A 72,089-nucleotide genomic window follows, 5' to 3' on the forward strand; every position below is an offset into this window, starting at 1 on the left:
GTTGTATTCCACCCCACCTCACCAGTCCTCTTCGCAACACACATAAGGCGGGCATTAGTGACTCATGTCACTGATGCCTATCTTGCTCCAAATGTGCTAAAAAATAATAGGCAATCGCCAAGCAGCAATTTATATGTTAGCGGTTTAGTATTTCCAAAAGATAAGCAAGTTAAATTATATGAATTCGAAAACAATCTAAACGAAATCTAAAAATAGGTGAGAGAATGCATAATAATCAGAAATTTGCTGAGAAATTGGTAAAAAACAAGTTTTGACATCTTTGTCTACAAAGATGTGTCCAGCTTGTGCATTGGATTACTGAATTTTCAGCTTGCAAAATTCAGTCAATATAGGGATTAAATTAATAAACAAAATCGATTGGACAGGATTATGTATTTTAGACGTTTTCAGATTAACACCGATGTGGTGTTGCGCCCCTGGCATAATCGCCGCAGTTGCACCGTTTTCTACAATATGTGACATATTTGCTAATTCTTTTTCCTCTCTATGATCCCCTCTTTCTTTTTTATTACCTCTCTTTTTTGTGTGTGTATGAGTGCATGGTATAGATTTCGCAAATTTTATTGTTTTGTAAATGGATTTTATAAATATAATGAACACTTGATAAATAATAATTTAATGAATTATAGTAATCAAAATAATGTGCACAACAAATTAAATATTTCACTGCAGTAACTAAATTACAAATTATACATAATTTTTTTTAATTTGTCCGTTATTTTTATTACTCTTAAAAGGATTATTCTTAAATTATAACTTTATTTTTACATTGCAGATCATATCAACTGAACTGTTAAATCATTTTAAAAATCAGTTTTGCACCTACGATTTATCACTCGGATGAACCAATCTCATCACTTTCTAAGCAATGATCCTAGTTATAATTTATGATCTTTCATTGTTTAATGCAAAAATGAAAATCCCAAATACGATGTATTATCTAAATAAGAGATTGAATAATTTTGTAGATTGAACTTGGGTTAAATATATATTCTAAAACATGAAAGCAAATCTAAGCAGAAAAAAATAGTAAAAACTTGTTACGTAAATAAAATTTATCGAGTTATTACAGATTAGAAGAACGACCTCAGGAATGAAAACATTTTTTTCAAAAACTTCCTATTAAAATGTTGAAGATCAGAAGATGATTTTTGGTAATTTTAGAATTTACTTAAGTTTAAATCTCGTTAAAGCTACATAAGTACTACAAAAATCTAATTCGTTAGACAGTAATATAAATTTTAATCTTCCTGGAAAAATACTCAAAACTCTGATCAGATCCTAATTCATAGCCAATTACATAATCTTCAAATAAGGTAATTGAAATTCCATTAATGCTTTTTTGAGAACCGTAATAATCGATTAATTACCGTTTAATAAATACTGAAATAACCTAATTCATTAGGTGGTAAGATAAATTTTAAACTTAAGCACATGGTTGGGAAAATACTCAAAATTCTAAGCACAGCCTATTTCCTGATTTTTCTATTACCATAACCTTCGTGTAAGTTAATTTAAATTCTATTAATGCGTTTTTCAGAATCGTGATTAATTGCAGTTTAACAAAATCACTTCTTTTGGAAATGAACAAGTAACAGCAAATAAGATATATAATATTGCCTTTTATTGATATTGATTTGTTTATGATTCATTCCAAGAATTGAACCAGAAATTGACCAGACACTCAGAAATTGACCCAGTTGTGACTCACGAACCATAGATGGCTTTCTATAGTTCGTTCCTTTTATGAAATGTTTATACATAGTGATATATATATATATATATATATATATATATATATAACACTTCGAGATATTAGTATCTTTCTTTGTTCTTAGCAAATATCAGAAAAACTAATCATTTTATAATTCTCGCAAGCAATATTTTTTTAACATAACTTTTTTGTGAGCTCGTGTCACTAATTCTTTCCAATTTCTACTAAAAAAATTAATCAAATTTAAAAAATCAAAAATAAGGAGTTAATTGCAAATAAATATTTGTAGAAACGTTTTCCAGAAACGTAGGTTTGTAACAGATATTTACTAAATACAATAGAATAAATTTTTATTCTTTTCTTATTTTTATTTTCATAAAGATATGAAGAAAATCAGTAATGTGAGAACTTTATAATTTTGAAACTAAATCGCGTAATGTGCGATACATTTACTGTAGTAGTTCTTTATCCAACTTTCTTGCCCATTTACGCTGTATTATTATGTAGTGTTTATAATATATAAGTGTTTTGTTTTATAATTTAGCGCAATAAATGTTTTTACTTTTAATGATTGCATCCAAAATTTTATAAAGTGCTAAAACTGTTTCAAAATCATATATCAAATTGTATTAACCCAATTTGTTGCATTTCTGACTTATCGCCTTCTATACATATAATATAATATAGATCGTCAAACTTTCTATTAATGGATTTTGTCCAAAATTTCATAGGCAGTTGTAAAGCTATTTTTCATCCATTTATCATATCGAGTTTGTAAGTTATCTAGTTTACGTGTACAAGGAAGAGTAAATCGACAAACGAATTAGAATGATTTGGTTCAGATGTCGATACAATCTATAAAAATGGTACATTAATTACCAGGTACATTATCCAAATTCATTCCAGTTGGCTCCATTTTTTTAAAGTTTTCTTGTTCCGACACAAGTATATTCCAAAAATGTCCCCTTCGAATTTAGGGAGATCTAAAACCAGTGGAGAATATACAAAGCATAATTCCCCTGAAGAAAACCTAGTGGGAACCATAAAAACAAAATAATATCTCATTTTTGTCGCTTTTTAATGTAAAATAAGGCAATATGGCGAAAAAATTATGTAATGCACTTGACACTATTTACCTTTATTAATTGACCAATAGTGACTGGGGACGTCAATATTTTTTTATGCCCCATACACCTCTTACCCACATAACGCCACTGTCGAAAACTTGAAGATTCACCAAAATTTGGAAATCTAACTTTTTGATAATTGTAATATTTTTTTTCCACTGCTAAATTATACAATAAAAAAGATATTACAAATCTTATTCAAATTATTATTCCAAACGATTAATCTCAAAACGAAATATATTGCCATTCTTTTTGAACAAAATTTTAATTTTGCACATTTACTTTTTAAGTTCAGTAAATTTCTATAATTAATATATTCGAACTAATTCAAATTATTACAGTAACTATTATTCTTATGATTTATTATATATATATATATATATATATATATATATATATATATATATATATATATATATATATATATATAGTTCAAAATATGAAATTTTTGCCAAAAAAAAAGAAAAAGAAAAGGACATTAAATGTTTTTAACATACAGAAAGAAAGAAACAAAATATTTATAGTGATTCATTCTTCCGAAAATTCATTTAAGAATCAAACAACTTAGACCATTTTAACGCGTAAGATTTTGTCACAACTATGCGTTGGCATGTCTTCTCTTTATGAAGAATCACTTAGTTGTATTCGCCAAGGTAACAGAATGCCACTCGAAGCATCGGAGGAAACAAAAGAGACTAACTTTCCAACGAATGTGTCAGAACAAAACAGTGACAAACAGCCACAGGATTTGTTGCTCAAACGAGTGTATCCAGTTGCTCTATTCAGTTAAAAAGTTAAATGGGTTCGTTGTTTCTAATTAGAAGAACATTGAATGTGTTTAGCTTTTGTGCTTGTAGCCTGTTAAGCCGCCGTTACACAATTTCATTATATATTTATTACTTTCTAAAAGTAGCAGTGGAAGCAGTCATCGTTAATTTTGACGAATAGTTTAAAGCATAAAACTTGGCGAACTTTTTAATTCATTTCAATTTCAATTTCTTTTTATGAATCGAATTTCACTTTAATAAAAAAACAAATATTGACAATAATGGGATCATCACTTATCGTTAGAAAATCTTGTCTATAAGTTGGGATTTCCAATATATTATTTTTAAGCCCAATTGTTTTATTATTTTCAAAAACATTAATTTTTTTAAAAAATCTTTCATTTAATATGAACCAAAATACTTTCTTACCATCATTTTGATTTTGCATGCAACACTTTTTTAAAAATCTAAAAGAGAAAAACAAAAATAGAAGCATTTTAACTTAATAAAGCATTTAGGAAATGTTTAAAATAATTTGTTATTAACCTTTAATTTAATATGGCATTTAGAAAATGTGGAAAATAATTTATTATTAATCTTTAATATAGCATTTAGGAAATGCGAAAAATAATTATTCAATTGTTTACTTTATATTCAATCTTTTTTTTTTTCAGATTTTGTGAAATAAAACTTTTTTTTAAAATTTCTATTGTCTTTTTGGTGTTTAAGGAAATGCCATTAAGAAGATTTTATATTATGAAAAATATTAATCATTCTTTCTGCAATTAGAATTGCCATTAAAAACTTCATTTTTTTTCGATATATAAAGGAAATACTTTCACGCACGTAATTATATGTTCAAATTACACGTTACAAATTACAAGTTCAAATTAAAATCTTTATATTAAATCAAAATAAATAAATAAGCATTTATAGTTATGCTTGCCATGAAAACTTCTAGAAGTAACTGAAACGGTAAATTGTGTACACAGTTTCCAATGAAAAAATTGATAATTATAAACCTTTTTTTTTACGCAATATTTTTTTTAAAAAACTAAACAAAGTAAAAAACGAAAAAAAATTGATTCATGTAGATGTAAACTAGTAATTTCAGTGATAGTAAAAATAACTGGCCAAGAAAAAAGTCACTAATAACCAGAAGAATTAAATTACTCGCATATATTTGTTACAAAAGCATTCTAGAAGAATCTGAAAACCTAAATTCTGTACAATATAGTCAGTGAAATGTTGAGTATACTGAATATTTAAAAAAAAAAAAAAAAAAAAAAAAAAAAAAAACATTGATTCAAGTGGATGTGGTCCCTTGATTTCAATGATGATAAAAAATAAAGTTTTTCTTTAAATACAACAATATTAAATAACTTTTATATATTTCTTTTATTTTTATGAAATTATGCTTGATTTGGCGTAATAAAAGTTATTTTAAACCTCATCTGCATTAAAGAAAACTGAACAAGTAACGATTCAATTTTCTTCCCAGAATAATTACACTATCTTTGGGGAGAGGACACCACAGACATGCAATGATAAACAGCCATAAAATAAACAGGCTATAGTTTTGCTGTTGACTATAGCAATATTGTTGGGTCGAGTTACATCTACTCCAATGACTAGACGTACCTGTTACGAGAAGGATTTGGCATTAATGAATATGTGTTTTATGACTGGTGAATACGACAGTTCTAGCAGGATCGCTTATAATAAGAGTTCTGGCCTTCCTCTGTTACGACGGCAGCCATTCAAATTACCTAGGAAGCTAGGTAAAGTGTATGTAACTAAAGCGCAGTTACTAAATAACTAAAGCCCAGTTACTAAATAACTAAAGCTGGGTTACTAAATATTACAATTGAAATAAGTTAAAAAAAGTATCGAAGTAAAGTTACTTATTTTTACTTGATTTGAAAAAGCAAATAACTAATTTTAACTTTTTTAAAAATAGACATCCATTTAAGCCTTATTAAATATGCTTGAATTTTTTCGAAAAAAGGAACAGAATTTAAATCAAAACATTCGCTTTTTTTTTGAAATTTCAATATTAGTGCTATATAATGGCTTTCTATTTTCAAATTAAATATTAAATTGCTTTTAACATTGCGAATAATCAATTTTTATTAATATATAAAAAGAAATTCTTCATCCATTGCAAGTTGAATGCTCATATATTATCTCTGAAGGGAGGAAAAAAACGGAATATTCATCCTAAATTGTTTTTTTATTTAAATGTGAAATAGTTTGACCAGCAACAAGCACTTTCTAAACATTTTTAATAAATATATTTCCCCCTTGGCAATGATGAAAATTGAATATACGCCGTGTCATACGTTTCAATACAAAACGTACTACGCAATCAAATAATCAGATCATAATTGCAATCTCTTTTCCTTTGAGATCGTGTTAGATGTTGCCTCAGATACAATCGCATGTCGTGAGTATATGCTCAAAATAAATAATCAGAGACCTTTGAAAGTTCATGTAGAAAGTAAAGCTCCAGAATCATATAGTCACGAAGCTTTTCAGTAAAGTAAAAGGCGATAATTGAAAAATATTCATGCCGAATTTACTATCAATTTAATCAGAGAATAAGTATATTCGTGTGATCGTTCATAATAATCAAATGCGATAATGACGTGTTGATGAAAGTCATGTCGTGTTAATGAAAATCGTGGGAGAACAAACTTTGAGATATACAACTTCAACTGCAATTGAATTTGTAAATTCCATTTACATCCGTAATAAATCAAGAAAAATGAGTGGGCGAAACTAAAGGGACTGGGATTGAATTTTAATTTTGAAAAGTGTCATTAATAGAGATAATTGAATTTTGATAAAATGAAGAAAAAATTATCTAATTTTGTTACAAATAAGTTTTAATTTAAGATGTTAGATTTTGAAAAATTGTTGAGAGATCAAACATAAGGTATTAGATAGGCTGGTTTTTATCTAATTTGATTATTGTGAACTAAAAAAATATATAGGTACAAAGGTTTAGTAATAAATACATTTACAGATATGAGAATTTTTTATATACATATTTTGATTCTATATTATTTATTTCATATTTAGAAAAAAAAGAATTTTATTATAGATTTCTTCACTTACTTAATGAATTGTAAGATTTTTTAAACTTTGTGTTTTTATGGTTTCTTGAGACCGTTGTTTACTATTTTAATATTTTTAAAGCTTAAATGTCAGTTAATTGATTAATTTGATAAAGTTTAGATTCCATACATCTGATGAGACTTGGCAATGAATTTGAGAAAAAGATTATATCAAAATTGTATAATATTTATAATATTAAAATATTTATAATTACTTATTATATTAATTGAAAACTATAAAGTAGATAAGAAATAAATTTAAAAATTCTGCTTTTTAGAGCAAAAGTAAAAGCATTTTCAACCCCTTTTTTTATTTAATTTATTTTTGCTAATAAAATTTCTCTTTAAGCTATACATTTGGATGCAACAGCATCCTTTTTATTTTCTGGTATACAAATATTATTATTTATTACAAATATTATTTATTACAAATATTATTATTTATTACAAATATTATTATTAATATTACATTATTATTCTAAGCATCACAAATTTCGAATCCGAGATTTTGATCAATCTTCATACCTCAGGCTCCCTGAATCCGAAAAACATGTTTTAGAATTATGTCTGTCTCTCCGTCTGTCACTGAATATGATAACTCGAAAACGCTTTAAGCTAGACTGATGAAATTTGGTATATGGACTTGACGCTAAATTCATAACTTTTATCAAATTTTCTTACTTAATACTAAGACTTACTTAGAAAAGACTTAAATATTTGATATGTGATTTTGGGATTACAATCGTAATTCTGTGTCAATTTTTGTTTTAATCAGACGGAAAAGAGGAGACCAAAATACATATTCGGTTTTCTAATACTTCCGTACTGGATGCAATCCAACTATTAACTGCCAAAAAAAGTCGCCAAATATCACTCTCAAACAATTTTTCGCCGATGGTATTCGATTAATGATATACAAATACATTTATTAGAGAGTATGCAAAAAAGTCTCGGGGAGGGTGTTTCCTCCCTACTATGGTTTATAAGTACAACGTCTAATGAAAAATATTAAAGTTATTTTCTTTGTTTTATCGGAAATATTATGCTTTAAATTCTGATATATATTAGAAGAATTAAATTTAGAATTGTATCGAGATTATTCGTATAAAAATTATTTTATGGTTGTTTAATGTAAATACCTCTCAGAAATTATCATTATCTTGTACTTACTGAAATTGCAGTCTTTGAAACTCGCTAATCATTAAAGGGTTTTGGGGTTTAAAAAATATTTTAATGTATAAAATATATATTCTGGAAGATCAATTGATTTGTTCAAAACTCATGTGTTTCTCTCTAAATTCATCATCAATATTAGCCATCATATTTTTCACCTCTACTGCATCTCTAATCATTTAGTATTTAAAAATAGACACATCAACATACTGTAAATATTTTGTTTGTAGAATTAAGTTTTAATTAAAATACAATAAAATGGCTGAAAATACAGTCATTACAAGCAAAGCCTTATTGTTAAGAATTAAATAGTTAAAAGAAAATCAACAAATTTAGGTAAAAAGGTGATTAAGATAAATGCAGCAAGGAAAAATCTAGTATATTATTCTTATTTTTATAATTCTATTATTATATTATTCTTAATTTTTCTTTTTATTCTTATTTCTTTAGAATATTCTAAAGTTCTTTCTTTCTTCCTCCCCCCTCCCCATCCTTTTTTTTTTTTTTTTTTTTTTTTTCTAATCCTATTTTTAAAGAGACCAAGTTAAACACAATTTTTCCTTCGAGAATAATTTCAAAATACACTTAATAAACTTTTTTTCGTAAAAGTTTCAAAGTTTCTAAAATGCAACATCGCCATGCTTGAAGATTTGTCCGCCAAAACTGGGTGTGTTTTCTTGATGAATGGGATCTTCCATGGAATGTGCGCAGGTGCGAAAGGTGAAAATCTTTCGTCTCCGCCTCTTTAGCTGACGTCAGTTTGTTCTATCAAATAGAAATCTGTTTTCCTGTTATTTGAAACACCCTTTTAAAATAACGTGATTCTAACTTATTGGAAATAGCATATCACTAATTTTGTTTTCACTTTCCTCTTCACGAAGTGTGAATACATTCGCTCGCCATTCTTTTGGAGCTAAAATAATAGTAAACAAAGCATCTGGTATGTTTTCAGTTTGTTCAGGCGAATCAACGAGTTAACATTTCAATTAGATTAGAGTTGCTAGTTAGAGCAATTTGCATCTGGTTTCATTAGAAGTTTTTAGAGAATTTTCAAATTTATATAATTTGATGCTGTTTTTGGAATTTATGAAGACGCAGTATTCATCTTGAATTAACATCAAGCAATATATAAAAGAAGAAGACATACATCAAGCATAACAATAGAATAAAAAGAAAAAATTACGCTTTTAAAAAAATATGGAAGAAAATATTTTCGAATCTTTTGATAAAAACGAAATTAGACCAGAAAAATCAAGAACACAAGAATCAAATTCTTTCTCGATTTCTCATCTGCTTTCAATGCCAAATACAAAAACTGAATCTTCTGTGCATAAGCTGTCTAGTCCAACGCTTCAACCTGAAATACAATTTCTTCATAATGTTTCTTATTGTGGCAGTCGAACTTCTGTACACAACAAACCCCACCTATCACCGTCTACACAAATCGGAATCCACCAAATTGGAAAAAAAGATGAAAAATCATTGCTAGAAGGTTCTTTGATTGACAGAAGATTCCAAGGAAATGTTAGACAGCTTAATAGATATCTGCCTGAAGACTTTAAAGTGGGTGCTAGTTTTTATCCATATCAGTTGAATACAGCTCAGCTGAACAATTTAGTCTACTTATGTGAAACATCGCAAAGTCTACCACATGGATTCATACCAGTGTTACCCTATGGAGTTGGTGGAAGAATACTTAAAGAGCGTAAGTTTGTATGCTTTTATTTTAATTTAATATTTAAATGTGGAGAGAAATTTAATTTTATTTGCTTAATGAAATAGTATCGTGATAATACTTCCAGGTTAAACTTTGAAACCCTTACATTTCAAAGAACATATTTTTACTGCATTGTAGTAAACATAAAACATTAGCATTACATCGAAACTCAATCCTAATACTATGTATATTATTTCAAGATTTCTTTTTAAAAAAATAGCACTATTTACAAACCAACGTAATAATAAAAATACTACTTCCTTGCAAAAGATTAAAAAAAAAGAATTATACTAACATGCATATGACTTCATAGTAAGAATTTTTTTAAATGAAAGAAATCGAATCATAGTTATATGCACATTGGTTAAATATGGAAGACATTAAAAACTAACAGTATATGCAAACCAAATAATAATAGTATATATGCTACTTCATTAAAGTAAAGTTTTAAAATAATAACACGACTTACAAATTAATTCATAGTATTACATGTACCATTACGCTGAAAGATATTTTTTTAAATAGTATTTTTAACAAAGCAAATCATAATAGAATGCATATTATTTTTTAGTAGATTTTAAAAAATAATATTATCTACCAACCAAAATATAGCCATGGTAGATTATAGTAGAGTAGCATAGATTATATAGTAATCATTATAGTAGATTTTAAGAAAATAGCACTATTTACAAACCAATTCATAGCAATACTGGTAGTATTAAGCTGAAGGAGATTTAAAAAGATAGTATTATTAACAAAGCAAATTATAATAGAATGTTACTACTTTGTAGTAGATTTTTAAAAAAATAGTATTATACACCGACTAAATTATAGTAACATGTATGCTATTTCATTATAGCAGATTCTACAGAAATAGGCCGATTTGCAAATCAAATTATAGCCATCATAATAACTAAGTGTTGTTATCAGCATTTTAGGCATATTTTAAATTGGATTTGCAAACATGACCCTAAAAACAGTTTATGACTTCTTAGAAATTCATAAATATGTATTAAAATTTAGGAATTTTTCCGAGAAGGTTTTTGGTATTATTGTAAGTGGTAATCTTATTTACATCTTCATTAAAATTAAAAAGGATTGACACATAAAATTAATTCTAAGTTTAAATAATGAGCAATGGATTTACCTTTCTTGAAAAATTTTTTTTCTAATAGTCTAATCTGTATTATTTTTTAAAATTTTATTATTTATTTATTTAGTTATTCAATTTTAGATATGGTTACAAACTTACATAAGTAACTCTTAAATTAGCAGATAGCGGAATTTATAATAGGAAATGTTTATTTATATAAGTCCAATGGTATTAAATTCAAATTGGCACAGGCATGTTTACCGCAAGGTGTCAAATGGTTTTTTAAGTAAAGCATTACTAGAAAAACGCAGATGGCTCATAATGAAAAATTATACGTAAAACAGGCCTTCATGCATCGGAACAATTCAAATGAAATTTAAAAATTGCGGTCACCATTATATGAATTAAATCTTCCGGAAATTTAATAAATGAAACTAAGATAACTTTATTTTCATGTATAATTTTACTACACAGTCAAATATACGTGTCTCCTGAGAATCAAAAGTTACCAAGTCTTAGAATGCGGAGATAAACCTCATTCAAAAATTTAACTCCAGAAATTTGACTCTGTTTCATTATATAAAATCAATTAATAACATATTATTGTATATGTAAATATTTTTTAAAGTATTCGAATTTTATTAATTTTAAACTAGCTTATTATAAATGAAAGTTTAAAAAAACTGAAAATGACTTAATGCATTGTTATTTTCAATGTATATTTATGTATACGCATTTTATAAAAACATACTATATACTGATAATGCATACTGATAATTCAGTTTTTTTAACTATCTTCATGAATGCTACATTAAAAGTATTACATTTTGAATTTCGAAATATTTTGCATGAAATTATGGCGCTAAGTAAGATTTTAATTTTTCCCATTTTATCATCACCTGATTCATATTTTTCACTCAAATACATATCAAAAAGATATTTAAATCTATCAGGACTGCACTAATCACAAACTCAATTAGAAAAATGCACCTATTATTATTTCTGAATTATTCTTGTGGAATGTGAGAAAATGAGTTTTCATCCGGATGTTAAATACTCTTACTCTTAATACTCTTTTAATACTCTTAAGATAAATCCGGATGAGTTTTCATCCGTTAAATTTTACCACAATCCAACACACTTTGCAACACTTTTTGAATTTAAATTCACAAAACAGTGAAATGAAGAGATTTAAGAATACATTTTAGAACAATTATACTTCCCATTGTCCTACTCTTGGCATTTTTAAGGGCCGTGGTGGCCTGGTGGTAAGGTCTCGGCTTCGGTACTGGAGGGTTTCAGGTTCGAGACCCGATTCCACCGAAGAACCATCGTGTAAGCGGGTCTGGTGCACGTTAAACGTCATGACCAAACAGTGTGGTGTGAAGAGGGGGGGGGGGTGCCAGCTCAGGTGTCGTCCTCGTCATCTGACCGAGGTTCAAAATTACGAGGTCCTTCCCAAAAATAGCCCTAGTGTTGCTTTAAAACGGGACGTTAATATAACTAAACTAAACTTGGCATTTTTAAATTTCCCGTTCACATATACAAAAAATCAGCGAGAGAGGTCTCCGCAAAATCTCCAGTCTCCCTCTTTTCGTATAAAATTATAGGCTTTGGGTAAAGCTGCGAATGCCTCGCATAGCATTAGTGAACAATAATTAAGAAAAACTTACCTTTGGCTTCACTCTAGCATTTTTACTAAATCTATCATACAATCTTTGGCGATTATTCCTCCATTATGCTGTTAATACACAATTACCCGAAAATCCAACAGCTATTTAGATCTCCATTTCTCTCACCGATTAAATCCAAAATATACCATAGAAGCACATTTGTAATCTCAAAATTACATACCGAATTTCATTTATTTTATTTGCTGATTTTTGAATTATTGCCTTTTCTCTCATGCGAATGCGCAAATCGGCAGACAATCAAATCTTTGACTAGATTTAGTTCAAAATTTTATAAGACTCTACATTTTAGAGGCTAAACCAATGTACCAAATTTTATCTGTCTAGATCCTTAAGTTTTACTAATCGAGTTTCACACTTACTTGAACAATCAGACAGACAAACGTCCTCTGTATAGATTTTTTTCAAAATTTCATTAAAAATTTTAAAAAATTGGTATTAAATCTATAGAAAAAAAATTCCATCTAGCTCAAAGTATTTTTCACTTATCATGTTCACAGATAAACAGAATTAATATCAAAAATATGTTTTTTGAATTTACGGAGATCTGAAACGTATTGATTCTTCAATCTCAAGTTCGAAATTTTTTTACTATTACAATACTTTCTATTTCTATGCTTCGTATATGAATAATTGAAAGCGTGCTAAATCCAACAACTTGGCGATGGATTTGGTATAAAATTTAATATATAACTGCGATTTTGGTCTGTGAATTATATTCCTAATTTCATTCGTGTAACTAGTTTGAATTATCCAATTCAAACTCACACGGATGGTTGTACTGACAGATGAATATCCTGCTAATGGATTTCATCCATATTTATAGAAAACCATAACTTTAGCTTTAAATATATTTACCGTATTTCACCCTCATATAATGTTACGTTCTTTAGTTGTCCTGTTTACAGTGAACAGGATAATAGATATGACTTCAAAATGATTAAAACGTGAAAAATCATTCATCATTCACACCGACATTCATCAAACATAACATTTGATGCAGCTCTTCAATGGCATCAAAAATTTTTTTTAACTATAAGCAATATTATTTTATGTTAGATGTCACGATAATCATCATTTAGAAATCAAAAAACATTCAACAATTAGAATTTAAATCGACTCTTTATTTAAATAAATTATTTCGTAAATGTCACAGTTATCTTTTACAAAGTTAGTTGCCCCTTAACTTTGTAATCTTAAAACAGGACAGCATGAGTGTAACTTGCGAAAAAATCTGTTGAAATAAAATCTCTATTTGATGATTATTAAGAGCATAAAAGCTATACATCTTGTATTAAATAAGCTTTATCTAATCTTTATATTAATTTCCACAGAGTATTATCACCAATCAAGTTTTGTATTTTCTCACCTTTAGCGATACATGATTCTAAGAGTGAAAAATTAATAATAATAAAACAATAATTTTCTTGATGTTTCTGGCAGAAAATTTTGATGGTGAAACATAACAATAAATGTAGAAAAAAAAAATCAAAATGCATAAAATTCGAAGACTGAAATGCAGTTTGATTCAGATGCATAGCATTAATAAGTTTCAGTTAATTTTATTATTTAAATGGTTTTGTTTAGAAGTAGAGAAAAATCTGAGAAGTGTTATGATGATAATGTTATTACTACTGCAAATTGCATAAAGCAAAAACCATTAAAAATGTCCACAGGAAAAAACGTAGGACAAAGTGTTTTCCAAATTTGGCACATAGTTATTTCTTGGGTTGTAAATACTCCCTAACAAACTGTTTTTCGAATGTTTAGTTGAAATTTTAATTATTTCAAAATTAGCCTCAATTTTAATGTTTTTCTTCAAAAACTTCGTGACATATTTTAACGAAATTGTTTTTATATCACTCTAAAATACTAACAACTAATCTTTTAGTAATAACAATTTTTTCCGAACAAATTTTTTTTTGATTTTAATAAATTGTCCAGTTTAATTTTAAATATAATTTTTATAATATTTGTACTTTAAATAATTAATGCGTGCAACAAAATAATCAAGGTGAATATTTTAATAGTTCTTGAGCGACTAAGCTAAAATAACCAACAGATTTTTAAATTTTATTACTATTTAATACTTAATATATATATCGAAGCAGTGGATTATTGTTTTTAACGCCAAAAGATATATACTGACATTGCTTCTGTCAATTAATTGATAAAAAAAGGTTTTCTCATTCAGAATGCAACGGCTGATGCAATCGTGACAGATGAATACAGTCTAAAACATTATTGAGATGTTTCAGTCTAAAAGTTCGAATCTAAATCTTTTTTGCTCGATTTTATTATTATTATTATTATTATTTTGGGCTCTCTGTTCTTTTTTAATAACTAGTATAGCACCAAAATGCGAGGAAAAAACATGCGCATTACGTGTGTATACTGAATTATATGTTTATATTTCCTTTTCTTTATTAATGACTTGTATCACTGTTCTTAATAGTATAAAAAAAAGCTTTCTTATCGCAAAATAATTGTTGAAATTTACCCAAATTATTGCGATTACACGCTCGAGTGCTCTTTTGGCGCCGAAAAGGTACCAATTTGTCGAGCTACACATAATAGTGAATGATGGGTTTTGTTTCCTCTGATCTGCATAAAAAGTATAATTTAAATTTGTTCAAGCATAGTAATAATAACAGTTTTTATACAAACAGAACTCAAGGTCATGGGAAAGTGACAAAAGTTGGCAATTTGACCCAAGAAAAGTGTGCCAAAAATGCACCTGACAAACAGGAATAATGAACTGAAATGTTCGGAATTTCGTTTGAAAAAAAAATTATCATGAAAAGTTATCAAATCCTAAAATAAAATCCTTGATAGGGTAAAGCTTAAAGGTCAAAGAAGAAAAAATACATATATTTCTAGAAACTTTAGTCTCAGCAATACAATAAAAATTCTGAGATGAATATAGAGTATGAAAAAAAGTGTATGAATGCATTTATAAATCATAGAAAAGAATTTTATTCCTATGTAAAATAATAAACTTGAATCAATATTTTGAAATAATCTTGATTATGTTTTATGAATTCATTCACATATTTTTAATATATAAACGGGAAAAATATAATAAAGGGTAAAAATATTTCAGTTTTCGATAAAAAAAATAAAAGATATAAGGGCAACTATCATAACACTGACAAAAAAAAAACCATACTGAAACAATCAGAATTTTATATGCATTAGAAAATATTAAATAGATTTGTTCCTGGATTTGTAGAGATCCTTCTGAGATAAATAAAGCAGTAGAAGCAACATTAAAAAAGAATGAAAGATTATGAGCACTCAGTATTTTGATATAGTACTGTTTTTTGCACTGGTCTTCATTGTTTTTCTCTGTAATTTTTGATTATGAAAATAATTTAATAGATTTTAACATTAAATATTAATAGATTGGCATACTTTCATATTGTAATAAATGATATGCTTGATGGGGGGAAATGATCCACAGGGCTAATTTTTGGACCTATATCAACGAAATTTCGAGCTTAACTGCTCACTAGGGAGGTGCTCATTAAAAAAACGCTTTTCAACATTTTATAGGTTTTTATTTATAGATTGGTATAGGCAATCATAGTTATAGATTGCAAATTTCGAGCTTAACTGCTCACTAGATAGGTGCTTATTTAAAAAACGCTTTTCAGCATTTTAATTATGTTTTTATTTATAGATTGGCATAGGCAATCATTAGCATAGATTGGCAAATTTCGAGCGTAACTGCTCACTAAGCAGGTGCTCATTAAAAAAACGCTTTTCAACATTTTAATTAGGTTTTTTAATTAAAAATTAATTGAACTTTTTACTTTTCTTCTCTATAACTTCAGAGTATATGATTGCACAAAACCATTCTCACAACTCTTTAAAATTTAGAAATGAAACCGTTTCTATGATATTGATTTTATTTCCATAGAATCCTTTTATCCAATTTTTAAAATTTATACTATAATATTTTTCATTATTTTAGTCATTGTTAATAATTCATATCCAGGCATGTTGAGATTATATTAAATATATTATTTGGAGTGCATATTCGCTGCTATATAATTAAGATTAAATTTAGATAATAAAATAAAAAATAGAATAGTCAAACCTCAAACATTATTTGTTTTGATATTTTGAGTTAGTGTTTAAATCTCCTTTAATCTTAATTCTGCGAAAGTTTTCCCAAGATATAGGAAAATTCAAAATCAATGAAAAATGAGATAGAAAAATGAAGTTTAAGATATTGATTGAACGTTTTTTCAGTAGACTTTTATTGCTTTTATCAGAAATTTCTGATAACAGCTTTTAAAAAGATATAAATATTGGCACATCAAGAATAAGTGACATCTAGAGTTTTTTTCAATTTTATTAGTAGCTTAACGAAAGGCGATGGTGGCTAGGACATAGAATTATTTTTTCGCTCTTCTTCATATTTAATTTCAAATAAATTGCATACGTTGATCTCTCAATGATCTCTGAGAAATTTATATCAATCTCGTCCCGCCATCCATACGCCACTGTAATGAATTGCTTTTTATAGGCAAAATTATAATAGTGCTGCTTATGTATTAAATTGAATAGAAATATCGAGAGGTGATTTTTGCACTGGTTCGAGCAGAAGAGTTGGGAAATAGAAACATTGTTGAAAAAAAAAAATAACAATTACATAAAAATACTTCTGAAATTTTTTTAAGTCATTCAAAACAATCGTTGGGGGTTTTATTTTCGTTCAGAGAGTAGAAATAGAATAAAGAAACACGACCGACGGAAATTTCTTTGCTTTCCAAAGTGATTCAGTGCTTATTTTCTTTATTTTCTGTGAAATACAAGGGTTATTCAAATGAAAAGGTACGAAACGTCGTAACGTAATCGTTAACATATTTGCCTATGCCACTATGGGAGAACGTAGCGAGACATCTAGGAATGCGATTGGAGAATCCAGCGTAGTTCGGAGCGTGCACAGAAGGGAGCATGGCTCTTATAAAGAGAGAGCGCCGTCCAATTGACGCTACTTGCTGAATTCCTCGAGCACAGAAGAATCATTAACTCTGATGTGTAATGTAAGACACTCCAAAGACTACGCAGGTCCATCAAGAACAAAAGACCAAGGCTACTCACGGAGGGTATGGTTCTGCTCCATGATAATGCGCGTCCACACGTCTCCAGAGTCACACACGCGGAACTGGCCAAATTCAAGTGGGAGCAGCCCAACCATCCGCCCTATAACCCGGGATTGTCGCCCTGCGATTATCATGTGTTTGGTCCCCTGAAAAAACATATGAAAGGAAAGCGCTTCAACTCGGACGGCGAAAGCAAGGAGGTTGTGAAGGACTGGATCTCGTTACGACCACAGGAATTCTGGGAACAAGGAATCCTTCGGCTTGTTAATCAATGAGATCGTTGTGCTCAGGCCTATGGTGTATACTTTGAATAAAGTCTTCATTTATATTCACAGTGTCGTTTCTTACCTTTCCATTTGAACACCCCTTGTATATCAATATACAAGGGGTACCTTGTATATATGCTATAATAATTCAATTATAATAAAAAAAGTATTTAGAGAGAAAATTTTATTGTCTTTCTAGCTGGAGTTTATCACAACGAGCTTCAAATGTTTCATCCAGCATTCCATTCTGGTTTCCAAATGCATTCTGAGTAATCCGTTATTCTCACAGCTCCTTGTTTACAGTCGCTCTCTAACTTAAAGTTCATAAGCGGTCTGGTTCTCAGTATTCGTTCCTTTCTTCAAAAGTTTCCTTATTTTGCAATTAACCATTATCATTGTCAGAATGTTGTTATTTAGTTTCCTACAGATAAGTCCCTGAGCTTCTTGAATTCTGTTCCAATTAACGGGTTTGCATTTATGCACTTCAATTTGCTACTTCCGAAGCTGCTTTTTACGTACTAGAGTGAAAGGCACAGGAACAAATAAGTATCTCTTCCTTTCGAACATTTATTAAGTAAATGACGTTAAAACAATTCTTGTGGGATAAAATTTTCGGAAGACCTCGAAAAAATTAAATTTACACAGTTAATTAATAAAAATTAGTAACCTTTTAATCTGATTAGATATAACTTTAGGATTTATTTAAAACTGATTTAAAAAATGCTGCCAAAAATATGTAAAAAATAAAAGAGAAATATCGAAAATGAATAAAATAATTCGAAATCTTCCTATCATCTAGTTACGGAATATCTAAAATTACCTTATTTTATGAAATAATAAATTAGTTCAAATTAATTACCGCCAATTGCATAAAAAATAAATTTTGAAGGTGTTTTTTTTTTTTAAAATTAGGGAAAATATTTTATCGCAATGTAATTAAAATCAATAAGAAGATAATTTATTGCTCTTAAATTTGTATAAAAATGATTTTTGTGCAATGAATAGTACCAATATTATTGGCGAGGAGGGGAGGGAATGGAAAGATAATATTAATTTTCGCTATTTAATTAAATATCTTAAAAAATAATTTATTTTGAAAATTGAAAATGGTACAATTAACCTAAATATGTACCCTAGAAGGTCGTCTACAAATTTTAGGTCACTTCCATCCATTGTTTGGAAGCAGTTCTACATGACTGTCAAGTATATACATGTATTATCTGCTTTATTATCATTAATAGATTTTGCTTTTTGCCTGTTTCATTTTCTCGTAAACGAACCGTAAAGAAAAAATTTGTAATGGTCAAAAAATTCGATTTGTCTCTACATTTCAGACATTTTGAGTACGAAAAACACATTTGTGGATATTTTTTTTCCTGTCTGTTGACACGATTCTCAAAAGTCTTTTGAGCTAGATATATGAAATTTGATATACCAAATTTCTAGATTGCTTTCGAATTTCCTTTATAGAAAGTCTGTCTCTCTGGTTGTCCTAGAAGAGACGAACTCATGAACTACAAAACGTAAAGAACTAAATAAATTAAATGCTCAATTTTAGCAGCTAAAGTCTAGATTCATGTAAGTTTAAACTGAATTGATTATGGAGTTTATTGCTTTTCGGACTTTATATTCCCATACATTTAAATATGATAGCTCAAAGTTGCGAGAATTTAGGTAAATGAAATTTGATGGGCGATCTTTTTGCTAAAACTGAAAATTTCGTAAAAATTTTTAACTTCTCAAAACGCTTACGTATGGGTCTCTGAAAATAAAAATCTGAGCACTCATTATATTCACGTCTTTCCTAATAGTTCTAAATTTTATGTTGGTATGGGGATTACATCTTTATTAGGGATTACATAAAAAGACTATTAGAAGTACGTTTCGAGGAAACCATTCCCTCTGGTTGTAGCTATATTTTTATTTCCACATTTATTGTAAATTATTATAATCTCACATTCTAAATCAGCTCTGGAAGATATAATTTATTTTTTTCATTTTTGCAATTTTAGCCAGAAAGCTTAACTGAGCGCCCCTCCCCCACCTAATCCGCCGGAGAAAGCGAAATTCTTGCTGTTCTGAAAGCTTTTGGTTATCCTAATTTGTCTTAAAATCTATTTGAAAGAAATGGCTAAAATTTAGAATAGTTAAACTTTTGTTCTTGTTCCTTCGATTGTCATCCTTTTTCATATGTATTTGTATTTAAAAAATTTTTAATTTAAGAAAAGATATAAATTATTCTTTTTAATTTTTTTAAAATTCTTTTTTTTTTACTTTGTTTTGCTTTATTTTTGCATTGAAAACAAAATAAGGATTATGGTTTTAAGAAAAAGACTAACTACATCTTGTTATAAATTGAAGAAAACAGGAACTTTCATTTAACATTCCGAATTTTAAATTTCATTTATTCACAATTTAGGTAAAAGGCTCAAAATTGTAAAATGTTGCATGTTTTCGAACAAATTTAATTTCGGAAATTAGAATTTGTATTCGATGAAAAAAAAATCATTGACTTGCACGGAGAAAAGATTACTGCAACCACTGCAGTACATATTTAGCTGCAGTAAATATATACATATTTCTGGGGGGACAGGCATCGCTAATTAGTTTCAAAATAATGAAAAGAATTCTGATATTTTTCAACAAATTGTACAATATTTGTATCAGCATTTATAAAATCAAAAAAAAAATCTACTATTGTAATATCTGTATCAGTCGAAAAAAATTAATAATTACTTCAAGAGTGAGATAAATGAATAGTAGGCATTTCTTACAATTACTGTTTACAGAATCTTATAATATGCAGGATGTTGCCGAATTCGATCGACAAATTCAGAGGGTGATAGTAGGCGTCAAGAGGATAAAGAATCACCATACAACATAAGGTCCCAAATGACATTTAGTAGTTGAAAATCGCAAATATAGAAAGTCTGAAAATTGTTGAAAAATGTAAAAAATTAATAAATGATGTTTCAACTATGAATTTTTTTAAGTGATAGTACATTCTTAAAAGTTTTTTCATGTAGATAACATGCCGATTTGATGATCCAGGGGGTCGTAAATTACTGAAAACGAAAAAGCAGTTTAAAACCCTTATTTGCAAAAATATTAAAACTTTAGGAAAATTAAAAGCTTGAAAATGTAAAGAATTTTATACTCTTTAATTTGATATAAACGTGTTGTTTTTTTATTTTTCTTATTTTTAAATTCTATAGTATTAGAGATTCCATACTTTTTTGACTCTATAATATTTAGAGATTCTATATCATCTTTTTTTTTTAATGAAAAGTTGATCGCATTAGAATGATGAGATAGCATTAGAATAATATTTTACGTTATCCGCTAGAACATACAGTTTGTTTTTAAGAAAGAAGTACACAAGAAGAAGTTATATTAATAAAAACCTATGGGAAAAAAACATAGTAAGCTTTATATATTCTATTTTACCATAAATCAGAATTTCCTATTCCTTGAGCTATCAGCGTTTGCTGTCAACTATGTAATTTAATGTAAATATATAAATGTAATTTAATTAAATAACAGAGGAAAGTTATTATCATAAAAAATAGCAGCAAAATTACGTAAGATTAAATAAAAAAATCATTTGAATATTTAAAAAAAAGTTTATAAATCAATATTGAAAAACAAATGCAATTGTTTTGAAATGTGTTATCAGGGGAAACTGCTGAAAACTTTATTTTTAATTCATTGTGATCGATTACTATATTTCTGACTGAAGAAAACTCGGAGAAAAATCGATTTTCAAAGAATGATGCAATTAATTCTTCTTAAAATTCTGAATTATGTATTGAATTAAACTTAGTAATCGATTTTTCTTATAGCAATTTATTTTTGTGAAATGGTAAATTGATAGCTGGAACAATTAATAAATTAGAAAAAAATTATTACTGCATATTTCAAAACTAATTATCTCATAAAGACACAAATGGTGTTAAATGTTGCAAAAAAAAAAAAAAAAAAAAAAAAAAGTAATTTCTTTTCCAATATTTAAGTTCTTAAATAACAAATGACAAATTGAACATTTTTAGGTGGCTATTAGGCTTAATATTCAATATACAGTATCGTTCAGACAATTGCATAGTTTAAACTGAAACTATCTTAGAAATAAATTCTCGCCTCAGGCCCCAGAAAAAGAAGAAAAAAACAGGTTTCCATTTCCATCTTTTCATTGCAAATGCTATTTTTGTATGTTCATTCATTGCTCTGAATCATCATGTGCTTTCAACGCGCATCATGAGATTTCTAAAAATGAATCGTGTAGGAATCGTTGGAAAAAAATAGTTCATAATGTTCGTGTCATTATCTCGACGTAAAATTTAAAAAAAAAGAATCAAATGGCATTCAAAATTGTTCATTATTCTATATAGACTGGAACAAAGGAGCGTTCTAAAAAAATCGTTAATTATTTGTGGTTATAAAAATATGGTGAGAAGTGAATAAGTAATTGCATTGTTCCAAATTTTTTTCTTAGTTTAATAAGAACCGATAATTAAGCACATTTTAGATTGTTTATTGACAACTATTTTTTCTAAATTTCATTTGAACAGTTCATTAACATATTCTTTTCTTTGCGTCAGATCTAAATCTGGTACTTCTAGATTTATTTATTTATTGAACAAAAAAAAGCTAAAAATTACGAAATATTACTACATTTATAGATTGTTAATCAAATAAATTTTCAATTTTGGACATGCTGGTTTAATTCATATACTAAATAAACTACCAGTGAAGATTATACAAGTGGTTATCAAAATAATGGAAACAACTCTGAATAAAAGCCACATTTTTGAATACGCTTAGTAAGCATTAAAATATAAAAATAACCACCTTTTTTTCTATATAAATAGCATTGTATATATTCTGGTAGCATGTGTTAGCTTTATTGAAGTTCTATAATTCTTGGATTTTTTTCAAAAACGTAAAATGTCGGACCTCTCAGATTCCCAAAAAGGCCAAATTGTAAGAGCCCGTCTAGCTGGAGCAAGTGTGATTGAAACATCCCAACTTTTAGACGTTTCTAGAGGTACGATGTCTAAAGTTATGACAGCATACACACAGCGTGGCAAGATAAGCTCGGCAAAGCAATATAGTGGGAGGGAAAAGAAACTCAGTGAAAGAGACCGCGGGTATTGAAACGGGATTGTAATGTCTAAAAAGCGAACAACTACAGCAATAGTGATCGCAGAACTCAATCCCCGTCTGGATTCTCTAGTGTCAGTGATTACAGTTAGAAGGCACTTTCATAAACAGAACATTTATGGCAGAGCAGCAATTCCCAAGTCTCTTATCACAGATGTTAATGGTAAACGTCGTCTACAGTGGTGTCGCACTCACAAAACCTGGTCGATTGATAAGCGGAAGAAAGTAATATGGTCTAACGAATCGCGTTTCACACTTTTCTCTTCAAGGACGGATGCACGTTTGGAAGACACCTGCACAAGCGTATGATCTTGTTTATCTCCTTCCAACTGTCACGCATCGAGGTGGATCTGTCATGATATGGGCAACCACGTCCTGGTTTTCTGCTGTCCCAATCGTAACCCTGAAAGGAAGGATCACTGGGGAGAAGCACAGAGAAATTTTGGCAGACCAGGTCCATTCTATGATGCAAACTTTGTTTCCTGCAAGAGATGGATTTTCCAGGATGATAATGCACCTATCCATGCAACGAGACTTGTCCAATCATGGTTTGATGAACACGAGGATAAATTCAAACATCTGCCTTGGACCGCACAGTCACCCGACCTCAATATAATTGAACCGTTATGGCCTATTTTAGAGCGTTCAATACGGAATCGATATCCTCCACCGGCATCTCTCCTAGAACTTTCATAATATCTCCAGGAAGAATGGTACAATATTCCTCTAAACACTATTCAACACTTGTATGAATCGATTCCTAGGTGAATCCAAACTGTATTACATGCCAGAGGCAGTCCTATACCATATTAATAAAGGATTCTCTATATATCTAAGATGTTTCCATTATTTTGATAACCACCTGTATCTCTCCACTCTTCGTCTTCATTAATTATTTAAAAACTTCAGTTAGAAAAATAGGGTGAAACATTTATCAATAACTTAATTCTAAATTACAACACTTCTTTTTTAATTTATCACGTAACCTGGGCTTTTCCTTGAAATAATAAACTTTAAAGTAACAATATATCAAAAATTAAAATGTATAATGGTCACTCTTTTTATTTAAGTCATTGATATAGTCTACATTTATTTTGTCCATGATATAATATGCTTATAACAACTTAAAGTATGCAACGAAATTCAGAAGGATTTTTTTTAAAAAATCGTTGTAAAATATTTATATTTTTGAATTTTTAAATAAAATTAATAGATAAACAGCTATGGAACCAAAATATAAATGCCAAAGCTTCTTTAAAAATTGTGAAAAAAAATTATTATTTTCGATTAAAAAAAAGGTTTAAAGCAAAAATCTTCTAGTTTAGAAAATTATCAAACGATTCAAGTCTAGTTTCAAGAAATTTGAAATCTTCAAGATAGCTTACGCAAATATTACTTAAAAATAAACCATATGTATATCTAAATACTGGGATTCAGCAAATAAATATTATGATTTATCTGCTGAACTCTATTTTTTTAGTTATTATTATGAGGCATTAAAATGACTATAAAATGTTTCTAAATAAGTAGATTATTTATTTATTGAGGCGAGAAGTGTAGAACATATTAAAAAATTACTACTCAAATTTTGAAAACAATTACATCAATATTAGATTTTAATTTATGAGGTTGTAGAAAGAAATTTGAACCAAAATTTAGGATTCATGAAAATAGTCTTTAAAGATGTAAAAAAAAATATTAAAGCGAGTATTATGAACGATTAAAAACCAATATAACTTTCTAAAGAATTAACTTAGAACAAAATTGAAATTATTTTATGAAAAAGACTGTTCAGAAATTAAAAATATTGAATTAAAAAATATTTGATATTTTCTCAAAACATCGAATCTTTAATATAATCACCTACTTTAAAATTTTGCTTTTAAATGAAAAGAAAATAATGGAGATAACACACAGAAAACTAATCCAGTCCTATAAAGAAAGAAGTTGATAAATTCGAAAATAATATTGAACTATTCCCGCAATTAAAATTTTTCTCTATGAAATCAAATTAAAATAAATACCTAGCAGTAGAAATCCTGCTTTCAAGAAAAGATATTCCAGCGAAGGCATTTTTTTCAACTATCTGATTTTTTTTTATTTTTTTTTTCTATATCAGGACGAAATCAGAATGAAACTTTTATCATTTAAAAAAAAATTCTATTGCCCCATTTTAATGTATCTGCTTGTAGAGAATAAATATTTTTTTCTTTTATAAAATTTACAGTCAGAATTGAAAATTAATTTTATTCATTTTCATAAAATGAATTAAATTTTAAATATAATCTTCATTAAAAATATGTTTTATCCATAATCATTTTTTAACTGAAAAATCATAAATGTCCGAAGAACAGCCTTTAATTAGAGTACTAAAAAGCAAATAAAATTTTTTTTTCAAAAATGTCGAAGTCAAAACAAAACAGCAAAATGTCGGCTGAAATACTCCAATTAATTGGAATATCAACCGCATATATAGTAAATATAGATTTTGAATTATTAATGAATTTCATTTTTAATAATATTTATTGCAAGTCAATTTACTTATATTATTGCTTACATAGCCGCGGTCTTTTATTATTTTTGTTTTTACCTTCAAATTTTGGATTTAAAAAAAAATTCTAATTTTTAATTCACTAAAAATAACATGCTTCTAAAATGTTTTTAATTTTCATTATTTTTTTTCTTTCATGTGTAATATGTTTTTAATTCATTATTTTATAATAATTAATTAGATTATATATTATGGAATCTTCTGATCAATTATTCTAAGATTCACTACCAGATGGCATTCTTCAACACTATTGAAATTAATTAATATCAAGCGTGCATCTAATCCATAAAATTTCAAAATATTATAACATCATCAAGAACATATAACAATACAAAATTTCAGATAGATAAGTGTGTGAAAAATAGATTACAAAATGCCTTCTTAAAAACATGAAAAAAAAAATTAAATTAAATAAAAGCTCGTATTTAGTGAAAATTTTACTTTTTCATATACGAAGTATATAAAGAGAAATATTGCAATTGCTAAAGAGTTCGAACTAGATTTTGTCAAATCTCCACGCTTCAGACCTCTCAGAGTCCAAAAAATACATTTTTGGAATTATGTCTATCTCTCTGTAAATATATAACTTGAAAATGTTTCGAGTTAGACGAATGAAATTTGGATATAAACTACATACTACATTTTTCTACATCTACATTAATGTTAAATTTTGAACGAAATCCATTCTGAGGAAGTCTGTCTATTCGACTATCCGAATACAAACGATCATGATGATTATAAACGTAACGTAGGAATGTAGATAGACAGAATCTGGCACAAAAGTTCAACATTTAAAAAGCAGATTCTTATCAAATTGTGAACCTATTAAGGGGTTAACCGTATGTCGGTCAATATTTTGCTTACATATAAGCAAGATAACTAAAAAAAAAAATGCAACGATTTAAATAGATGAAATTTGGTATATGATCTTGTGATTAAAATTGTAGTTTTTTATCAAATTTTCATTGGTCTGAAAAAAAAAGTGTCCAAAATACATATTTAATTTTCAGGTTCTTTTATATTAATTGCTTGTCAGAGATTAAACGTCAAATGTCAAACGATAGATTCAGTAAAAATATTAGATTCAAGTCAAAGATCGTAACTATTGTTGGTCAGTGTCATGTAAACATTCGTGGCATTATTCAAAAGTCCACAAATTTATACGGGAGGGGGGGGCGAGGATGATACCACTTTTATTAGAGAGTATGAGAGAAAGTTTTGAGAAGGCAACTTTCGCTAGTTAATTATCTATTAATACTATAAGAATTTGGAATATCAAATAGAAAGAAATTATGGAATATCAAATAAAAAGACATTATGAAATATTAAATAGAAAGAAATTATGGAATATCAAATAGAAAGAAATTATGGAATATCAAATAAAAAAAATTATGGAATATTAAATAGAAAGAAATTATGGAATATCAAATAGAAAGAAATTAATTAATATATTTTTTCTTTTTTTTCTTTCTAGGCTCCGCTGAATCTCCAAGTTTTCAAAAAGTGACACTCAGACATCACAAGAAAAACCGCAAGCCCCGCACTCCATTCACGGCGGAACAGCTTATGAAACTAGAGAACAAATTCCGCTCAAAACAATATCTAAGCATAGCGGAACGTGCGGAATTAAGCTCGTTTTTAAAATTGAGCGAAACGCAAGTTAAAATATGGTTCCAAAATAGGAGAGCCAAAGACAAAAGGCTAAGAGAAGCAGAACTTGAAAGACTGCAACTGGCCAACAGAATGGTTTTGGGTTGTACTTCGGCACCAAAACTCATTTATCATAATCCTTTCGTATGTCCTTCCAACACGTTTCCATTGGGAATGGGAGTTAAATAAGTTGTTGTGCGTAACATCACTGCATTAAACTTCTTAAAACTTTTCATACATCAAGACGTCATTATTTTTGAAACTATATCAAGATTGTTTAATAAACACTGAAGCTTGTACTGGTACTCGTAACTGAATGCTTGTTCTGCCTGCTGACTCCATTTTTTTCTATCAGATATCTTATCATTCAACTTCAACCTTTAGCACCTGTCAATCAGTATTTAGTTAAATATGCGCTAATGTATCTAATGTAATAGTCAGTGGCGAATTTCCGACTGAGCAGCAATTGTCTAGGGTAACTAAATAGAGAAGATGACGCAGGGAGGATAGTGTAAAAACTTTATTTCCGTGAGTTGATAAATTAGTAAATTATCAAAAATGTAAATTCTGTGAATTACAAAGTATTGCGATAACATTAACGGCATACTAAGTGTAATCGGTCTGTCTCAATAATACAGGGTGATTCAAAAAGAAATATACAGTTTCAACGCACTATAAATCAAGAACAATGTAAGATATTGCATGTCACCTGAAACAGGATTTAATGGGATTATTTTAAGTTTTGTTAAGGACAATAACAGATGTTCCATACTTGACCTCTTAGAAGGGGCCGTACACTTTCTTTCTGGACACTGCACAGAGCAAATTTACCTTAGGGGAATCTCGTATGTGTTGCTCTATGAATTTGTGATTCTCTCTTCCCCCAAAGGAAACACTGTCCTTGTGTACCTTCCCAATGACATGAAATATTGCTTCATCAATGAAACTAAATGATTGACAGAATCATGATTTTCAAAACAAAGCTGCATATCGCCATAAAATTCAAAGCGCTTTTATTTGTCAAAGTCGTTCAGATTTTGGACCACCTCACTTCGAATGGAATAATTTGCAGCTTCTTTCTCAAAATTCTCTAGACGGTAGGCTGAGAAATTAGCACTTCACGACTCATCATCCGAGTCGATTTTTCCAGGCTTTGTTGAATGACGACTTCTTGCGATGCAGTCAGTCGTCCAGAACTTATACCTTTGCCCAAATAGTCCGTAATTTTAAAATTTTCATTCCATTAATAGATAGATTTTCTAACTGGAATTTGTTTTCCGAATTATGATCGAAAAAGCCCCTGCCCAGCTGCGGATTACGATTTGCTAAATTGGAGAATACAAAAGGCCTTTTCTACTGCAAACGTCGCCATTACGATTAGTTAAGTTAGATTATGATTGTTGACATAACACACTATGATTAGTCACATGACAAACATATTACTGCCTATGCGACTTCTGTCAACGGCGAGACACAAATTTTAACAGTAGGTACATCTACCTTAAAATTTGCTAATGCGGTTCATATCTTTGACTGTTATTGTTTTACAACATCTGGAAAATATATATTTCTTTATGAATCTTACTGTATTGTGTACAAACGTGGATGCCGAAGAATCTTAAGGCATAATAAATAAAAATACACTTTCATAAATAATAATAAATTAATAAAATGAAAACATTGGCCTAAAACGTTCACTAACATGTTGATTCAGTTGAAAATACACTAAATGTGAAACTAAATTCGCCAAAACGAGGCATCTTGATATATACTAAAGCCGCAAAATATTTATATCCGCCACTCGTAATAGCATCTTATCTTGAAAAGCTTTTGCTAGAAATGTTAAGCTATTGAATTTCGCCAAATATCAACACAGTGAAGGCTATAATCAAAATTGATTCATTTTTTACCATCAAAAGACTCAATCAATAATTGGAAATACCTACAGGAAAAAATAAATTTCTGAAAAGACTTCTCACCATGTTTAAACATATCATCTAATTCACATGCAAGCACAGAGATATAATTTCTGCATGGCCGAAACATCAGTGATTCTTTCCAACAATCCAAAAATTGGCATTCTACGAAAAAATTTTTAGTACAGTGATGAAAAAGTACCTGAAGGGAAACCTATCTACCAATAAGTAAAAACTAATTCAAGTGCTGGCAATTTGAGAAATGGATTTGTTTAAATTTTTCAAGTTTGGCAAAAACACAAAGATAGATGTTTTTCACTTAAGGGAGGAAAGTAGATTGAAGAGGGATAAAAGTTCTGATAAGTATTTTTTTTAAAATAAAAATTTTTACATGATCTTTACTGAACAGTCCACGCACACAAAATATGTTTTTGCTTGAATATTTTTTTAAAATAATAATTTAAAGTTTAAAATATTTTTTTAGCTATCCCAATAATATCATATTAGTTAAAACTTCAAAAAAAATCGTTTGTAAATGATGACTGGATGGGATACATAATTCAGCAGTGAGAGAAATTGGTAACAGAATTACTTAGATTGCAAAAATAGTTTCATCATACAAAATAGCAATCAATCACATTTTAAAAAAGTATCAATTAATATTTAACCGCACACAATGATTCACATCATAACTGTCAATTATTCTCAATTTAAGCTGCAAAGGCCTATAGATTGTTGAGTATTGTGATCTATACATGTAACTTGAATTGTTTCTGCAAATGTTTTCTCATATATTGAAAACGTGTAAATAATGATAAAAAAATGTTATATTCTTTTATTTCGTTTTTTAATGAAATCGACATACCATATTTGAAAAGAAAAAAAACCATGCCATGTATACTTTATATTTAAATGAAGGATATTAAACCATGTCAATAAAGTAGATATATTTGATAATCAGATTTTCTAACACCTTTCAGAAAATTAAGTAATTTTAAAAATAATTAATTATATAAATTTAATCATTTAGAAATAAGATATACAAAAAATTTTATGCATAAAAATTACAGGGAAGTATGCAATTGGAAACCATTTACCATTTAATGGATTCCAACTTTTGTATTGGGAACTGCTCTTAATTTATCATACTAAGTTGAACTAATTGCAATCCATTTTACAAAAAAATACTTATAATGCAACAATTAATATTATAAAAATGCAGCATTACAATATTTCCTACACTATTTTTCAAAAATAGCTACATCTCAAAATGTGTATTTTGGATATGGTTTACAATCAAACAAACTATGCCCAATTCATTTTTTTTTATTTAAATACCACGATTTAGTTTTGTTTCACCGCATGTATTTTATTTCAATATGAATCGCGTTATTTATTATATTTAAGTACTCAAAAGCAATATAAACTTTAAGTTAACAATAATTCATTTCTATGAACAATAAAGTTTACTAATTTTTATCATTACCTTTAATGCAAAAAAGTTTTAAAAAACAATAAAGGAAACAGAGAATAATTGTAATATCTTTTATAAACAAACATAATAACAATATATACATGGAAAACATTAAACATTATGGAATGTCCTGTCTTACATTAAACTTCAATACAATTTTCATAATCTATGACACACGACAAATTTAAATAAATCTCAGTTACTGATCACATGAATAAAATGTAAAATACACATTTAAATTGAAAAAAATTGCACCATTAAATGTTGAAAAAGTTCTGAACACAAATTTATTTATTAACATTGAAAAACATTCAAGACGTTCATATTCACTTTCATTAAACAATAATACGTCATGATATTAATTTTATGAACATTTAAAATATTTTACAATACAAGGAAATAGTTATTGCAAAAATCAATACAGTTCTCCCATCATCAAAAGAACCAATGCTGACCAACCAGTAAAAGGATGCACACCTTTCCCATGGCCAGTCGAGTCGTCATATTGTTCCCAAATAAAGCCTGTTCGCTTGTATTCCTTTAAAACATTACTCACAACATTATGACGCAGTTCTTCGTACAATTTTTTAGCTTGGCTCTTGTATGGACCTTCAATTTGACTGTAGTAATGAAGAGCACGAGTTGCAAGAAAATTAATATTTATCCATATTGAGCCTCTCCAATATGGAGGATCGTGTTCCGTATTATATTTCAAATAATATGGTGAAGTCTTTGCAAGAGATCTCAGACCATAGTCAGTCCATAAGAGATTAGGATTTCTTATGTCACTCAAAATTTTATTTAACTTTGGACTTTCTGCATCTACCATTTTTAGTATAAATGGAAAAAGACTGATATATCCAAAATTATCCACAAACTGTAGAGTAGGGTCTTCGCTTACCACTCTGTATGTGATAGTTTGGGGAGTATTGTGGTTACCAGCAACATATGGTAGTTTTTCTTTAGTCAGTCTCACACTTTTTGAATGGAAACCGTAATCACTATATGATTCAGATGTTTGAGACCAATGCAATTTATCAAGAAGAGTATTATTAGTTAAGTAACGATTCGTTTCTCTGTGTTTTTCCAAGGGCTCTCCGATGTAATCGCCAATATCAGCAAGAACACCAGCTGCAAAACCAACCCAGCATCGCAAATCAAGATGTCTTTCATCAATAGTGGGATGAGTAGCTCGAGGATAGTCATCTAATCCTGAGCTCAATGTTTTAGGATTAAGCTCTAAATCTGTTTGTGGATCACGTCCCCTCCATCTGTAAGTTCCTGGAATCATTCCCGTTTGAGTTCTGTTAAACCAATCAAACCAAACTTTAAGGCGGGGCAAAATGTTTCTGAAAAATACAATGTCCTTTGGAAATGATCCGTTTTTCATTTTGAATAAAAACCTCTCTAAAGTTAAAAAGAATGTAGGAGGATTAGCATTCGTATTTTTCTGAACAATAAACTCGGCAGGGACACGCTCCCTAGCTTCCGCATCTAAAATCTGTTCTCGGGGAATCCATCCTTCTATGTTCATCAAATCTAACCAATGACCAATGATTTCTTTGGTGATTTCAGGGTTCCATTCTAAAATCAAAAGATTATGAAAACCTTCATCCCACAAGAAGCCGCGAGGAAAAAATGAACGTGAAGGAACAGCTGTATACAGAGGAGCATTCCAATAACTGACAGGTTCTTTATTATGAACAGATTGCACTAATGAAGAACCATAAAAATATCCGATTCCACCAAGCATATTACTCAACGCGGCATAAGCTGGTTTTATATCTAACGGATGATAACCTTTCGCTCGGAGTTTAAAAATGGATTCAAATTTATTTTCGAAATTTTTCATTAAATTGTCTAATTCATTATTGTATGCATTGCCAAGAAATTTTGTCTGCCTATTACGGAAACTTCCAGATTCGAAGTAGACCTCTAACTCAAAAGGAGGTATGAAAGTTACTTGGTATACAACAAAATTGGTTTTATATTTATGTTCTGTCTTCTTAGTGTAGGCAGCAGCTTCGCCTATGAGACCTAGAATTTGAAGCTGTGATTTCTCTTTCGCTTGGAAAAGAGCATGGTGGCGCATAACAGTTTCTTTCAAATGGGCTAAAGATGGCGTGTCGGCCGTAAGGTAATTGTATTTCAAAATGCTCTTGCTGGTTTCTATTTCTTTGAAATAGAACGAAAAATTTCCGACAGATTCAGCATAACCATCTATAGATCGAAGATGGCCTTCATTTACAACGTTTGGATCGAATTCTGCGTCACCTGTAGCATACACGTAAAACATCAAAGAAACGGGGCCTGGAGATGGACTGAATTCCTAGGGGGGAAATAAAAGAAAATATGAAACTTAAAATGGGAACATAACATTTGTACAAACAACTAGGAAAATCTTCAATACTAATGTAATCAAATTTATTGTTGAAAAATATTCTCACAGAATGGTTAGAATACAATATTTGAATTATGGCAACAGATGTACTTGCTTTAGAATATAAATCTTTATTATCAGGTTCAGTGTTTATTTATTACCCACACCAGTGAGCTGCAGGGATGCAAACTGATTGTAGGTAAACATCTGTATCTTAAATACCTTTTGTGGCAGATTTAGGCATCAAACAAAATGAATCCTCTTTTTTGATAAACTAAGGAATTTAGTTTCATATTTCAACATATATTTTAATTTAATATTTGATGTTTTATAAAATATATGTAAATTATTAAAATGCACATTTTATTTACTTATTATTATTATATTTATTTACTTATTATTATTTTGTCATGATAAGAAAATCTGTTTTACACAGAAAAGACATATTCCAATACAGTTCATATTTCAGATTATCTTTCTCATCAAAATAATAATAACAAAAAAGAAATGGCAGAGGTCTTATTAAATTTTGTCAAGCAAAGATTAATTTAAACCTATAACATAAATGATAACTACCTATCTCTACACAGATGCAATTGGATTCATAATTTTCTTATAATCATATACTTTACAAAATTAAAGACATAATGAATGAAAATATTTAACAATTTTTTTAAAGACAGATGGATGTTTACTTATAAAAAATATACAAAATAATTTTATATGTACTTTGAAATCAAATTATTGAACACAAACCGAGCGAATCAAGAAAGTGACAAACCTTCACTTTCCTAATACAAATAAATTAATTAAATTTGAAATCTAATTATTGTAGATTTTGATATTACCATAAGGATAGTAAAGTAAGATTTATAAAATTAAATTTGTTGACCAACATTTTAAAAAAAAATGTTTAAACAATTACCAAGATTAAAATTATATTTTACACTCCAGAAGAAATAAATAATCCAACTAACACTAAATAATAGTCATGAAATGTCAAACATTCCAATTACAATAAACTAGGTATACAAATTATGAATATATATTTTTTTCAATAGATGCTATTTTTGGATTTAAAAAAGTTTACCTTCCAAGTAATATATTCATATAACAATGTTATAAAAAATTTATAAATTTACATTAATATCATCTAAAATAATTATCTTTACTTATAAAAAACATAAATGCTCATATGTATGCTGGTGCTCTACAGACTGGCCCATTTTACCCAGAATTACCAAATTTGGCACAGATATATGTTGAAGGGTGGGAATTCGAATTTTGAAGCTATTCTTTAAAAATTTTAATTAAAAATTATGCTAGATATTGATATTTTCCACAATATTTTCTGAAAATATTTCTAATACAAAAATGATTTTTACACGGTTTTAAAGTTTAAAAAATTACCTTCTCAATAGGCCAATTTAGTTGCTGTAAAATTCTTTAAATTAAATCTAATTCTTAAGATTAATTAAATTTAATTCTTTAAGATTTAATCCACTTTTAAACATACTTTTACATCTATTTTTCAACAATATTTTCATTGTTGTGAATGAAACTCAAACTGTTTTCATTGCTCCATCAAATATTTTTCTATTGTTATAAACTAAGGAAGGATTCTGTTTAATATCTATATAGTTTACAGGATGAATAAAGAAATGAAGTTACAATATAGCTAAATTGAGGTTAGATGAACTGGATATTAACACTTTTAATAATAATGAATGAAACAATTCTAAGTTAGAAAATTTCATATACATAATAAACAAACCATGCTAAGATAATTAAAATGATTCAGCTTTAATGTCTACTAATTTGGCAGAATCCTGGACATAAAATTACATCCAAGCAATCTAACTGAAATTAAATTTTAACCAAATTACCTAATTGCCAAATTACCTAAATTGGTAATTTTTCAGCAAATTACCTAATTGCCAAAGAGGATTAGTTATAAATAGAACAGAACAAAACAGCAATAGCAGAAGCATTTTTATAAATATGTTCTATTTATGCTACCTAATGAATTTGAACAAGTTACAGAAAAAAGATAGGGATATTAGATTCAAATAGCAGCAATCTTATTACTCTAAAAAATTACTATCAATATTTGGACCTGTCTTCTGTTTACAGCATTTAATATTCGTAAAGCTGAAGTGTTAGCATTATTCCATATTGGCCCAGTTTTCTTCTTCAATAAGTAAGTTACAATTTATCAGTTTATATTTGGAGGGGGGTTTTCCTCCTCAAGTAAAAAAATATATAGTGTTATTATCCGAGAAGGAATAAATACTTACTTTAGGTCTAACAGAAATCTTTGCAGTAAAATCCCCTCCATGATCACCTCCAACTTGCTTCACAAATGATGTCACAAGATAATATTCCTTGTCATCGATTTTCTGTATTCCAAAGTTTTCACCATCATGTTCAAGCCAAGTGTAATGATTAACATCGTCCCACTGGTCACACCAATGCCTAATATCTATCCTGTTATTAACAACTTTTTGTGAAAACCACATAATTCCAGTAGATAAACCTTGAGGACTACGTGTCCGCATACCAAAATAGCTGCCTGGCCTGTATGTGCCCCAGTACCGGGTTGGTACATCTAATCCCCTCTTTGTTATAACTTTTGGAAGATTAAGAGGAGTTATCACAAGGTTTTCCAAATGATGTTGGTAGAAAAAATATACTATACTTAGAATCACAACCACAATATTAAAAGCCACAAATATTGCAACCTTGTTGTTCCATTTATCTAGAAATGGACTCTTTGTTTCCACTGAACGTTTTACATACACAGTTTTTTTAGAACGGCCACTCCTGTTTCCACTACTTTTATTTTCTTTGAATTGGGCATTAGCCCGACTATTAACACCAGATATTTGCCTAGCCATTATTTCTGAAATAAAATAAACAAATATCATCAGAATTCTATTATTGAATACATAAACAGTTCTTTATTAAAAAAATTCATGCATTTCATCTTAATTTCATTTTAACAGAAAAGGACAAAACAAACACTTTTAAGGATAAAAAGGAAATAATGTAAATATCTTAAAATAAAATGATTTATATAGAATCCTTCATAAAATTTTAAACCATAATGAGACAATCAAATAAATCAGATGTTAAACATAAAAAATAATGGATAAAATTCTCATCATTTAATAAGTAATAATAATGTTTTAAAATAAGGTTTTTTTTTAAATGGGTCAACAATGAGATAACTGATTACATAACTTTTATTGAGCATCATAACATTTTTCTAACATTAGAATTTTTTCAAAATGTAATCAAAAATGTATGTGATGGAATCAAGTTGCTGTTTTATTATAAAAATTTAAAAGAATAATACTAATAATACTAACTTAGTAATACTAATCTGCAGTTTAAAAATACAGGTGTTTATTAATGAATTGCTCTTAAAAAAAGAACATTTAAATATAATTATTGAACATGAATTAAAATAAAACTAAATTTAAATGTTGCTCATATATTCATTACTGACAAACATTTCTGAAATTCTTAATGTCCCAAAAAATTGATCATATGAAGTAATCTTTAAATTAATGTAAGGTAAATCTCAAATTAACTTTTTAAAACAGAAATTTTAATAGAGAAAGAAAGTGCTTTTTGCTTGTCCCAAGTCATTAGAAAATAAGGTCTGTCATTGGATCACATTATATCAACTCAACGCACTCTATAAACCTCACCATCTCAGATTTTTATAAAAATTTTCACAAATACAATAACTTATTTTTGTATTAAAAGTTTGCAAGGTTCCAAAAATTTTGTCCAAAGTCATGAAAAAAAAATTTTTTTAATTGCTCTAATAACTCCCTAAATGAATTATAGAGCTGGGAGAGGTATCATTTTATAGTAGTTTTTTATGCTCTTTCTTATGGTATACAATATCATATAAGATAATATAAAATAAATTTGTCAAAATCTACATAGAAATTTTAATAATAACATTTTAAAAAGCATATATTTAAAAATTTATACTATAAATAGTCAGTAATTTTGTAAATCACCAAGCAAACTACAAATTTGGAATAAGGATGGTGTTCAGTCAGTGCATGACAATTCCATAAATGACGAAGCAGGAGTTGAATTTTCATAGGTTTATTTTCACACATATATGGACACGGACATTTCTAAGCTACCACACAAACACATCACAACACAAAAGACGGGAGAGAGAGTATGTACGTGTCGCCGGGTCGGCGTCTCGAGTACATCTAGTTAGGGGAACAGAATTTCCCCTTTTCTCCACCGGAGGGAGTCAAAACTCTAACAGATGGTAAAACTATAAATCTAAATATGATTTTTCATTAGCAAGTTCAAAGTTTCAAATTACCTTTATTTAATTGAACAATTCTTACACTTCTAAGAAAATAAAACATAAAAATTAGCCTAAAGAAAGAATAACAAATTGAAAGCAATTTTCTATTTAATAATAAAATGTATCTATCATCTAATGTTTGGAAAGACCATATTTATTTGGCATACAGCATTTCACATATTTAGAATCACTTCTGTTGGAACATCAACTGCTGATACTTGCACAACATCATGTCTTGGATTTTTCTGTAAACATTATTCTCATATCTCTGTTTACAGGATGAAGGAAAATAATAAATATTTCATCAAGTTCTTCATTTTCCTGTAAAACATACCTAGAGGTATCAGTTTCCTTCAAAAGTAGCTGTAACATAGCCTGATATGATGTCCAATTTCACTTTAATTTTTAATTTAATTTTTCCTCTTCCCATACTGCAAATCATTTGAAAAGTATTCATTTTGATGTAATTTTGAAAACATAGTGTTTCTTTGTGGATAGTCAAAACTTAATCAAAATAACTTTTTCATGAACAATTCGAAGGTTCAATTAAAAAAAAAAAAATTACTAGGTAACAGATTTATCTGAAAAACAAACAAAAAAAATCTTGTTTGGAAGCTTTTGATATTTGGAAATCAGAAATATTGCTGTACTAGTAGTATATACATATTTTTTTACTGACCACTTTTATATGTGATAAAATTTTTAATTGTTAAAATTTATTAATATTATTTAATTAATTTTTTAAAAGTGAAATCAAAATAAATATATTTTAAATGGAATCTATTTTAAACTGTTTAAAGTATGAACTAATAAGTATTATTAGCCACCTGCATAATTTAATTAAGACTCATTAATTAAACTATGTAAAATTTTACTCAATAATGAGTCTTTAATTTCATTAAAGATTCAATAGTGAGTTCTTTTTCCAGGTTAGTTTCCAAACTTATTTTCACAGGAGAGTAAAAATTAATATTCTTGCATTATTCAGTTAAATACATGTACAATAAATGAAAATACAATAAATACAAATACAATAAATGAAAAGTCAAGCTTTGGTTAAAATATTCTTTAATTAAAATTTATGTTTTGTCAGATATTTTACAGCATTACAAACTATTCATGGAGTAAATGCACTTTTGAAAAAGATTGTATTTATACCACAAGAAAAAGAATGAAAATTGTTGTAAAATGAAATCTCTCTCAGATCTATAGTTCACTTATGAGAGTTGAAAGAGCAATTCAAAGACTTTCATTCACCATTTTTGGACAATTTTTTTAAATTCTATATAGCTGTAATTGAAAAATTGAATTGATAAATCTGTATGAAAATTGGCAAATAAATAGTATATTAGTGCTATATGAAAATTACTAATATGAATAGAACATTAGTGCCATATTTTATGAAAATCTGAGACGGTAAGATAAATTGTATTTTAAAATTGGGCTGATTTGACCAATTCCACCTTTTAATTTGCTCATGGAGTAAACAATTTTTTTCCCATCAATCTAATTTCTTATATGTAATAGCATGTTAAAATAGAAAAGCAAAACAAAGAGTGATTAAACTTTCCATTCATTAATTTTGAATGAGGAATGAAATCTTATTATGTTAGAGGTTAGAAGTCTGAATCAACCCATATTTGGAGGTGAGGGGACAAAAGAGAAATCTACTAACCACAAAGGAAAAGTTAAGAAAAAACATCTTATCTTGCGATTCAGAAGAAAAAAAATCATGTTTTTTTATATATGTATATATTAATATAAATTTTGAACAAACAGTCAATAAATATCAAAACAATACAATTATTCTAATCTAATTAAAATTTATGGGTGTTTGGGCTTGAATAATACACATAAAAATATTTCTTTTCCTTTCTTTTTTTTTTTAATTTTCACATTTTTCTTACTTAGCACTCAAAAAGAATTAATCTGGATTGCAAATTTTAGCAAATCTATTCATCGAAGAAATGACAAATTTTTCTCAAAATACATTCCATTCAAGCAAGGGGTCAACATTTCTTTTTTTACTACTATCCTCTTGTTTTAAATATGCATATTTTTCTCCTTCTCTCTCTACAAAAGTCAAAACTCAACTTTGAATATAAAGTTAACGAATATATTCTGTTACCAATGGAAATTTGGCACTTTTACAGGTTACATATCATTTTATTGCTTTTGATTTTAATTGATTGGTTTCCAAGAATAAAATAAAAGAAAAGAATCAAAAGAAAAAGTAGGTTCTCTTTAAATACAGTATTCTATTTGTTTTAGTATGAACTTAAATATAATTGTATCATAAATGTACTAAAAATGCATGCATACCTCTAGTTCTTTTGAAAATTTTAAAGGCTTTCCTTTTAATTCTTGAGAATCTTATACTCATATATCTGCATTATCTTTTGGAGGATACAGTTTTGCTGAATCTGTCTAAAGAAAATAAAAATAATAAACAAACTTATGTGACCATATTAAATCTTACTAATAAACACATAAAGCACATTTCAGCAACAATAAAATTCAAGTCATAAGTCATTACAGATCTTTCAACAATAGAATTTTAAAAAATAAGCCTAAAGAACAATCATTGTAAATATAATTTTTCAAATGACCCAATTTTCACTTAAAAATATTCCTATGATGTTTAGTAAAAACTATGAATTTCATTATGGGTTTTTTTTTTTTTTTTGCTTTTTAAATATTTTATATTTTAATAGAAGAAATAGGTCCAAATATAATATAAAATTAGGTGAATAGCTGTGAATAAAGTTCGGTTTTCAAAGAAAAATAAATCAGGAAGAATTTAAACAGTTTTTTAAATCCTGAAATAATGCACACAAGAATGAAAAATAATGATACTCAATGAAAAAAAATACTTAAATACATATATTAACAGAACTTAATCTTTAAAAATTATAGCAGATATTATATCATCATTCCAATAGAGTAAATCCATAATTATACTTTAGGGATATTGTCAATTTAAACTTTTAAGTCATCTTAAAAAATAGTAAACTTTTTTTAAAGATCTTTTACTACTTAGTAAGTTTAATGGTGAATTGAAAGCTTGTTTACAACATTAAATAAGTAATTGGAAGTTCTAGTCATTTGCAACAGGATATCAACTTTTTTAAAAGACTTTTAACTGATCTTTAGTCGCCAAATACAAATAGTTTCTATGACTTTTTCGAACCAATAATAATTATTTAAATGAAGTCAATTGTTTATATTTTCATTTTGATTTATTTTTATTAATACAAATTATCCATTTACAAAGTCAGCACAGAAAAATATACTATTAATCATTATTTATATTGATATATTAGACTTTACATTAAATATTTAATTCAAAGTTGCCTTTAGTATTCACCACATAATCTTTTACCAAGCTATTGTAATAAACAATTACAAAAACAGATTTTTATATTAATAACACTATCATTATATTTCAAAATCTCACAAGGAGGTGTGGGCACTTTAGTTATAGAGATGTGTTTATGGTTGTTGGTTTCTTGCGATCTTGGTAGGCACAGAAATGGTAATGATACTCTCTGCACCCAGATCCTTCTGGTCCATCATCTTCCTCTACACGAAAAAATAAGTGTCTTTGTGCTTGCACTGAAGCTTTATTATCATGTGCCAGCCACAATATCCTGTTTCAGGTGTTGTGGCAGCTTAATCATTCAGTTCAGATGCAAAGTAGGGTTCACTCTTTATGATTATTATATTTTTTAAACACAATCAGCTTAATTTTCCAAGTCATTATATTGGCTCAGCTTCAGGTTTAAATGCTTATAGTTCTTTGAACTTGGCAAGGATTTATATTAAAAATGAAACTTGTGTAGTATTACTCCATTTTAAATTCATAATTCATTGATCAAGTTTCTATATTTGTTTAGAGACCGGAAAGGAAAAAATGTAAGCTTTTTATAGGAGTCTCTAAATCTCCTTGATCATAGGCTTATATCTTTGAGTAATTCTCTGAATGGCCATATATAAAAAAGTAAAAATTCCAGTTTACTTAATCTTGAAACAGAAACAGTTTACTTTCAGCTAGTTGACTTTATTATCTTTGCTTTATTCTGCAAAAGCATGTAGGGGAAAGGCTTATCGAGGATATCAGTGCATTCAAGATCCTCTGCAGAATATGGGAAAGTATTCTTTTACTTGCTGACAGAGTGAGCTATTTAGAACATGTCTATCCAATTATGCATATTATAGACTCAAATATTGTACTCCATTATTAAATGGCTGTATACCAGAAATATTTGTTAAATAATTTCAATGTCAATTATTTAAACCAAATACATCAATAAAGCTGCTATGCTTTGGTTTTGGCTCTGATCACAACAACCATGTTCCATTAAAAAATATTTCAATACATTGTTTGCCTAACCACAGTCTATGGGCCTGAATGATAAAGGAAATTCTTCATTCAGTCACCAGCCATAAATGTGAATGTTTTAAATAATCCCAAATTTCGGATGCAGCCCTATCCACAATGTCATCAATCACATTTTATTTTATTTATCACCACTGTTCACCTTCAAGAGTTATCGAGAGTAATTTTCATACCATTGCCAGCAACATTTGGTAATCATCTAGTTTATTATCATATACATCAATAATAAACTAGACACATCTATTTTTCAACAAGAAAAATTCAAAGGATTTAATATCTTTTATAAGATTATGGAGCATGAACTGGAGATGGCAATGAAATACAATGATCAAAATCAAAATTTATTAATTGAATGACAAATATAAAATTTAAATAACATAGGAAACAAATACAGAAACAATATATTCTGAGAAATTTAGGAATTTCACACAAATTGAAAATCAAAATACCTTCACAACTATCATCAATTAACAATAACACAGTAAGTAATAATTATAAAAGTTATTTATACCATCCATGCTTGTTATAATCAAGAACTTTAATATTATTTAATCATTCTATCAATTAATATTAAATATATTGTTTTAGTATAAATAATAATAATACTTAAATACACATGTTCACATACAATACCCCAGTGGCCATAGTTGAGGAATTTGCAATGGAGGATTATCTCTACCATGTGTGCTCTTAACTATTATTCAAAAGAAGAAAGACTGAAGTATACATTAGTAGCAACTTATTGCTGCATTCAGGCTAATTGCTGGATGTTTGCATGTCCCTACCCTGAATGAAATATAAATGTCAAGCAATTTCTTAAAATCCTCTGAAATGGCAACCTATCCTTCTAGATTTTAGAATGTTATTACCAAGATGGCATAACCCAAAGTAGTATCTTATAGTATTACTTTCACCTCGAGTTATTTTTAAGTTGCTTTGACTAACAATAGATATACACTAGTTCAATTATCAAGAATCTTCAAGTCATGGGATTTGAAACTCTTGAAATAATGAGACTAAGTGAAATCAGAGCACCATAAAACATTTCAGCACTGTTGTCTGTATATGAGAAAAACCTTTGATGAGAAATCTTTTACATATGCAGATGAAATAAATAAAATGCACTGATATAGTCAATGACAGTAGTCAAATAAAAAAGTTACAGATCACAGCTGAAAGACATAATACCTATTTCCACAGTTTTCAAAACTGTTGGTGAAAATTTTAAATGGGTCACAACAATATTTTCAATTCACATATATATCTCCAAAACTTTCAAACAAGAGATGAGGAAAAATTATATCAATAATAACATTTTTTTTTTCTTGTTTCCCTCTCTCACCTTCACAAAAATTCTTTTTAGGTCATAAAATATTTTCTGAAAGATAATGTGCAGTTCATTTCTATAAATTCTTTACTCTGAGGATGACTGGATCATCATAGATTCGGTTTCCAAAAAGTGAGTTGTAATGTTTAAAAATTGTGGAACCTTGCTTGTGTCTATGCATTAAAGAACAATACAAAGAAAGATATAAAATAAAATCATTTGATATGCAAAGGTTTATTACATATAATATTTATCATTTTTACTTTCAACTTTAATTCAGTTTAAATATTTAACTGAATGTAAATATACAATCACTAACATTGATCATTTTTGGTTATGATATGGAGGTTCCTTATTTATCATTATCGCCCTTTAATATTCTTCTTGAAAAAAAGAAGAAAGACATTTTAGTTCAAAACTCTACTATAAATTTACTGGGAAAATAAAGTAAGAACATGTTGCTTATTGTAGAAAAAAAATAATGGAAAGAGAAAAAGAAGCTAAAAATGCACAGAACACCGTGAAACTGAAATAAAAAGAAGAGTCTTGAATTTATGGCTTACATTTTTTTATATACATGAAATTTAAAATAATAGATAAATAGTGATAAGAATCCCCTTCCTCTCAATATGTAAATTTCTTTCCAATAAAAAAGCAGAAAACAAAGTTAAAAAAAAGTACATTCTAAAGTGTTAATATAAATCATCACACTATTTCATAAGAAATAATAACATTTACACTCAATAAAGATAATAAGTTTTAAACATTTTAATTACAATGCATTATGATTATTTTAGCTGTTGTTTGCTGAATAAAACAAATTAATTAGGCATAAATAAAATTTAATATAATATGTGTAAATAGCCAAATACATAAAATATTAGTTTGTGATCATAAAAGACTGAATTATTTTTTCATTCAAAATAAAATATGTTCATATAAATCAAATACATACAATAGCCAAAAATACATATATAAAAAAATTAGTTGCAGATTTTAAATGACCATATTATTTCTCCATTCAATACAAAACAACTTATTAAAAAAACTAAGAAATTTGTAATAATTTTTAAGAAAATCAAACAATGAAAGCTGAATTTGAGAAAATAATTATTTCAGACGCATAATTTTACTAAATAAAAGAAATATGTTTTAAAACATTTTCCAGAATTGTAAAGGAAGTACAAATAGTAACTCTGAATATCGATAAAGTAAAATAATTAATAACTAGGTTAAATAAGTCGTTACAAATAAAATTATGAAATCCATATTAATTTGATTAACATTCTTCTATAAAAAATAAAATCATCATTTAACGATAACAAATAAAAATGAATCACAAAATGCATTCATATAAAAATATTTACGAGTCGAAGATAAATATAGATTGTTTAAATTTAGTGAATAACTGAATCTTCGTAACGAATACAAAAACTGAGGCACGATATTTGCCGGCATGGCAAAGGTAAAAACAGCATAGCAATATCCATTTCTTTTAAAAATAGAAATAAAAAAATATCATTTCTTACATTACAATAATTAATTTCAAAACATTTAAACTAAATTTTAAAGATACAAATAAAATAAAATCATGTAAATCATCATACCAACTAATTCTACCGAAGCATCAGTAAACGTAAACAAATACAGAGTTCGTTCATTTCCGATTACGATAATGATACGAAAATTGGTTTCGATTTCATACCAAATGAAATATTTAGAATAAAACTAAAATTACTTAAAAACACTGATAGAAAAGTTTGAATTCAGAATTGGAGTTTATAAAAACGATTTGAATAATTCATGTTTTTTTAAAAGATGGTTAAAAAACAAAACCTTTTTTTTTTAAAAAATAGCTAATAATACGTTAAAAGGTAGAAAACATCTCATCTCCTTCAACATGTTTTTCTGCCAGATGTTTGCGTTTACAATGTTTCGATTTCTGCAGAAGTTTGCTATTTAATATCATGTGGAAATATTGATGTAAATTATTTAGATGCTTGTGAACAAGCATAGAAACTTTTTGATAAACAAAGATTAATATATATATATTTTGAGTTTTCCTAAACAATTTGAAATTGTTTTGACTTTCAATATGTCCGATCCAACTTTGGTTATTGGAGTTGCTATCCTTGTTGTCGCCGTTATTTTAGCAGTTGTTACTTACTTAAGTAAAAAACGACCGTCTCCGGTTATAAATGAAGCAGGTTTGTTTCAATTTTAAAGATGTATATACTATATAACAATTATATTTTTAAAAAACACTTCCTTATTTCATCTGTTATTTCTTTAAATAATGATTCATGAGAAGTATTAAAATGATCATTCGTGTTTTTATATTTTCTAGAATTGATTTCTAGATATTACTAACATATTAAGAGATCGAGTTTCTTTCTTGTATATAATAGATTGAAATAAAGAGAAAATTTTAAACTGTCAATTTTTTTGTAATGAATTCAATTGGTGAATATTAAAATAAGGAAAAATTTTAGGATTTTGATTTTTAATTAGTTTTAAAGGTGCTACAGTATACTACTCTCCTTCCCCAATGTTTATTATAAATGTCATTTGTGTTTGACATCTCAATCATGCTGTTCAATTAGAATTGTGTTATTGATTTAAAATAGCATTTCCTCAATAGTATTATATAAAATGTATTTATAGCTTGATTTCTTATTTGAGATTAATGGGTTTTTGGTTTTTAAAAAAATCAAAATTTTCTCTTATAATAAAAAAAATTATTTAACAATATATAAAGTGTCAGTTACACTATGTGTATTGTCAATGTATCTGATATTGTTAATAATTACCATTTATATACAACTAACATTTTTATATATGTTATTAAGTATTTATAATTTGTTTAGTCATGAAATTTTTGGTTAATTTATGAATGAAATTCAGTGAAACTAACTTATCTTGTCTTATTAACTAAAAATTTTATGATCACATTTGAATCAGTTTCAAATTTACTGAAATTTTCTGAGTTCAGATGTATATTTGCTGATGCTGAAATTATAAGATTTGAAGAATATGTTGTTAATAAAAATCAAATCTTTTTCCTTAATCTTGCTTTTTTTTTTTTTTTTTTTGAAAAAATGATTTTAAGTTCTAAAGGAAATGGGATAACTTGAATATATTTGAACTTGTGGGTAGTAGAAATACATTTGGTCTTTCTTATGTTAGATTCTTCAATATTAGTAAAAGGAATATATATATATATGTGTGTGTGTGTATGTGAGTAATTTCATCCTTAAGATTATTCAGTTCATTGTTAATTAACTCTCAGTTGCCCTTTCCCACCTCCCACTTTGAAATATATTTGAAGTCGCCTCATTTTTTTTTTTTTTTTTTCTTTATGTAATACCAAAATTTTTATTAGATGGAAAGATTATAGAAGTACTTGAATTTTAGAAGGTCCAAGCTAAGTCAATTTTTTAAATGAGGATGGAAAAATACAGATAAAGTTGCAGATATTTTTCTGTCTGTAAGAAGTCCATATGGTTAATAACACTTACTTAAAATAATTAATATTAAAAGAGAAAAAGAACTATTTCAGTAAAATTATTTTTAAAAATTTAATATACTTGTTTTATACTTCAGAACGTTTGTATCGCATGCATGCATGCATCGTACTGGGAAATTACACTAAAATTAATTTTATTTATTAGTGAAACTGCAAAATTTTGTGAAGATAGAAAACATTTCTATTAATTATTTCCCATTTCATTAGCTCAAAGGCCAAGACCTATACCAGTCTTACGAGGTGCTGGTGTGGAAGGTCCAAGAAGAGCAGGCAGAAATATTAGAGCAAGAATGCGTGCTGCTGCTTCCAGAAATGTAGATGAAGGTCAATATAATTTATATAAGTTTAACATTTGTAATTTTTATATTTGACATTTGTAATTTGTCTGATCAGTTTATTTTTATTTTATTTTATTTTTATGCTTTTTGAACATTTTCATCATGGCAATTCTGCAACTGTGTTATTAGGCAATAAGAATTTGATACACCATCACAATGCTCATCTATTATGATTAAAATCTGTATAAATTCTTTATTCTATTATATCATATTTTGAAAAATGTTTAGACTGATTATTAACAAAGGAGACGAAAATAAGTAAATTCATATGCAATCTATATAGATCACAAATCATATCTTCTGTTAATGTGAAAGTGACAAATCAGTTTTAAGGCTTAACATTTATAGGTGGGGATATTAAATTATTACTTACATGCTTAAAAATCTTTGAAAATGTTTTCCAGGATGAATAATTGTACCTAGAGTTACCAGTCTTGGTAGTTACTTCTTGAGTTATAGATGCTCACTGCTAGTTCACATTCAGAAAAAAAAAACCAAATTTTATTTAGATTTTTAATTTCAATATTCCTCCTCCAATAATTCTAAAACTTATTACCAAAAAAAATCCCTTTTACAACACCACAAATTCAAAAAAGTAATTGTTTAATAATATCAATTAATTTATTTCTGTACGATTCTTTTCTATAATTAGTAATAATCTGTTAAAAATCTTTTATTTTACAATAATATTTTTCATTGTTTTTGTTATTGGATTTATTCTGGTATTCATTGCAACAATAGTCAATACAATTTTTTGTAGTACACCATCACTGATATAATTAAAAGTAAAAATAAAATATAAAAATGAATCCCTCTTTAAAAAATATGCTATGGTGTTTCAGACTAAAGAGTTAATTAACTTTACTTTTTATAATATATTTGAGTAACAGAATTTCATCATGTCTTTAAAACTAATTCTTATTTTTTTAGAAGAAGAGGAGGAAGAAGAAGACTTTTTAGCTGATGATATATCAGTTCCTGAAGGTAAAATTGGAGCAAAGAAAAGGAAAAAGCTTGAATTGAAAGCTGAGAAACGTAGAGATAGAGAAGTAAATTTACTTTTATATTTCCCCTCCATTATAGATAACCATGATTTTGGAATTCTGAGTTTAGAGTATTGGTCATAAAAAGTGAATCTTGTATTTTATTTTCATTTATTCATAGTTAAAATAAATAGAATCATTTTAAAGTAGACAGAAAGTAGGTTTAATTTGTGTCCTATTTATTGATTATTTCTTTTCTATTCAAAATGTTTAAAAATGTAATCTTAAATTTAATTTCATGAAAAGTATGTATTATATCATATTTTTCATTGCAATGCATAAATTAAATTATTGCTTAAGTATATGATTTTCTAAATTTTGAATTCTTTTGTGATTATGAACTTAATGCTGCAGTAATATTTTTCACTGAGATCTTAGTGTTAACTGATTTAAAAACATTTAGGTAAAAAGATACATTAGTCATAAACTTAAATTTTTAGAATGGGAAATTATTATCAATTGCAAATTATTAATTTCATAATCAGTATGTATTTTTAAACCATTTTCAAATGTATTAAAATCATGTCTATTTTAAGAAACACCCATGCATTCTCTTTGTCTAATATTTATCTGTAATAAAAAAAATATATGAAATTTTATTCACAGAACATATGTCACAAATATAAAATATATTATTTTGAATGCATTAAGCTAAAGAAGGGGATTATTTATTTTCATTTAAGAAAACATATTGTTTGCCAAAAACAGTGAATTAATATGTTAAATATATATGTTATTAATTTTTATTTTATTTGATTACAAACATTCAAATTTCTATTTGATATTCAGAAATCATTTATATATCAGTATTTTATTCAGGAAACTGTTGTAGATGCTTATGATTCATGGTTTTGTTTGTAGTATATTGACTTGAGAACCAATACTTTCTTTATATGTACTCATCTCATTCTTAAAATTGAATATGACTAAAATGCATGCAGAATATGTTGAAGCTTGCTAAGGATAAAAGATGTTATAACTCGAGGAAGAACAATGGTTTAAATGATTTATTATTTTTAAAAATAAAAATAGATAAGATATGTCCAAGATATGTTGATAATGAGATTATTAAACTTTGCTAGAGTGGATATGTGAAAGTTTAATATCACTGCATGGAATATAGTTGAAGGGGGGGGGAATAGACATTTTTATTAAAATGTATAGATTTTTTTTTTTTTTTAATCCAAGGAAAGCTAATTTTGTATAGTAATCTTACTTCTGGTTGTACTTTATTCTTTTTCAAACTCCATTGTATTTGTTATTTTTGATTAAAAATGTTTTAATGTAATAAAGGCTTTTGATACATTTTCATGTTCATGGAGAAAAAAAAACATTAAATTAATTAATTATCTTAATGAATGAATAATAGGAAAAGATTTCCACTATTAGTAAAAAAATTAGGGAAATGCTTTTTTGCCTCAATTTCTTTATTTTATTTTCTTGAAAGCTAAATGGCGACATTTAATTATCTCTAGTGGAATAATAATTTTTTTTTTGTATCTTTTAATTTCATCAAATTATATTTTTGTCACTCAGTGAAACATTTTATATAATGCAGATAATTTTTTTAATCTCTTAATTAATCTTTTTTTTGTTCATAAAATAATCAAATTTAGCCAGTTTTTTTTATTATTAATTTAGGGTTATCATTAATTTCTTTGAGTTAATGAACCTTTTATGCAAAATATATTTTTACTTTGATAATCTTGCTTGCATCTCAAACATACTTAATTTTAGGATTATTTAGAAATGTACTTATGTCATCCAAATGTTAGTAAATAATATAAATGGGAATGATTCTTATATTTTGTTCATATAACAGTAGAAGCATGAAATTTCAATATCAGTGTATATTTAGATTTTCACATTAAATAAAATTAAATTATAAGGAATTTTTAAAGCTTTAAAAAAAGGTATCCCACCAGAGATTGCTTAAAACTATCTTGTTTTTAGCTAAATTATGGGCATTTTTGAAAAAATTACTATTTTCATTTAAGAGAGAACTGGAAGAAAGGGAAGAGAGAAAGCAACGTCAAAAAGAAATAGAAGAGCGTAAGAGAAAAGAAGAACTGAAGCAACAAGAAGAAGAGAAAAAGAAAGTATGTTGCATGATATAAGCATACCATATAGTGTCAAAAAATAAAATTGGAATAGAATTCTTTGCATTGAAATTTTAAAAATGAACATTGTTTTCAAATATTTTTAAAAAAATGAAAAGGAGGGAAATGCCAGATGGAAATGTCAATTAATACTGACAAAGTTTTTATGGTATATTTTCATACTGGGCCTATTTTATTGTTTTTATTTTTGAATAGCTTGGTTATAAATTTTTGTTTGTCTATTAATATAAAGTATCATTAAAATACAAGAAACAGATATGTGGATTTCTTTTTTAGAAGTGTTGACCGAGAGATTCATTTTCAGAATTCTCCTTTGAAAAACATGTAAACGTTATATTTATTTAATACATTATTTCTCAATTTTTTTTTCAACTTGCATATTATTCCTTGATCTATCATCACTGCTTAATGTACCCCTGCTGCACCTTCTTTTTTTTTTCTTATTTTTCAATCCGGTGGCGAATTTCTGTTTAGGTTATTAGGCTGAAGGGCTGTTGGCAAGTTGATTAAAAATGTTATTAGCCTAATTGCCAAATAAATGAATGTGTAAAATATAGACTATCTATGAATTATGAAATATTAGGATAATATTAACATTCCATTAAGTATAATTGAACAAGATCAATCTATTTCATTACTTGCTTTTTGTGCTTTTACAGTATTTATAAACATTGAGTTTCTACTTAAGAAATATTGCACACCGATTGGGATATTGGATGCTGTGTGTTCATGAATCATAATAAACGAATATATAAAATCATATATATATATATATATTAATCTAAAAATCATTAACACATTGATTAAAGTTAAAAGTGTGTTGAAATTTAAATCTGAACTGGCTGTTTCATTAAATGAGAAGTCACATAATGGATACTGACTAGGGCTGTATCAGCTGATTAGGGCTTGCCCTAAATCCTCCATTATATCTTTTTTTTCCTGCATAACTTCTCAAGTCACTTCATGTGCTTTTGTGAGGGTCCATGTACCATAAGTTGGAAATGTTGATTTTATAGTAACATATAATACAATTTCTTTGTTGCAAACAATATATAAAAAAATTAAAATTTAGTGTTAATTTATGATAAAACAAATATAATAAAGAAAAATCAATTTATGCCTTGTACTAATAGTAGAATGTTTATTTCTTAGGTATGCCATGGGAAAAAAATCTCAAAACTTTTAATTGATGAAAAAAATACTATTTACATGTTATTCTAATGATATTTACAAATCCATTATATTTTAGAACAGTTTAAAATAATTCTAATTTGTAAGACATTTTTTTTTAATTGCAACTAGACTTTATGGGTAATGAAAATGATCAATCTAGAAAAAAATTGCTCTTTAAAATTACTTTAGAATTCAAAAATGATATATCTTTCTAATGAGGTTTTAATGACTATTTTTATTTAATCTAGCAAGTGATATTTACTATAATTGGTATTTAATTGATGTGATAGTGAATCCATTATGATATTGTGACATTTTTGTAATTATGTTTCTAGAATCATTGAAGTAGCACTAATTTGATGGTGATGGCTCAATGTCAGTAGATAATCCATGGAATCTAAAAAGTTATTTAGACAAAACATTAAATGATGGTATAAAATGGATTTTAAATTCTTTAGTAGTGCTTCATATCAAAAGCATGCTTTCAATACATTCATTGGGGGGGGGATCTTTTATCTTCCTTTTCCAAAGTTATATTACCACTTAATCTCATTGATGTAAACAGGGAAAGAAATATATCTTGGCATTTACTGTGGTAGGTTTCCTTCATATTTTATTGAGATAAAAGCTGTAAATTACTTATAATGTTCATGCATAAAAAAGTATTCATAAAACCGATTTTAATTAATTTTTTTCTGTAGGAAGAAGAAGAAAAGGCTTTAAAAGAAGAGCAAGAAAGAAAAGAATATGAAGAATACCTAAAATTAAAGGAAAGTTTTGCTATTGAAGAAGAAGGCTTTGATCAAGAAGAGAATGCAGATGAAGTAAGTTTTGTCTTTTGTCTTGTAGAATGTAAGAAATAAATTTGTTTTGTTTTGTATAAGACAAAATTTATAATTGTTTCTAAACTTCTCAATGATGAAAATTGTTATTGCTTTCACTATTTTTTTAATAAATAATTTATATTAAGAATGTAATTCAATATATTTGGTTTGTAGAAAATTATTTATCATATTCTGTGCGATAAAAGGTATTTATTTATTTACAGGGAAACAAATTTCAAGAATTCATTGATTATATAAAAGTGAGTTGTTTTTTTTTATCTCTTAAGCTCTATATAATTTGTTCATCAGTTTTGTTTTTGTTATACTTTATAAATTTATATTTATGTATTTTAATATTTATTTTAGAGCCAAAAAGTTGTGTTGATGGAAGATTTGGCTTCTAGATTTAAACTTAAAACACAGGTATTTAAATGTTTGTTTTAATTTTTATTTTTGTTAAATTACCATGACTGAAATACTTACCATTATGCATTTTTAAAAATTTTCATTCAATTTCTGTTGATGCAAATTTAATTATAAATATTTTTATTGGGAAACATAAATTTTGAATATGTTTTTCAAAATAATTGCTGCTCTATTATTTCAATTTCATTTCTTTTATATTTATGAAGTTCTCTCTTTATTTAATAAGGAATTTTTGGTACATTAATTTGAATTTAATTTTAAACAGAAAGAGATCTTGGTAGTAAAAATTAATGGAAATGTTAAAGTATAAGCATCAACAAACAAATTTGCATTAGAATAATTTTTTTTTTTAATATGATAGTGAGTTTATGATATGATAGTTTTTATGATAGTGAGACTTCCCTTATCACACTGCATTCTTTATATTCATTAATTCACTTCAGTTGTAAAAAAACAATTTCATTTTAATTGTATATATCTGTATTTTATGTATTTAAAATATAACAGGGTATGTTAACTTTTTGGAAAAATCTCCATATGTAGAAAAAAATCTTGGTAAACAGAATTAATTTAAGTAATACAAAGTTCGCAGTCAGTGAAATTTTTGTTTTCTGCAGAGATCTGACTGTATTTGTATCAGACATAATGTATAACTTGATGATTTATATCTTGAAGAAAATTTTGATATTGTAATAATAAAAAAGTATTGATATGATAAGATATAAGGCATGAATTACACCTATGAAGAAAAGTGTGTTTCTTTATACACATAAAGTGCACATAAATTTGAATTGCATGCATTGTGTTATTCATTGTCCCTTTCAGTAGTCTTTTTGTCTCTTGTCTCAATGCAAACTATAGAAAGAAAAATATTTAAGCTTTATTCTTGATTAATTCAATATCTCAAAGTATTAGTAATGTATTAGATAATAATAATCAGAATAACTATTTTAATCATAATGCCAATCTTGACTCTAATTTTTGATTATAACTCAAATTTATGAGAAAAAAAAAATTGCAAGAAACCAAAGAGAAACTAATTCTTAAATATACTTCATTGATCTCTGAATTAAATTTAAATATGGGCTGCATATTTCGAGCAGGCAACTGTTGAAAGTGATTTTAGCACTTAGAAAAGTATGGAAATGGGAAATTTGAATGTAAAATATATGTTTCACAACATGTAGTCTATGACCATAAAAACAGTCTGGCTGACTCCTCTCGGCAAATTATTAAAGAAATGAGAATGTTAGCAACATCAAGCCATCCAAAATATCAACTGTTTTGGGGGAAAAAGATAGTAAAAGAAATAGTTGTCAGTGACATAAAAAAAGTTAAGACTTTGATTTCTTAATCTCTTTACAGAAAATGAAATTTCTCTTACAAAAGGAAATTGCTGAAATGAATATAAAGCTAATGCTCTTGTTTGAGAAGCCAGAAATTTTTCACTACTAATACAAAATCTAATAAGTTTGAACAAATTATTAGTGGGAAAATTGAATGAGAAAAATGTTTAAAAAATCTTTACCTTTCATTTATATATTGAATAAAATTAACATTTTTATATTCTAGATTTGTTTACTTATGTTCTTAATCCCACACTTCAAAGAATTGGAATAATAATAAAGTAACAAAATAACTCTTTTTTTTTCCCCCTTATACTACTAACTAGTGTAATTAAATTATTTAAGAGATACGTAATTATTTTACTAAGATTTTTCTAACAAAAAGTGTGTTAAAAATATTTTTAACTTAGTTTCAATGTTGGTGAAAAATATTCAGTAATTCCTGTTAATATGTTATGTTTATATTTGTATAAAATTGGGCACTTATTTAATTAATTCATCACTTAATTTATTTCATTGAACTCAGTTCTATAATATTATTTTAAGGTTGGTTCTTATTTTTTCTCTAATGGTGCTTAAAAAAGTATCTATAAAGTGCTTATTTTTTTAGATAAAATTAGTTTACATAAAATAGTATCATGCTGTGATGTCAAGAAATAGAAGTTTGAATCTCCATTAAATTTCCTTTTCAATTTTAGGAAGCTATTGATAGAGTCCAAGAACTTCTAGCTCAAGAATGGCTGGTTGGAGTTATTGATGATCGTGGAAAATTTATTTATATAACCAAAGAAGAATTAGAAGCTGTTGCTCATTTTATCAGACAAAGAGGCAGAGTGTCTATAGCTGAACTTGTTGAATGTAGCAATTCTCTAATTAATCTTACGCCAGATTCTCCTGAAACTGTACAAGTCTCTTCATGAGACAATGTAAATTATAATTGTTTGCTTTTTAATTAAGAAATGTTTTATATAGTTTTTTTGTGTACTATCAATATATAGTAAAATGTTGTCAAATCTTCATTTTCATTTTGTATCAAATTCTTACATTTTTTTTAACTTATAAAAAGCAACATTTTTTTGTATAGATCATTGAATTTAAACATTTTATTTCTAATTAAATTAATAGTTATTTATTTGTGTTAATAAAATTATAAGATTTATCTTCACTGCAACACTGTATATTTGTTTATACAAAAGATTTTTGATGTTACTTTAAAATTAGTTTTACTTGGTAATGTCTTACATTCCATTTTTTTTTTTTTTTCAATATGTAATGAGAAAAGTTACTCTATAAATGAAGTATGGGTGATCTGATGATCTTTTTTATCACTTACATGCTCAGGATCTTTTAGATCTGTGCATAATATAAGATTAACGAATCCATTATATGAAAAGAAATATTTTTCTGCTAAAGAATTTTTTTCGTAGGGCAAAAAACTCTAAACAATGTTAAATAAAACTTTGAATTTAAAAATTATAATTTAGTTGTTTAAACCTTTTATTACTCTTTATTTCTACAATAGATTTAATAACTTGGAAAATTTTTGTGATTATTTAACATTTTTATCCACCTGCCATACAAAATATATATATATACCAGATAAAAGTATCATATTTCTATGAAATGATTAGTTAGATTTTAAAAAAGTTTTGACATATTTTTAAATTTTAATCAATTTTTTTATTTTTTACTCATATTTTTGGGAGTCTGCAAAAAATGATGTCATTAATATCTTCCATTTGTTGCATAGAACTAATTTTGTAAAAACTAATCTTTAATATGACCAAGGATCAGTACATTATGAGTTTTTTTAATGCCATGACATTTGTATAACAGTTGATAGAAAGTTTTTACTTGTCGTCCTCTGCAAAGAAGAATGGAGCACCATAAAAGAAAGTTATTTATTAATAATATACCTATGACATGAAGGAAATTTTTTGTAATTGTTGGTTGTTGTGTTAGCAATGTGATTGTGTGATTAGCAAGTGAATCTTGTGATAATAAAATGTGTCTCAAGTTCAATTTCAATTTTTTAACACCTTCATGGCAAACAAAGTAAGACATCACATACTGAAGTATTTACAAAGCAAAGCTTATCAACCTATAAAAAATTACTATGGAAAATGGATACAAGTAAAATCATTTTCAATAACTGAATTTCAATCAAATTTATTGAACATGTTTTATTATTATGAAGCCTCTGCAAAGTTCGTATTTGTTAAAAATTGTTTTACTCCTTGTGAGACTAAAATTATATATTTTATTCATAAATATAATAATTCATTTGGGAAAAAAACAGTTGATTCTGTACAAAAATTATTCTCATGTGCAAATTTTTAATTTTTTTTAATGTTACATTTTTTCATCAATTTTGGTAAAGAAAGTATTTTATTTGATTTCATGTTTTTTTTTCTATAATTAGATGATTCTAGCTTTTGAATTATATATAAGAAGTTTTAGAAAGAATTAGATTTTTTGATCTGTTTGTACAGGGTAAAAAGAAAATGAATAGGAAACGTCATAAATAATTAACTTACGAATGGATGTTAACTAAAATGTTTTATTTAACTCTTTTTTTTTTTGTGATTATTGAACTATGTGTCACTAATTTAAATAAAAACAGTAAAAATACCTTTCTCAGTGCATTCTTAACGATCTGACTTCTGAAGATAATCAAAACCTATTAGTTATGCTCAGTTTAGTAGTTAGAAGGTTAATGTGTTATTTTCCTCATAAGATTGAATCTTTTGCAGATCTTTAGTAGGAGATGTCTTTAGAAATATGTATATGTTTCTTTTTTACAATTAATGAGATGTGATTGGCATAATATCTCATTTTGGGAAAAAATTAAATGTGTTTTGCTGTTTTAAGATTTTTGTGACTGGCAAAGCCATAAAGATGACTCTACAATTAATTATTACGATTTTTTTTTTCCACATCTGATAAGATCATGCGATCTCATGTTTATACTAGATATAATTTAAAAATATATTAAAAGTATGCATTATTTGTTGTGACAAATTATTTCTTTTTTTTATGTTATAAAATTTGAAATAGTGGTGGATGTTATTACATTTTAAGTGTCGAGGTGGCTAATAATTCACGGAGAAAAAGTTGAGTATTTTATAATTGAATTCATGTTAAAAAGTTTAAAATGAAACAAAATCAAGGACAATACAAGTCAATATTGTTAGAGTTTATTTATAAATTTTGTCTAAGAAATAGTGATGCTCATTTTAAAAATAAGGGATGAATAGAATATCATCCCTTATTTTATTATCCCTTATTATCATATTGTGTAGAAATGGAAAAGTTTTCCATTTCTACACAAGTTAGAAATGGAAAACTTTTTTTTAAAAAAAAAACCATAGAGCTGTTTTTAGAATTATATTTACCAAAAATTGTTAGAGAAACACAAGGATATTGTAATAAAATGCACTACAATTCAAATATTCATTATGTTGTAATTATAATTAAAAGTAATTTTTAAGCATTCATGTACATGTAGCAATATTTTTCTTACATCAAGCTGGGTGAAATTTCAAATATTTTAGATATTAACTAGTATGAATAATAAAATAAAAATAAATGTTTCTTAAAATATATATATAAAAAAAATATTTTGTTTCTAGTGAGATTTGTATTGTTGAACTTTCTTGTGAGTAGTGGGTTTTGAATGAAGAAGAAATGAGATTCTAATGAGATATTATTTTCATTTAATCATATGAGTGAGCAAGCCTATTTTAATTTCTAATTTTGGAGATGATTTTAATTTATCTTTAGAAAAAAACAATTTAAAGCTAGGCAAAAAGCTAAAAATATGCAAACAATTTTTATAGAATATTGCTTAAATTTTTAAAATTATATTTATCCTTTTTATTTTATTGTACATCTATAAATAACTCAGAAAGAGCCTCAGTCATGCATTCAAAAGTCTGCAAATTACCATTAATCTAAGTGATATTTTCTTTCTTCCAAGTGATCTTTCTTTAGAAGACGTACATGCATTTCACATATAAGCCTTTCACTTTCTAAAAATTTAATCAAAATAAGACGAAGGGAAATTTTCCAATTGAAATCGGTACTTCTGAAGCCTACGTTGTCATAGAGCAGAATATGAAATTCTTCCTATTCACACTCTTATTTCGACAACAAAAAATTCGAAGAATATGCATTTTTGCTATGCTAGTTCACCACATGCTAAATTTCATTAATTTGTTTGGACTTATTGTGTTATTTATATACATACAGACGAACTTTCCATTAATGGATTTTGTCCAAAATGTAATATAAATTTTTAGTTTTGGTATAAATACACGTGCCAAATTTCATCAGTTTAGCTTCTTGTATTTTTTTAATATCTTGCTCACAGATAGTTCATTAAAAATAACTTTTAAATTTTTTTTTCTCAAAACCGAGGAAGTGAATCGAAGTTTGAAACTTGGAAATTCTTTAAATAACAATTTTTTGATGATCACAGTTCTTCCTTCAAACATACATTACATACAAAGAAATAAAATTGCCTTCAATCAAGATAGATTTCGCTATAGATTTTTTTTTTTTTACTTTAAAAGATCTAGTAGAATCACTCGTCACTGTTTTTTTTTTGTTTTTTTTTTCCCGAGGCAAATTTAAGAGATCTTATAGACAATTTTTATAACCACCAATGAATTTCTGGATAGGTAGTTGCCTCGACCAGCAGGTTGACTAAAAAATCTTATTAATCTAATTGAATGAATTTGAAAAAAAATCACTATAAATTATATAATAGACTAAATGTGTTTAATTTGAATTATTAAACTCATAACTAAGTAAATTAAAATGTATTCAATTAATTTTTTATTAGTATATTAATTATTACTTTAACTGTTGTGTTATATTCAACTTAACAGACTCTGTAAATTAGTTAATTTTAATATTGTATTTATTTCAGCTTATTATTTCGTTATAATGAATATTAATAATTAAATGCGTTTTTGTGTAAGAATAATAATTAAAAGTTAAATTTCCAAGATTTTTTAAATTATCATTTTGGTTATTTTTCATGATATATATATATATTAAAAATTTTTAAATTTCCAAGATTTTTTTTAATTATTATTTTGGTTATTTTTCATGATATATATATATATTAAAAATTTTTAAAATTCCAAAATTACTATAAATCAAAGTTAAAGTAACCATTTTCATATTGATAAAGTTAAATAGGTACCGAAGTATAAAATTAAGTAGATCTGTCAATTAAAGATGGGAATACCAAATTTAGATCTATTAACACTCTAAACTAGTTGAGGTATGAAGTAATCCATTTAAGTAGCGCATATTGTATATATGAACTTGCTTACCTGGAAAATGTTCGCTCCTTCCCGGGAAAGTGGACGCCCTAGGCTATAGTTTTTGTAGCTTATGGGTAAATTCGATACTGCCTAGGACTTCAAAATGATTAAATCCACCGTTATTATAACTATTAAAAACTCTACAGTGAAAAATCATTGTATTGAAGATATGTGCTATATCAATATATGTAATCGTCCACCGTCATCTGTACTGTTGATGCTGCGTATAAAGATTTCCTCATCATTTTTATCTACATTATTATCGGATGCGCAAAATCTTAAAATGAATGCTTTGTCGATGCCCGAATAAATGTAAGCATGAATAAATAATATTTATGCTGATTCATTATATTCTCCCTTCACGTGCCAAATTAAAGATTTTTGCCTAATGTTTTTTCAGCATATTTTCTTTATTTTGTATTCGACGTTATATTATTATGTTATTCGACATTATTCTTTTAGTGAATCATTATTTGCTTCAATCCTATTTTAGTGATTAATTTTGAATTGATTGTTCATGAACATTATGGATAGAGAAGATCTCATTGCAATGTAACAAAACTTCTGATTCTATAATACATTTACATCTAAAATGTACTGCAAATAATACATTTCTTTTTAATTTAAGCACTTTACCAAAATGCATGATATTTTCTACTACAACTTTCGTTAGTCAATCTGTGACCGTTAGATCTGAGATACTATTAATAAGATAACAAATCGCATAGCCTCTAGTAATTTTAAAACTTCCTAATTTTAAACAGCTTTAAAGCATGAATATAGTTAGATAAAATTACTAAACATGTTTGCATAAAATAATAATGGCCGCAAAAGTTTAAGCAAATTTTGCTTCATACTTTTATTTAAGAAATTAGAGCAAAAATTGCGAAATAAAACTGTATTAATATTAGTAGACCTTTTTCAAGAAAAAATAAGAATACCCTTCTTCAAAATATCACTCCTGCACATCTCTCTTCCTGTTAGCTCAGATTTCCTGTACTTGGGAGGAAGGCCTTCCTATTTCTTTCTTTACTTGCATCCTTTCTGGGTGAGTTTCTGTTTGCTACAATTACAGGGTGGTCTGGAATTACTCTACTCGTGGTCTTAAGTTTTATTACAACTTTAATAATAGAATGTGGGAGAGCAGTAGCAAAGGTCGACTGCTGTAGGCTGAAATCAGCAGTACAATATTATTATTAATCAGCCGTATAATAACAAGTCGAAATCCGTTTCACTATAAAAATGCAATGACGAATTCTTAAATTTTGTAGCTCTAAACTACTCAGTATGAAACCTCTCCCAATACCTAACTAATTTTATTTATTTATTTTATATACATGTTAATCTATTTTTAATATATATATATATATATATATATAAAAGATTTTAAAGAAATAATATATCTCAGACGAATGTGGTCCCAAACACTCGTAAAATATTAATATTTTATCGGATCTATCGAGTGGAAAATAAATTAACTAATTAATAATTATTTAATAATCTAATAACTTATGAAAAAATAATTATTTATTCTTTAATGAACGATTTAATAAATCAATGTATATGCCTACTGTAGTTGTAATATGTTATAATTAAAAAATTTCATTTGTTATAAATTTATTTATTTGACAACTAGACTACTAACATTTTTTTAATCGACCTGCCTATGCCCATCTTTCACTTCTGCTGTCTATGCACGGCCTTCTTGGAAAGGGACTGTTAAAGTGTTAAGAAAAGAAAATATTATAGCGGATGAAATGTGCAAAGCAGGTTTAATAGAATAGAAATTCACTATATCACAGCTGCATGAATAATAATAACACCTGAAAATTTTTATCAATTTTTTTTAGTTCGTAATTTTTTACTCAATTTATTGTCACACATTTTAAAGATAAAACTTCTACAATGCTACTATTACCACAAAGAATGCCAATATTTCCATTTCGGCATCTCTTTGGATTAATCAAATCTGCTTTATTGTTTAACTATAAATCACCTTTGATATCCAGCTGATTCTCCACCCATATTAGTAATTCTATTAATTTGGATGTACTGACTAAATTTAAATTCCCAAATTATTTAATGTTTGGAAAGCTGAAAATATTATTAGCTATAATAGGCCAGGAAAACTAAATGGAAAATAATAATAATATAAAAATTCAACACACAGAGAACATGCAAATATTTGATCTAAATTTTAATACATGAACAGAATGAAGATGCACTGAATGTTTTGTCTCTAACGAAGTTAATAGACCGTTACATTCAAACGTTGAACCACATTTTGGGCAGAATGATTTTTTGTTTGTTTGTTTGTTTACTGCAATCATGTATATGGTTGTAATTAAAATCATGGTAATTTTAATCTAGATTATTCTTAAGAATATATTTCAGCTAATTATTATCAAGGCTAGATTAAGGCTTTTAGGGGCCCTTAGTCCATGCAAATTTCGGGGCTCTTTTTCTTTCCAAACTTTCAAAATAATTTTTTTTCTTAATGATTTTAATTTAATATTTATATAAATAATTTGTAATAACAAATTATGACAAACTGAAATAAGAAAACACATAATTGCAGTCACTTTCTAAAAAGCTTGTTTCTGTATATCACGCATGAAAAATTTGCACAGCTGAAATCTACAAATAAATAAAAACAATAATAAAAGAATACTCGAAACTTTTCTTAACACAATTTATGTAATATTTCATAGCAAGATCGTACTTTTTTTAATAACAAAACTATGAATTTTTTTAATTAAAAAAGCATAATAAATTTTCAGAGGTAGTTAATTAGAAAAGCTACTAAAATAATATTCCAAAATTAATTTAAACTATGCTTGATTTTAATTTGAAAAAGTTCGATTGTACGACCTTTAATAAAAGTCTAAAATTTAATAAATTTTCAAAATATTATAAAAAATCTTGAGGATTTGGATCCGCCTAAAGTAGTGGAACCCCAAGGCAGTTGTCTATTTAATAATACAACCCTCGTAATCATCTAAATGAATTTTTGTATCCTATCCTGCTTATACTTAAATTAATTTTCCCTTCAGGCAAGATACAGGTTCAAGGTTAGACAGTTTTATTAGTTAGTAGCGCCATCTGTAGGACAAAATATAAATTCTTCTAATATCTTCGTAGTTTTTAAGAATTGGAATTCTTGACTCTGCTGAACTATGTTTATTCATAATATAAATAAAAACAAAGAAAGGGCATTCTACTAAACTGTTATAAATAAAGTACATTGATTCTGACTTCAATTTACATTATTCATTTGTAAACATTTTTTGAATTTAGTAAAAAAAAATCACAAAAAACGTATCCGTGTAAAGTATTCTTAGGGCCATAAATTCAGTTTTCCCTTTTTAATACTTGTTTCAAAAATATGCTTTTAAAGAAATGATCATAGTAATTTTTCATATCTGTTATTAACTATGATGTATTGATAAAAAAAAAATAAATGTTTTATTCCGCAAAGATTATTTCCACTTATTCCAGTACCGAAAAAAAAAATCATAATAATAAAAAAAATCCAATTAAGGATTATTTTATCTAATTCCAACAGCATAAACTTCGCAAATCAATTTAAAATAATCTACTTTTTACTTTAATTGTTGTTTTTAAATCACTATACAGGCAGGTGTTACAAAACATTTTTATTCACAAAATATTTCACATGGATTAAATTAACAGTAGTTATTCATTTTATAAAAAACATCGCGTACGGATTATTCAGCAAAACGCTCTGTACATTATTTCCCTTCGGAAGACTAATTTAATGCAGAACTTATTTTTTGAATTTCTTTATTGTTACATGAATATATTTCGATAATATCTTTAAAAGACTAGTAAGTACAAAGAAATAAATATACTCCACTAGGAATATGGAATATTTTACAAAAGCCGTAAACTTTGCAATTGATCAGGAATAAGAAAAATGAGAAATTATTTTCGATGCTTTATATTAATTAATTATGAAGCTTTAAGCAATAGGTTAAGGATGTTTTAAATTTAGTTAATTAGTGCCAAGATCTCACTGAAATAACTTAATAAACTTTTTGTCTGAGGTTTACATGAATTTATATAAACTATATATTTATTAAGCTCGTTTCAAAAACAATACTTATTTTCTTGTACTAAATAAGGAGTTTTATAATAATTAAATTAAAATTTTCGAATTTCAGACATTTTTATCAGCGCATATAATTACACCTCATTTTTTTTTCGTACATGCGTTTGTTCATTCCCTGATATATAGGGCTTTTATTCATAAAAAATTACCATTATTGTAATCAAATTTATTTGCAAAAAAATTGAAAAAAAGCAAATCAATAATAATTTAAATAAGTTATACATCGTAAAGAAATTAAATTATAAAAATTAGTCAAATTTATTTTACTTTTCTTTTAAAAAGAATTGTCTTCTTTAAATCCAGAAACTGATTCATCGTCTCTTTTTAATACCAATAGTTATTAGCTATCGAGTGATCATCACATCGTTTATCCGTTAATTTTATATTGTTAAGAAAAAAATCAAACTATGGGCCGTACAATGGAATGTTCAAAAAGCTTAATACCCAAAAACGGAGCTCCATTACGCAGGTAACAAAACACAGACAAAGAGTTTAAAAAACATAAATTTGCAGAAATTCAAAATGCACAAACAAAGATCACGAGATTTCTCAGGAAACCGTAGTGTACTTTTTGAACACCAATCACTACCCTGGATTTTTACAAAATCCTTCGAGCTTCTGAGTTAACGCAGTGGAGAAAACATAATTACCATAATTGAGTTTTCGAAATGGCAATTGTAGATTTTATTTGTGCAGGTATCCTCAGCGAGAATTACTTCGAATATTTCTGCCTATTCTCACCTACATTTCAAGCCACGTGCCGAATAAAAGAAAATCTTTGTAATTTAAAAGAAAATTCCAAGAAATTCCTGAAATGGGAAGACAGTTTTCCTGATGGAGATCAGATAAAAAGATCAAATTTAGTCTTTCTAAACTAAAAATTATGGATCCCCGCTACAGGGGATAGAATAAAAATTCTATGTTAAACTTCCCGTTTCAAAGAGGATACAATAATGCTTAAATTTCTATCATATTTTAAGTTATAGATCTAAGGAAAAAATTATACTATAAACAAACTATATTAGTATTTGGTCGTGATTTGAATAGAACATAAGGATTATTTTCTGTGCATGTTTATGTAGAAATATTGAAAAAAGAATTGTAAAATTTATTTCATTACGTTTGTTCTATTGGCACTATTGAGTTTGTTATCTAATAATTTCTATTTATAATAAAGCTGAATATGTGTGCGTCTTGGTTCTCTATAAGCCAGTTTGACCATCAATTACCAAATTTGACTCATAGATACTTTGGATGGTAGGAATGTGGACTTCGGAACAGTTTTATGGAAATTTTAATTAGGATTTTAATTAATTAAAAATTAAGCTGAATTACAACGTTTCTCTGCGATAGCTTTCAAAAATTAATTTTATATCGTTTAAAAAATATTGTCTGAGTGATACCAGTTTAATAATCGAGCAAATTTTTCTAAATTTGGTGATTTTTAATTTTTTTTTTAACAATAGATTACATTGTCACTCTGCAATTCAAAATGTTTATTTGTTTCATAAAATATTTAATCATGTCATTTTTCTTCTATTGTCAAAAGACTAAGAAAGGCGATTTTATTAATTATTTGCACAATTTTCAGAGGAAATTACATAATCGCTAAATAAAGCAGGCAATTTGAAATAGATTACCGAGGCGATTTATTTTTATTGGATAGGAATGGAAGAAGGATATTTGTGTAGTTTATAAGACGAATAAAAAAGTGAAGTTATAGTATTACTAAATTTAGAAGATACTTGAACTGTACAATTACGTTTTTTTTATCGCTATGATGTCTTGGGACTAGTCTCCATTTGAAAGGTTCGCTAGCGAAATGAACAGCACAATGAAAGAATACTAACATTACATGAGATGTTACAAGCTATTAAGAGACCAAGTTATATTAATTGAAAATTTTAGCGAACATTTATTCTGGCGAATCAACTCATTGCCAAAGTTGGCTAGACTTCAAAAAATGTATCAGTTATACTGCTGATTAACGTTAGAAAAAAATTGTGTTGTGTAGCTTAAAAATACCATCCAGCAAAAAGTAAATTTGATGAAAAATTACATTTCTGTTACTTACTGATACTGTTTGAACATTTGAAGCGATTCATTGAGTGTCCCAGAATGCAATCATATATGTTTGTTTGTTTGTTTGTGTGTGTGTGTGTGTGTGTGTGTGTGTGTGTGTGTGTGTGTGTGTGTGTGTGTGTGTGTGTGTGTGTGTGTGTGTGTGAATGATGAAGATGTGTGAAATGAAGATGACCATTTCTGTAGCTGAACGAGTTAGTTATTGAATAGTAGCAGTAATTAGTAGTAATTTATAGGCATAGTAATACATTTCGCTGGAATGGAAAATACTCCCTGCTCTTACAAAAAAAATATCCTTATTTGCAATTCCTATTCTGAAATCTAAAAACAAGCAGCAAAAACACAGAGAAAAACGAATCAAATTCCGAAAAAAACAAAATATTCATATCAGGACAAATGTGCTAGTGTAGTATAGAAGCAATGCCATTCATAACTCGAAAATTGATAAAATTGGAGCTTACATCTGAAACTGTCTAGAAACTTCTCCAACTAAGTCAAGAGTCATCGAAATCCAATAACAAATAACTCCGTTCTCCTTAAACCACTCTAGCTTGAGGCAGTATGTACTTTAATCTTTTATTTGAAGTTTTTTACTGCAACTTCAAAATTAATCAAATCTTTTTTGAGTTCATCAAATATTTGGTTCTTAGCAATTTCTGTAATTGAAACTAAACTGTTCGCTGAACTTCTCAAGTTTTTACGAATCCCTTTTTTTAACACTCAAATTGAAGAAAAAGCTCTTCAAGTATGTCTATCAAGATAAATATCTCTAATTGTTTAGAAATTCATCACAAACCGCCTTGGATCCTTAACTGTACCCGTAATGGGACAAAAAATACCTGAGTAAATAACGTTAAAATAACTTTAAATCAATAAAAAATATACTTTGCCGGGATTTTTTTTCTTCTGATAAATAAATGCGGTTCTCTGCATATTTATATTCTTAATAACAATAACTTAAGCGATCCAAAAAAGAAATATGAAAAACATCATTATCAAATTAGAGTGAAATGCTCATAATCTAGACCGAAAAATGCGAAAATCTCACTAATAATCCTAATAGCATTTCCTTGCATTTGCAACGTCATCATTGTGTATAAGAAATCTATATTGCAGCTTTTAGGTCATGGACTCGAAATTTTTTTTATAACTTTCTTTTACGGTTTTTCGTGTCGCCTTTCTTCACGGAACAATGGACTCTTCTTTAAGAGCGGATGAGACATGAAAAATGACTTGGACATATTTCATCTCCTTTAGTCAGGAGGTTTTTCAGCATTTTAGAAGAAGAGAAGAAAGAACTATTGCAAGTTTTTTAGTTTCTTCAAGGTCATAAAATATCTCCGGATGAAATAATTTGCAAGAATTTGTAAGCAGTAGATAGCAATCATGCTTTTTTGGAGATAGAAAGCTATTTAGTTTCAACGATTTTTATGTCTTGTATATAAATGGAAATTAAATAAAACATGGACATAATTCTTGGTTTTTAAAAATGGGAATTAGTTATAAATTAATTCAACTTTTTGTAAAAAAAGAAATTTTGTTAAAAATTATAATTCAAAATTGTTTTCTTTTAATTTTTTTTAAAACTTGATCAATTATCTAACCTAATTGAAAATTATGATATGAATTAAAAATGAAGCTGACGTCCTGGCCTAGGGATAGCGGGTCTTCCCCGTGATCTGGGCATCCTGGGTTCGAGTCCTTGTTCGGGAATGGTTCTTCTTCCCCTGTGTTCTATCTATGAGGTGCGTGAAAGTGCCTCCTGTAAAAAGGGGTTGTGCAAGCGAGTGTGTGTGTCATCTACATATGGCTAAAAGTCAGACTTCTGCCTCATATGAGGTGCTCAGGAGTCTTTACCCTCAGAAGCTACTGCATCCCCCTTTTCCGTTGTAACGCGGACACGACATCATCATCATTAGGAACAATAGAAAAAATTAATTCGATTTTTTAAAGAAAATATGTTAATAGTATTACTAAAAATCAGAACTGTTATATCAATAAATACGAAATGATTTAAAATGCAAAAATAATTCGTTTTCAAAGAAAGAAATTTGCTAATAACATGGTTAAAATTTAGAATTATTAAATAAATTTTAAAAACTTGGTTTAAAATGTAAAAATAATTCGAATTTCCTTTTTTTTTTTCAGAAAACAAAGTTATTTATAGGAGAATGTGTGAATTCACTTGTGTGTGCATATGTTGGCGCTCTACGGGCCAGAATTTTTTACCTACACAAAATTTAATACAAAAAATATTTTAAAGGGTGTAAATTGTGACTTTTTTTCTGAAATTTTAATTCATTTAAAATTAAACAGCATTTCCACCACGACTTTCCAAAATATTATTGCACTCAATTTTTTTAATCGTTTTAAAACTTAAAAAACAGTTTTTGGTTTACAGTTTTTTTGTCGTGTAATTTTTCAGAATTTTGAAAATTTCTTAACTTGTTTCTTTACATTGTTTTCAATAGTATATTATATTTTGAGATCATCTTCAAACTTTTTCATTGTTTCATCAAATATTTATTCACATGAATTTCATCTATTGTCGGAGGCTAAAATAATATTTTGTTAATTATTTGTACAATTTATATGAAAAATTTAAAAAATGGAGTTAGAGTACCATAAAAGTCAATTTGCAATTAATTTAAAGACAGATAATCCAGACAGTTATATATTTAAAAGCACGATAAGGTCTTCAAACTTTCTTCATTTACATAATAAACAGAGCAAGATTGAGGATATTAAAATAAAACAGTTCGAGCATCTAGCAAAATTTGATGTTTAGAGATAATTTTTTAAAAGAATCGTGAGCATCTAAGTTATGCTTAAAAGTTTTAATAGAAAGTGAATAAGACCAATATTCCCAGCTAATCAGCCAGCTGATAAGGACAGTTAATTAATGATGTAAGAAAAACTCAGAATTGTGACATGAATTAAGAGCAAACAGTTGAAATTTTCCCTTGGAAAGGATAATTGAAATTAACATTAAGCTCATGAAAAATTTTCTTAACTATCTATGTAACGTCTAAAAGTTATATGTAGTACTCATTATTTGTAATAACAGCGAATGTAACAATCATTAGGTGGTATTGATCAAATTAGCAAGATATGGATTTCCAACATCTAAATAAACAGAAAACTCTCTCAGTTCTAGTAATCAATAATTCGCTTATAATAATCAATTTGACGATTCAGACTTCAATATAGACGTGTTATTAGGACCAATCAAGAGGATGGACTGGATTTATTGAAAAGTCAGCAGACATTTCCGAATCAGCACACATATGGAAATTGGATTAACGTTCAGATAAATCGTGTTACAAACCTGTAATTTTGCTTCCCAGTACAACTAGTGTCATCGTAAGAAAGACAGGATGTACGATCTGTCCTGTGCGTGCTGAGCATCAATGAATTCAGAGCTTGGCGACTAACTTGGCGACCATTTGGCGACTTTGGCGACAAAATGGAACATCCTGGAATGTTCGAGAAGTTTCACGATCCATCCAGTAGGAACCTAGATACACTCAGAGACATCCTGATTGGTCTGGAAGATTCTAGACCCGCCCTCGCAACTGTAAAAGACAGGCACTCTCAAGCTGCGAAAGGTGCTGTAAGTGAAGTCGTGTGAGAAGTAGCGAGTCGGCAGCTAAAGCGAGAAGTTCAGCCGTTGGAGAGACGGTAGAGCGAAGCTCCCAGGAACCCCTCTCCTGCTGGATTCTGTCTATCCGCTTCGTGTGCTGCTGTCTACTGAAGTGTGCTACTGTCGTCTACTGTGTTCGTCTCTGCTGTACATAATTGTCGTCTTTGTGCTGTCCTGTCTTCCTGTAAATAAACGTCGTTGTTTTTTTTCTACTGCCGCCTGCTGATTGAGCGTTCTCCACACCATATCACTTCCACTATCCAAACGAACCCAGAAATTTCGTAACAATCGGAAGATATTTTTTTAAAAAATACAGAAGGAACAATCTATAATGCAGGGATGAATGGGTGATGGCATACGGCATGAGGACAATGACTATGAAAAGGAACTAGAAGAGAAACCATCATCAGCTTACGAAACACTGCAAGCTCCTCAGCCCTTAAGAAGATCAGTGCTGCATCTTTTGTTCAACATTATTTTAAGCGATGCATTATTTCTTCTTCCTTTCTGTCAGCATGTATGATTAAAAATGGATTGCCGGTTCTAATGATCAACAACAATTCGCTTCTAATCATTAATCGAGATCTAGTCATCTCAGTATAGATGTTTTATTAGGACCAATCAAGAGAATAGATCGGATTCATTGAAAAGTTACCAGACATTTCCAAAAATTACGGGGACTGGATCATTACTGACGAAAACTAAGAGGCAACTAAAAAATAAAGTACAGAAGAAATAACTTATCATGCACGGATGAATGGATGATGGCATATAGCATGAGAACAATGTCGATGAAGAAGAGCCAGAAGAGAAACCATCATCAGCCCACGAAACTGCAAGCTCTTGGGCCCTTAAGAAGATCAGTGCTGAATATTTTGTTTAACATTATTTTAAGAGATGTATTATTTCTTCTTCCTTTCTGCCCGCATGTATAATTAAAAATAACATATGACTTTAGTTTCTGCTTTTTTTGAACCAACGTTTGATCTCTTTAATGTCTTTTTGCGTTAACTTGTTTTATTTTAAGTAAAGCAACTGTATTTTTTTTTTAATCTCAAATTCGTACCCGCACCACAGCGTTTGAACCTAAATATGATATTCTGAGCATTGTATTATTTCTTTTCCTTTCTTTTCCATACGTATAATTAAAAAAAAAAACACGTAATCCTAATTTTTATTCTTTTTGAACCAACATTTGATGTCTTTAATTTTCTTTGCATTATCTCGTTTCATTTCCAGTTAATGAATTCAGGATCATGGTCTCATGGATTTAACAATGCAATAATTGCTGCAACTATATGTGGGCAAACACGAACAACTCCTGGACAAAATAAGCAACAAAAAAAGCATCTAATCATATTTATAAATTATTTAAATAAAATTATTATAATAAATTGTAGCCAAACAAATTCCTCTCTGTGGATAAAATTAGATTTTCTACTACTTACTTTATGACAGAGTAAAGAATATATAGTCTACCAAAATATTTAACTGATGATATTAGAATTTTTTTTTTTTTTACTGCAACAGGTTTTTCTTCTAAAGATGATTTTATTAACTAACTTTCATCTTTTATTAACTAACAGAGTTGAAGTTACAGTACCAATGCTTATCTATCCTTACTAGTGAATTATTGCCACTTCAAAAACAAATCATTAGACCGATGCAGGTATCAACTCGTCTCCACATATTGGGATCCAGTGTTTGATATTTGAATGTCACGAGTAAGTAGAAATTATCGCTTCCCCAGGTGAGGCTCGAGCTCACAGCCCCGGCATTACTCACAAGTACTGACGTGTAAAACCAATTGCGCCACTGGGGATTCTCGCAAAACTTATCAGTAGAATAATTTGATAAGTACACATTTTAATAAATATCTCATACTTTTTGTTACCTGGTAACAATGTGAGATAGTTCAATGAGTTCTTGTGCAAATGCTATATACATATATACATAAATTCGTTTTTTTTTTTTTTTCATCTTATTGCATATATAAAAATGATATGTGCATGAACATACATTGAATATAAAACTGATTCGAACATGTTACATACATAAAAATATCGGGAAAAAAAGAGAAAAAGACAAGTAAAGAATTGAAGAAGAAGCATTTATTTCACAGAACTAGACGAGTTTTCAACAAAGATGAAATAAAAACTTTAGTGATGAGTAAATCAACAGCTAAAATTTAGATGTAAGTAAGTAATTCCGAGAAAAAGGGAAGGCTGCTGTTCTACTATGTATTGCTGATTGAAATAAATAAATGAATAATAAAAACAGTCTCTGATATTAATGTCGGTCTGTTGGTGCTCTACCGGGCAGACTGGTTGATATACAGAAATCAGATTTAGCACCAACTGTGAAGTCTAAGAATAGGTTCCTTCGAGAGAGTTCTTTGAAATTTTGAACAACTGGGAGAACAGTAGTATTTAAAAATGGGTGCACTTTAAAAATGTTTCACCATTGCATGAAGTTACACCCTTATATTAAATGCAACAAAACTTCAAAAAGTTTATAAAATTGCACCTCGTACTGAAATTCACTTATCATCAAAAATAAACCGAATCTTAATATTTTGATTGCCAATAATGAAAAAAAAAAAAAAACAGGATGAAATGGTAATAATAACAATGAACATGATTTGCATTTCATTTCAACAATGAAATGTATTGGTGTAAAATATGTTTAGAATATTTTTTTAAATATTTCTCAGAAATGGAAAACTATAATGAATGATTTATATGATTAAAAAAAATGATATAGTTGAAAAGATAATTTTTTGAATTATGTTTGTGCTGGACTATTTTCAGAAACTATTAAGCAGAAAAAGTCAAAATATCGCTTATTTTTTAAAATTTGAATTAAAATTTAAAACAAAAATCGTTCTTAGGTATACATTTCAAAACTCCAAGATATATCCATGCTATATTTTGTCCTTGTAGATCTAACGGTCTATCCCATAAAACGCTACAACACATACATATACTCACATCATTTTTTATTATTAGTAGAAACTATTAGTCTGTTTTAGAAAGAAAACCAAAGTTTGATTGGCACGGTTTCAATTTTTGTACTTTTTAATGGAATCAATCA

General features: G+C 27.6%; 3 protein-coding genes across 5 annotated transcripts; 2 read left to right on the forward strand and 1 right to left on the reverse strand.

Moving 5' to 3' along the window:
- The first annotated feature begins 8,812 nt into the window (after nt 1-8,812).
- On the forward strand, nt 8,813-27,397 carry LOC129966797 (homeobox protein Dlx2a-like). The gene is made up of 2 exons (XM_056081360.1): nt 8,813-9,626; nt 26,988-27,397. The coding sequence occupies exons 1-2, from the start codon at nt 9,119-9,121 to the stop codon at nt 27,350-27,352; spliced, it is 873 nt and encodes a 290-aa protein (XP_055937335.1). The 5' UTR covers nt 8,813-9,118; the 3' UTR covers nt 27,353-27,397.
- A 3,424-nt stretch (nt 27,398-30,821) lies between these two features.
- On the reverse strand, nt 30,822-44,672 carry LOC129965548 (mannosyl-oligosaccharide glucosidase-like). 2 transcript variants are annotated; one of them, XM_056079540.1, is made up of 4 exons: nt 44,615-44,672; nt 39,604-39,708; nt 35,231-35,835; nt 30,822-32,882 (listed from the first exon to the last, which is right to left on the reverse strand). In XM_056079540.1, exons 2-4 carry the CDS (start codon nt 39,662-39,664, stop codon nt 30,969-30,971), a joined length of 2,580 nt encoding a protein of 859 aa, XP_055935515.1. In that variant the 5' UTR covers nt 39,665-39,708; nt 44,615-44,672; the 3' UTR covers nt 30,822-30,968. The 2 variants fall into 2 exon arrangements, with proteins under 2 accessions (XP_055935515.1, XP_055935516.1); XM_056079541.1 differs by having other exon boundaries at nt 39,604-39,704; nt 44,615-44,655.
- A 242-nt stretch (nt 44,673-44,914) lies between these two features.
- LOC129965551 (DDRGK domain-containing protein 1-like) lies at nt 44,915-55,825 on the forward strand. Of its 2 annotated transcripts, none has more exons than XM_056079543.1 (8): nt 44,915-45,214; nt 46,741-46,857; nt 47,802-47,920; nt 49,912-50,013; nt 51,909-52,031; nt 52,256-52,291; nt 52,398-52,454; nt 54,502-55,825. In XM_056079543.1, exons 1-8 carry the CDS (start codon nt 45,103-45,105, stop codon nt 54,721-54,723), a joined length of 888 nt encoding a protein of 295 aa, XP_055935518.1. In that variant the 5' UTR covers nt 44,915-45,102; the 3' UTR covers nt 54,724-55,825. The 2 variants fall into 2 exon arrangements, with proteins under 2 accessions (XP_055935518.1, XP_055935520.1); XM_056079545.1 differs by having other exon boundaries at nt 47,805-47,920.
- The last annotated feature ends 16,264 nt before the right edge of the window (nt 55,826-72,089 follow it).

Source organism: Argiope bruennichi, chromosome 4 (assembly GCF_947563725.1).
Source record: "Argiope bruennichi chromosome 4, qqArgBrue1.1, whole genome shotgun sequence".
In the NCBI taxonomy this organism is placed as follows: domain Eukaryota; kingdom Metazoa; phylum Arthropoda; class Arachnida; order Araneae; family Araneidae; genus Argiope; species Argiope bruennichi.

Bases quoted from the DNA above. Each gene is read 5' to 3' on its own strand.
- LOC129966797 (XM_056081360.1), top strand. From the start codon at position 9,119: ATGGAAGAAAATATTTTCGAATCTTTTGATAAAAACGAAATTAGACCA. The intron at 9,627-26,987 runs GTAAGTTTGTAT...TTTTCTTTCTAG, and splicing joins TGGAAGAATACTTAAAGAGC to GCTCCGCTGAATCTCCAAGT.
- LOC129965551 (XM_056079543.1), top strand. From the start codon at position 45,103: ATGTCCGATCCAACTTTGGTTATTGGAGTTGCTATCCTTGTTGTCGCC. The intron at 46,858-47,801 runs GTCAATATAATT...TTATTTTTTTAG, and splicing joins TTCCAGAAATGTAGATGAAG to AAGAAGAGGAGGAAGAAGAA. The intron at 52,032-52,255 runs GTAAGTTTTGTC...ATTTATTTACAG, and splicing joins AAGAAGAGAATGCAGATGAA to GGAAACAAATTTCAAGAATT.
- LOC129965548 (XM_056079540.1), bottom strand. From the start codon at position 39,664: ATGAGTATAAGATTCTCAAGAATTAAAAGGAAAGCCTTTAAAATTTTC. The intron at 35,836-39,603 runs GTATGCATGCAT...ATTTTATTTCAG, and splicing joins AATTTTCAAAAGAACTAGAG to AAATAATGGCTAGGCAAATA. The intron at 32,883-35,230 runs GTAAGTATTTAT...TTTCCCCCCTAG, and splicing joins AGATTTCTGTTAGACCTAAA to GAATTCAGTCCATCTCCAGG.